Genomic DNA, 60,948 nt, shown 5'->3' on the forward strand with positions numbered 1-60,948 from the left:
GATGAGAGTTATATCGATGAACTACCTGATTGAAATCATCAGTAGATGAGAGTGATTGTAAACTACCTCAGTGATATCAGCGGTAGATGAGTTATAAACTACCTGATTGATATTAGCAGTTGATGAGAGTGATAAACTACCTCAGTGATATCAGCAGTAGATGAGAGTGATTGATAAACTACCTCAGTGAGTGATATCAGCGGTAGATGAGAGTTATTGATAAACTACCTGATTGATATCAGCAGTAGATAAGAGTGATTGATAAACTACCTCCGTGACATCAGCGGTAGATGAGAGTTATTGATGAACTACCTCATCAGCGGTAGATGAGAGTTATTGATAAACTACCTCAATGATATCAGCGGTAGATGAGAGTTATTGATAAACTGCCTCAATGATATCAGCGGTATATGAAAGTGATTGATAAACTACTTCAGTGATATCAGCGGTAGATGAGAGTGATTGATAAACTACTTCAATGATATCAGTAGTAAATGAGAGTGGTTGACAAACTACCTCAATGACATCAGCGATAGATGAGAGTGATTAAAAAACTGCCTCAATGATATCAGCGGTAGATGAGTGGTTGATAAACTACCTCAGTGATATCAGCGGTAGATGAGAGTGATTGATAAACTGTATATACCTTCGTGACATCAGCAGTAGACGAGAGTGATTGATAAACTACCTCAGTGATATTAGCAGTAGACGAGAGTGATTGTAAACTACCTTAGTGAGTGATATCAGCGGTAGATGAGAGTTATTGATAAACTACCTGATTGATATCAGCAGTAGATAAGAGTGATTGATAAACTACCTCCGTGACATCAGCGGTAGATGAGAGTGATTGATAAACTACCTCAATGATATCAGCGGTAGATGAGAGTGATTGATAAACTACCTCCGTGACATCAGCGGTAGATGAGAGTTATTGATGAACTACCTCATCAGCGGTAGATGAGAGTTATTGATAAACTACCTCAATGATATCAGCGGTAGATGAGAGTTATTGATAAACTGCCTGAATGATATCAGCGGTATATGAAAGTGATTGATAAACTACTTCAGTGATATCAGCGGTAGATGAGAGTGATTGATAAACTACTTCAATGATATCAGTAGTAAATGAGAGTGGTTGACAAACTACCTCAATGACATCAGCGATAGATGAGAGTGATTAAAAAACTGCCTCAATGATATCAGCGGTAGATGAGTGGTTGATAAACTACCTCAGTGATATCAGCAGTAGATGCGAGTGATTGATGTGATAAACTACCTCAATGATATCAGCGGTAGATGAGAGTTATTGATGAACTACCTCATCAACGGTAGATGAGAGTTATTGATAAATCAATGATAAATGATATCAGCGGTAGATGAGAGTTATTGATGAACTACCTCATCAGCGATAGATGAGAGTGATTAAAAAACTGCCTCAATGATATCAGCGGTAGATGAGTGGTTGATAAACTACCTCAGTGATATCGGCGGTATATGAGAGTGATTGATGTGATAAACTACCTCAATGATAGCAGCGGTAGATGAGAGTTATTGATAAACTACCTCAATGATAGCAGCGGTAGATGAGAGTTATTGATAAACTACCTCAATGATATCAGCGGTAGATGAGAGTTGATAAACTACCTCAATGATATCAGCGGTAGATGAGAGTTATTGATAAACTACCTGATTGATATCAGCAGTAGATGGATGAGAGTGATTGATAAACTATTATACCTCCTTGATATCACGAGAGTGATTAATAAACTACCTCAGTGATATCAGCGGTAGATGAGAGTTATTGTTAAACTACCTGATTGATATCAGCAGTAGATAAGACTGATTGATAAACTATATACCTCAGTTATATCAGCAGTAGACGAGAGTGAATGATAAACTAGCTTAGTGATATCAGCAGTAGATGAGAGTTATTGATAAACTACCTCAGTGATATCAGCAGTAGATGAGAGTGATTGATAAACTGTATATACCTTCGTGACATCAGCAGTAGACGAGAGTGATTGATAAACTACCTCAGTGATATTAGCAATAGACGAGAGTGATTGTAAACTACCTCAGTGATATCAGCGGTAGATGAGAGTTATAAACTACCTGATTGATATTAGCAGTTGATGAGAGTGATAAACTACCTCAGTGATATCAGCAGTAGATGCGAGTGATTGATGTGATAAACTACCTCAATGATATCAGCGGTAGATGAGAGTTATTGATGAACTACCTCATCAACGGTAGATGAGAGTTATTGATAAATCAATGATAAATGATATCAGCGGTAGATGAGAGTTATTGATGAACTACCTCATCAGCGATAGATGAGAGTGATTAAAAACTGCCTCAATGATATCAGCGGTAGATGAGTGGTTGATAAACTACCTCAGTGATATCGGCAGTAGATGCGAGTGATTGATGTGATAAACTACCTCAATGATATCAGCGGTAGATGAGTGGTTGATAAACTACCTCAGTGATATCGGCAGTAGATGCGAGTGATTGATGTGATAAACTACCTCAATGATATCAGCGGTAGATGAGAGTTATTGATAAACTACCTCAATGATAGCAGCGGTAGATGAGAGTTATTGATAAACTACCTCAATGATAGCAGCGGTAGATGAGAGTTATTGATAAACTACCTCAATGATATCAGCGGTAGATGAGAGTTGATAAACTACCTCAATGATATCAGCGGTAGATGAGAGTTATTGATAAACTACCTGATTGATATCAGCAGTAGATGGATGAGAGTGATTGATAAACTATTATACCTCCTTGATATCACGAGAGTGATTAATAAACTACCTCAGTGATATCAGCGGTAGATGAGAGTTATTGTTAAACTACCTGATTGATATCAGCAGTAGATAAGACTGATTGATAAACTATATACCTCAGTTATATCAGCAGTAGACGAGAGTGAATGATAAACTAGCTTAGTGATATCAGCAGTAGATGAGAGTTATTGATAAACTACCTCAGTGATATCAGCAGTAGATGAGAGTGATTGATAAACTGTATATACCTTCGTGACATCAGCAGTAGACGAGAGTGATTGATAAACTACCTCAGTGATATTAGCAGTAGACGAGAGTGATTGTAAACTACCTCAGTGATATCAGCGGTAGATGAGAGTTATAAACTACCTGATTGATATTAGCAGTTGATGAGAGTGATAAACTACCTCAGTGATATCAGCAGTAGATGAGAGTGATTGATAAGCTACCTCAGTGATATCAGCGGTAGATGAGAGTTATCGATGAACTACCTGATTGAAATCATCAGTAGATGAGGGTGATTGATAAACTATATATACCTCCGTGATATCAGTAATAGACGAGAGTGATTGATAAACTACCTGATTGATATCTGCTGTAGATGAGAGTTATTGATAAACTACCTGATTGATATCAACAGTACGTGAGAGTGATTGATAAACTACCTCAGTGATATCAGCAGTAGATGAGAGTGATTGATAAACTACCTCAGTGATATTAGCAATAGACGAGAGTGATTGTAAACTACCTCAGTGATATCAGCGGTAGATGAGAGTTAGAAACTACCTGATTGATATTAGCAGTTGATGAGAGTGATAAATAAACTACCTCAGTGATATCAGCAGTAGATGAGAGTGAGTGATAAACTACCTCAGTGATATCAGCGGTAGGTGAGAGTGATTGATAAACTACTTCAATGATATCAGTAGTAAATGAGAGTGGTTGACAAACTACCTCAATGACATCAGCGATAGATGAGAGTGATTAAAAAACTGCCTCAATGATATCAGCGGTAGATGAGTGGTTGATAAACTACCTCAGTGATATCAGCAGTAGATGCGAGTGATTGATGTGATAAACTACCTCAATGATATCAGCGGTAGATGAGAGTTATTGATGAACTACCTCATCAACGGTAGATGAGAGTTATTGATAAATCAATGATAAATGATATCAGCGGTAGATGAGAGTTATTGATGAACTACCTCATCAGCGATAGATGAGAGTGATTAAAAAACTGCCTCAATGATATCAGCGGTAGATGAGTGGTTGATAAACTACCTCAGTGATATCGGCGGTATATGAGAGTGATTGATGTGATAAACTACCTCAATGATAGCAGCGGTAGATGAGAGTTATTGATAAACTACCTCAATGATAGCAGCGGTAGATGAGAGTTATTGATAAACTACCTCAATGATATCAGCGGTAGATGAGAGTTGATAAACTACCTCAATGATATCAACGGTAGATGAGAGTTATTGATAAACTACCTGATTGATATCAGCAGTAGATGGATGAGAGTGATTGATAAACTATTATACCTCCTTGATATCACGAGAGTGATTAATAAACTACCTCAGTGATATCAGCGGTAGATGAGAGTTATTGTTAAACTACCTGATTGATATCAGCAGTAGATAAGACTGATTGATAAACTATATACCTCAGTTATATCAGCAGTAGACGAGAGTGAATGATAAACTAGCTTAGTGATATCAGCAGTAGATGAGAGTTATTGATAAACTACCTCAGTGATATCAGCAGTAGATGAGAGTGATTGATAAGCTACCTCAGTGATATCAGCGGTAGATGAGAGTTATCGATGAACTACCTGATTGAAATCATCAGTAGATGAGGGTGATTGATAAACTATATATACCTCCGTGATATCAGTAATAGACGAGAGTGATTGATAAACTACCTGATTGATATCTGCTGTAGATGAGAGTTATTGATAAACTACCTGATTGATATCAACAGTACGTGAGAGTGATTGATAAACTACCTCAGTGATATCAGCAGTAGATGAGAGTGATTGATAAACTACCTCAGTGATATTAGCAATAGACGAGAGTGATTGTAAACTACCTCAGTGATATCAGCGGTAGATGAGAGTTAGAAACTACCTGATTGATATTAGCAGTTGATGAGAGTGATAAATAAACTACCTCAGTGATATCAGCAGTAGATGAGAGTGAGTGATAAACTACCTCAGTGATATCAGCGGTAGGTGAGAGTGATTGATAAACTACTTCAATGATATCAGTAGTAAATGAGAGTGGTTGACAAACTACCTCAATGACATCAGCGATAGATGAGAGTGATTAAAAAACTGCCTCAATGATATCAGCGGTAGATGAGTGGTTGATAAACTACCTCAGTGATATCAGCAGTAGATGCGAGTGATTGATGTGATAAACTACCTCAATGATATCAGCGGTAGATGAGAGTTATTGATGAACTACCTCATCAACGGTAGATGAGAGTTATTGATAAATCAATGATAAATGATATCAGCGGTAGATGAGAGTTATTGATGAACTACCTCATCAGCGATAGATGAGAGTGATTAAAAAACTGCCTCAATGATATCAGCGGTAGATGAGTGGTTGATAAACTACCTCAGTGATATCGGCGGTATATGAGAGTGATTGATGTGATAAACTACCTCAATGATAGCAGCGGTAGATGAGAGTTATTGATAAACTACCTCAATGATAGCAGCGGTAGATGAGAGTTATTGATAAACTACCTCAATGATATCAGCGGTAGATGAGAGTTGATAAACTACCTCAATGATATCAACGGTAGATGAGAGTTATTGATAAACTACCTGATTGATATCAGCAGTAGATGGATGAGAGTGATTGATAAACTATTATACCTCCTTGATATCACGAGAGTGATTAATAAACTACCTCAGTGATATCAGCGGTAGATGAGAGTTATTGTTAAACTACCTGATTGATATCAGCAGTAGATAAGACTGATTGATAAACTATATACCTCAGTTATATCAGCAGTAGACGAGAGTGAATGATAAACTAGCTTAGTGATATCAGCAGTAGATGAGAGTTATTGATAAACTACCTCAGTGATATCAGCAGTAGATGAGAGTGATTGATAAACTGTATATACCTTCGTGACATCAGCAGTAGACGAGAGTGATTGATAAACTACCTCAGTGATATTAGCAATAGACGAGAGTGATTGTAAACTACCTCAGTGATATCAGCGGTAGATGAGAGTTATAAACTACCTGATTGATATTAGCAGTTGATGAGAGTGATAAACTACCTCAGTGATATCAGCAGTAGATGCGAGTGATTGATGTGATAAACTACCTCAATGATATCAGCGGTAGATGAGAGTTATTGATGAACTACCTCATCAACGGTAGATGAGAGTTATTGATAAATCAATGATAAATGATATCAGCGGTAGATGAGAGTTATTGATGACTACCTCATCAGCGATAGATGAGAGTGATTAAAAAAATGCCTCAATGATATCAGCGGTAGATGAGTGGTTGATAAACTACCTCAGTGATATCGGCAGTAGATGCGAGTGATTGATGTGATAAACTACCTCAATGATATCAGCGGTAGATGAGTGGTTGATAAACTACCTCAGTGATATCGGCAGTAGATGCGAGTGATTGATGTGATAAACTACCTCAATGATATCAGCGGTAGATGAGAGTTATTGATAAACTACCTCAATGATAGCAGCGGTAGATGAGAGTTATTGATAAACTACCTCAATGATAGCAGCGGTAGATGAGAGTTATTGATAAACTACCTCAATGATATCAGCGGTAGATGAGAGTTGATAAACTACCTCAATGATATCAGCGGTAGATGAGAGTTATTGATAAACTACCTGATTGATATCAGCAGTAGATGGATGAGAGTGATTGATAAACTATTATACCTCCTTGATATCACGAGAGTGATTAATAAACTACCTCAGTGATATCAGCGGTAGATGAGAGTTATTGTTAAACTACCTGATTGATATCAGCAGTAGATAAGACTTAATGATAAACTATATACCTCAGTTATATCAGCAGTAGACGAGAGTGAATGATAAACTAGCTTAGTGATATCAGCAGTAGATGAGAGTTATTGATAAACTACCTCAGTGATATCAGCAGTAGATGAGAGTGATTGATAAACTGTATATACCTTCGTGACATCAGCAGTAGACGAGAGTGATTGATAAACTACCTCAGTGATATTAGCAGTAGACGAGAGTGATTGTAAACTACCTCAGTGATATCAGCGGTAGATGAGAGTTATAAAGTACCTGATTGATATTAGCAGTTGATGAGAGTGATAAACTACCTCAGTGATATCAGCAGTAGATGAGAGTGATTGATAAGCTACCTCAGTGATATCAGCGGTAGATGAGAGTTATCGATGAACTACCTGATTGAAATCATCAGTAGATGAGGGTGATTGATAAACTATATATACCTCCGTGATATCAGTAATAGACGAGAGTGATTGATAAACTACCTGATTGATATCTGCTGTAGATGAGAGTTATTGATAAACTACCTGATTGATATCAACAGTACGTGAGAGTGATTGATAAACTACCTCAGTGATATCAGCAGTAGATGAGAGTGATTGATAAACTACCTCAGTGATATTAGCAATAGACGAGAGTGATTGTAAACTACCTCAGTGATATCAGCGGTAGATGGGAGTGATTGATTAACTACCTGATAAATATCAGCAGTAGATAAGACTGATTGATAAACTATATACCTCAGTTATATCAGCAGTAGACGAGAGTGAATGATAAACTAGCTTAGTGATATCAGCAGTAGATGAGAGTTATTGATGAACTACCTCAGTGATATCAGCAGTAGATGAGATTGATTGATAAACTGTATATACCTTCGTGACATCAGCAGTAGACGAGAGTGATTGATAAACTACCTCAGTGATATTAACAATAGACGAGAGTGATTGTAAACTACCTCAGTGATATCAGCGGTAGATGAGAGTTATAAACTACCTGATTGATATTAGCAGTTGAGAGTGATAAACTACCTCAGTGATATCAGCAGTAGATGAGAGTGATTGATAAACTACCTCAGAGAGTGATATCAGCAGTAGATAAGAGTGATTGATAAACTACCTCCGTGACATCAGCGGTAGATTTGAGTGATTGATAAACTACCTCAATGATATCAGCGGTAGATGAGAGTGATTGACTATGATATCAGCGGTAGATGAGAGTGATTGATAAACTACCTCCGTGATATCAGCGGTAGATGAGAGTGATTGACAAACTACCTCAATGATATCAGCGGTAGATGAGAGTGATTAATAAACTGCCCTAATGATATCAGCGGTATATGAGAGTGATTGATAAACTACCTCAGTGATATCAGCAGTAGATGCGAGTTATTGATAAACTACCTCCGTGATATCAGCGGTAGATGAGAGTTATTGATAAACTACCTCAATGATATCAGCGGTAGATGAGAGTGATTGATAAACTACCTCAATGATATCAGCAGTATATGAGAGTGATTGATAAACTACCTCAGTGATATCAGCAGTAGATGCGAGTTATTGATAAACTACCTCCGTGATATCAGCGGTAGATGCGAGTTATTGATAAACTACCTCCGTGATATCAGCGGTAGATGAGAGTTATTGATAAACTACCTCAATGATATCAGCAGTATATGAGAGTGATTGATAAACTACCTCCGTGATATCAGCGGTAGATGAGAGTTATTGATAAACTACCTCAATGATATCAGCGGTAGATGAGAGTGATTAATAAACTGCCTCAATGATATCAGCGGTATATGAGAGTGATTGATAAACTACTTCAGTGATATCAGCGGTAGATAATAGTGATTGATAAACTACTTCAATGATATCAGTAGTAAATGAGAGTGGTTGACAAACTACCTCAATGACATCAGCGATAGATGAGAGTGTTTAATAAACTGCCTCAATGATATCAGCGGTAGATGAGTGGTTGATAAACTACCTCAGTGATATCAGCAGTAGATGCGAGTGATTGATTTGATAAACTACCTCAATGATATCAGCGGTAGATGAGAGTTATTGATAAACTACCTCAATGATATCAGCGGTAGATGAGAGTTGATAAACTACCTCAATGATATCAGCGGTAGATGAGAGTTATTGATAAACTACCTCAGTGATATCAGCGGTAGATGAGAGTTATTGATAAACTACCTCAGTGATATCAGCGGTAGATGAGAGTTGATAAACTACCTCAATGATATCAGCGGTAGATGAGAGTTATTGATAAACTACCTGAACTACCTGATTGATATCAGCAGTAGATGGATGAGAGTGATTGATAAACTATTATACCTCCTTGATATCACGAGAGTGATTGATAAACTACCTCAGTGATATCAGCAGTAGATGAGAGTGATTGATAAACTACCTCAGTGATATCAGCAGTAGATGAGAGTGGTTGATAAGCTACCTCAGTGATATCAGCGGTAGATGAGAGTTATCGATGAACTACCTGATTGAAATCATCAGTAGATGAGAGTGATTGTAAACTACCTCAGTGATATCAGCGGTAGATGAGAGTTATAAACTACCTGAGTGATATTAGCAGTTGATGAGAGTGATAAACTACCTCAGTGATATCAGCAGTAGATGAGAGTGATTGATAAACTACCTCAGTGAGTGATATCAGAGGTAGATGAGAGTTATTGATAAACTACCTGATTGATATCAGCAGTAGATAAGAGTGATTGATAAACTACCTCCGTGACATCAGCGGTAGATGAGAGTGATTGATAAACTACCTCAATGATATCAGCGGTAGATGAGAGTGATTGATAAACTACCTCCGTGACATCAGCGGTAGATGAGAGTGATTGACAAACTACCTCAATGATATCAGCGGTAGATGAGAGTGATTAATAAACTGCCTCAATGATATCAGCGGTATATGAGAGTGATTGATAAACTACTTCAGTGATATCAGCGGTAGATGATAGTGATTGATAAACTACTTCAATGATATCAGTAGTAAATGAGAGTGGTTGACAAACTACCTCAATGATATCAGCGGTAGATGAGAGTGATTAAAAAACTGCCTCAATGATATCAGCGGTAGATGAGTGGTTGATAAACTACCTCAGTGATATCAGCAGTAGATGCGAGTGATTGATTTGATAAACTACCTCAATGATATCAGCGGTAGATGAGAGTTATTGATGAACTACCTCATCAGCGGTAGATGAGAGTTATTGATAAACTACCTCAATGATATCAGCGGTAGATGAGAGTTATTGATAAACTACCTGATTGATATCAGCAGTAGATGGATGAGAGTGATTGATAAACTATTATACCTCCTTGATATCACGAGAGTGATTAATAAACTACCTCAGTGATATCAGCGGTAGATGAGAGTTATTGTTAAACTACCTGATTGATATTAGCAGTAGATGAGAGTGATTGATAAACTACCTCAGTGATATCAGCAGTAGATGAGAGTGATTGATAAGCTACCCCAGTGATATCAGCGGTAGATGAGAGCTATCGATGAACTACCTGATTGAAATCATCAGTAGATGAGAGTGATTGATAAACTATACCTCCGTGATATCAGTAATAGACGAGAGTGATTGATAAACTACCTCAGTGATATCTGCTGCAGATGAGAGTTATTGATAAACTACCTGATTGATATCAACAGTACATGAGAGTGATTGATAAACTACCTCAGTGATATCAGCAGTAGATGAGAGTGATTGATAAACTACCTCAGTGATATCAGCGGTAGATGGGAGTGATTGATCAACTACCTGATTAATATCAGCAGTAGATAAGACTGATTGATAAACTATATACCTCAGTTATATCAGCAGTAGACGAGAGTGAATGATAAACTAGCTTAGTGATATCAGCAGTAGATGAGAGTTATTGATAAACTACCTCAGTGATATCAGCAGTAGATGAGAGTGATTGATAAACTGTATATACCTTCGTGACATCAGCAGTAGACGAGAGTGATTGATAAACTACCTCAGTGATATTAGCAGTAGACGAGAGTGATTGTAAACTACCTCAGTGATATCAGCGGTAGATGAGAGTTATAAACTACCTGATTGATATTAGCAGTTGATGAGAGTGATAAACTACCTCAGTGATATCAGCAGTAGATGAGAGTGATTGATAAGCTACCTCAGTGATATCAGCGGTAGATGAGAGTTATCGATGAACTACCTGATTGAAATCATCAGTAGATGAGAGTGATTGATAAACTATATATACCTCCGTGATATCAGTAATAGACGAGAGTGATTGATAAACTACCTCAGTGATATCTGCTGTAGATGAGAGTTATTGATAAACTACCTGATTGATATCAACAGTACATGAGAGTGATTGATAAACTACCTCAGTGATATCAGCAGTAGATGAGAGTGATTGATAAACTACCTCAGTGATATTAGCAATAGACGAGAGTGATTGTAAACTACCTCAGTGATATCAGCGGTAGATGAGAGTTAGAAACTACCTGATTGATATTAGCAGTTGATGAGAGTGATAAATAAACTACCTCAGTGATATCAGCAGTAGATGAGAGTGAGTGATAAACTACCTCAGTGATATCAGCGGTAGATGGGAGTGATTGATTAACTACCTGATTAATATCAGCAGGATAGATAAGACTGATTGATAAACTATATACCTCAGTTATATCAGCAGTAGACGAGAGTGAATGATAAACTAGCTTAGTGATATCAGCAGTAGATGAGAGTTATTGATAAACTACCTCAGTGATATCAGCAGTAGATGAGAGTGATTGATAAACTGTATATACCTTCGTGACATCAGCAGTAGACGAGAGTGATTGATAAACTACCTCAGTGATATTAGCAATAGACGAGAGTGATTGTAAACTACCTCAGTGATATCAGCGGTAGATGAGAGTTATAAACTACCTGATTGATATTAGCAGTTGATGAGAGTGATAAACTACCTCAGTGATATCAGCAGTAGATGAGACTAGTGATAAACTACCTCAATGATACATACTGCAGTTAATGTCCGTTTTCCTATACACAATACACAGTGCTCTCACCATTGACGCGTGACCTCTACAAACAGTGTATGTTATAGGTATATGGGCATTGCCTAGTTAACATCACTGTGTGAAAAATAACCAGCCAATATTTAAACTATTCTCCAAACTTCTAGCAAATATATTTCTCTAACATGACCTAAAATTACAGCTAGGTTAGATGTTCAGAAGGGGTCGCACTTTCGTAGAATATGAGTGAGGGCAAAGCATAGCTAGCTCATAGCTAGCCAACTCCCCGTGTTAATTGAATGGAGATTTGACCGAAAATATTGAGCTATATTGGTAACGGACCGCTCCGTTCTGAAGGATGTCACACAAAAACGGTACAAGCTACATTTAAACTATTCTATGAAATTCTAGAAAATATAGTTTTGTAACATGTCCTAAATTTTTAGCTAATTTAGGTGTTTGGAGAGGGTCGCACTTTTGTGTTTTAGGAAGGATATGTAAACGACAGATAACACCAAAAATATGAAGAAATTATTTCCAAACCGTGTTAAGTCAACAATCATTATGTTGCTCATTTTCAAGAATGCTGGTTTACAAAAAGCAGGCCATTGTCTCATTTCGTGAACAAAGGTACACATACCATTGTTTCCTTTCGTTTCCTTTATAATCGGTTACCCAACTGAAGCTATAATACCAGCTTTATTGCGATATCGCACATGAAAACAGACACATGTGCACAACCAGAGAAGATCCGATTTAATCAGTTGAGCTGTTTCAATGAGTGTTATCTTGGTTTAATAGCTTTTAACGGGGTTTAAGTCCTGCAAAGGTCGAGATGAATTCTACTGTAGACATGACTGCATCATGATCAGCGGTAGATGAGAGTGATTGATAAACTACCTGATTAATATCAGCAGTAGACAAGACTGATTGATAAACTATATACCTCAGTTATATCAGCAGTAGACGAGAGTGAATGATAAACTATCTTAGTGATATCAGCAGCTATCAGCAGTAGATGAGAGTTATTGATAAACTACCTCAGTGATATCAGCAGTAGATGAGAGTGAGCAATAAACTACCTCAGTGATATCAGCAGTAGACGAGAGTGATTGATAAACTACCTCAATGATATCAGCAGTAGATGAGAGTTATTGATAAACTACCTCGGTGATATCAGCAATAGACGAGAGTGATTGTTAACTACTATTATTGATAAACTACCTCAGTGATATCAGCGGTAGATAAGAGTTATTGATAAACTACCTGATTGATATCAGCAGTAGATGAAAGTGAGTGATAAACTACCTCAGTAATATCAACGGTAGATGAGAGTTATTGATGAACTACCTGATTGATATCAGCAGTAGATGAGAGAGATTGATCAACTATATACCTCCGTGATATCAGCAGTAGACGAGAGTGATTGATAAACCACCTCAGTGATATCAGAGGTAGATGAGAGTGATTGATAAACCACCTCAGTGATATCAGAGGTAGATGAGAGTGATTGATAAACCACCTCAGTGATATCAGAGGTAGATGAGAGTGATTGATAAACTACCTGATTAATATTAGCAGTTGATGAGAGTGATAAATAAACTACCTCAGTGATATCAGCAGTAGATGAGAGTGAGTGATAAACTACCTCAGTGATATCAGCGGTAGATGGGAGTGATTGATTAACTACCTGATTAATATCAGCAGGATAGATAAGACTGATTGATAAACTATATACCTCAGTTATATCAGCAGTAGACGAGAGTGAATGATAAACTAGCTTAGTGATATCAGCAGTAGATGAGAGTTATTGATAAACTACCTCAGTGATATCAGCAGTAGATGAGAGTGATTGATAAACTGTATATACCTTCGTGACATCAGCAGTAGACGAGAGTGATTGATAAACTACCTCAGTGATATTAGCAATAGACGAGAGTGATTGTAAACTACCTCAGTGATATCAGCGGTAGATGAGAGTTATAAACTACCTGATTGATATTAGCAGTTGATGAGAGTGATAAACTACCTCAGTGATATCAGCAGTAGATGAGACTAGTGATAAACTACCTCAATGATACATACTGCAGTTAATGTCCGTTTTCCTATACACAATACACAGTGCTCTCACCATTGACGCGTGACCTCTACAAACAGTGTATGTTATAGGTATATGGGCATTGCCTAGTTAACATCACTGTGTGAAAAATAACCAGCCAATATTTAAACTATTCTCCAAACTTCTAGCAAATATATTTCTCTAACATGACCTAAAATTACAGCTAGGTTAGATGTTCAGAAGGGTCGCACTTTCGTAGAATATGAGTGAGGGCAAAGCATAGCTAGCTCATAGCTAGCCAACTCCCCGTGTTAATTGAATGGAGATTTGACCGAAAATATTGAGCTATATTGGTAACGGACCGCTCCGTTCTGAAGGATGTCACAAAAAACGGTACAAGCTACATTTAAACTATTCTATGAAATTCTAGAAAATATAGTTTTGTAACATGTCCTAAATTTTTAGCTAATTTAGGTGTTTGGAGAGGTCGCACTTTTGTGTTTTAGGAAGGATATGTAAACGACAGATAACACCAAAAATATGAAGAAATTATTTCCAAACCGTGTTAAGTCAACAATCATTATGTTGCTCATTTTCAAGAATGCTGGTTTACAAAAAGCAGGCCATTGTCTCATTTCGTGAACAAAGGTACACATACCATTGTTTCCTTTCGTTTCCTTTATAATCGGTTACCCAACTGAAGCTATAATACCAGCTTTATTGCGATATCGCACATGAAAACAGACACATGTGCACAACCAGAGAAGATCCGATTTAATCAGTTGAGCTGTTTCAATGAGTGTTATCTTGGTTTAATAGCTTTTAACGGGGTTTAAGTCCTGCAAAGGTCGAGATGAATTCTACTGTAGACATGACTGCATCATGATCAGCGGTAGATGAGAGTGATTGATAAACTACCTGATTAATATCAGCAGTAGACAAGACTGATTGATAAACTATATACCTCAGTTATATCAGCAGTAGACGAGAGTGAATGATAAACTATCTTAGTGATATCAGCAGCTATCAGCAGTAGATGAGAGTTATTGATAAACTACCTCAGTGATATCAGCAGTAGATGAGAGTGAGCAATAAACTACCTCAGTGATATCAGCAGTAGACGAGAGTGATTGATAAACTACCTCAATGATATCAGCAGTAGATGAGAGTTATTGATAAACTACCTCAGTGATATCAGCAATAGACGAGAGTGATTGTTAACTACTATTATTGATAAACTACCTCAGTGATATCAGCGGTAGATAAGAGTTATTGATAAACTACCTGATTGATATCAGCAGTAGATGAAAGTGAGTGATAAACTACCTCAGTAATATCAACGGTAGATGAGAGTTATTGATGAACTACCTGATTGATATCAGCAGTAGATGAGAGAGATTGATCAACTATATACCTCCGTGATATCAGCAGTAGACGAGAGTGATTGATAAACCACCTCAGTGATATCAGAGGTAGATGAGAGTGATTGATAAACCACCTCAGTGATATCAGAGGTAGATGAGAGTGATTGATAAACTACCTGATTAATATCAGGAGTAGATAAGAGTGATTGATAAACTATATATACCTCCGTGATATCAGCAGTAGACGAGAGTGATTGATAAACTATCTCAGTGATATCAGCAGTAGATGAGAGTTATTGATAAACTACCTCAGTGATATCAGCAGTAGACGAGAGTGTTTGATAGACTATCTCAGTGATATCAGCAGTAGATGAGAGTGATTGTAAACTACTATTATTGATAAACTACCTCAGTGATATCAGCGGTAGATGAGAGTGATTGATAAACTACCTCAATGATAGCAGTAGACGAGAGTGATTGTAAACTACCTCAGTGGTATCAAGCAGTAGATGAGAGTGATTGATAAACTACCTGATTGATATCAGCAGTAGATGAGAGTTATTGATAAACTACCTCAGTGATATCAGCAGTAGATGAGAGTGTTTGATAAACTACCTGCAGTGATATATGTAGTAGATGAGAGTGATTGATAAACTACCTCGGTGATATCAGAATAGATGATACCAGTCTAGCGTACTAATATCAGCGTGGAGTTAACTGCCCACAGACTCCATTCAGTTGTGTAGCGTCATAGGGGCCGGGGCACGTGCACCCCCCTATCGAATGCAAAATTTATTAGAAAATCCCATATAGGATTATTGCCGACAAATGGCTTGTCCCCCCTCCCCCAATCAGACCCGGTGGCCCCAATCATGGTCGATGCCCCCAATATTGTATACCCTCGGTGCATTGGTGTATCAGGGTCAGTTTCAAGGAAGCTTAAGGCAGGGAATGGCAAACAACAAAATGCCCAATGTGTATTGACCTAGGACTGAACTAAACTGGTTTTACTGGGGGACTGAACTGAACTGGGACTGGACTGAACTGATAATTGCCCGCGAAACTTGATTTCAATTTTAGCACAATGGGACCAATTTGTAGGACTAAGTTACACTATTAGGCCATAGCACAAAATCATATAGGCTAAAAAGAAGATTCACAAGTCCATGGGCAAGATGGAGCTGCATGACCAGCTCGGTAAGAGCCGTCTGCCCCTTACACTTACACTCACTGTACTACCCCAGTTGAATAAGTATAAATAAAATATGATATATAGATCATTATTGTATTCGAGAATCAATAAACATAATAACAGGTTATCGAGTATGATGCTGCAATGCAGTACAAATTTAACCAATCAACGAGCTCAATGGTCTTGGCACAAATCTCATTTGAAGAATTTTCATCACTGACAAAATGCACTTCCCTTCGACAAAACATGTTCATGGTAATTAGTTTTCTGGTTATAATAATTATGATAATAGGCCTAATTAAAATGCCAGTGAAAGTGTATTAACTTTTAAATACGTGGTGATGATACCATGGTAACCATGGACCAGACCACGATCATATATATATTATAGTTAGTAATAGTATACATACATTTTGCTAGCGAAGCGATCATTGCCCTCGTATATCATATAGACTGTAATGTACTTTTCCGAAACTTGCTCAATAGTCATGAATATTTAATACTGTCTGATTTACAATAAACGGACAATAGCTCAACAACGCAATTATCGACTTCTAAATATACTCCTACAACATATACACTATTGAACGCATCAGATGAGTGATCTACCAGTCAGTTCATAAAACATCGCAGCTGTAGTTAACATCGACTCTTTCTTGTAAAAGGCAGAAGAAACCAATATTAAAAGCAAAAATGGTGAGTTAAATAGTGCTGTGACTTTCTTTTGATATTAAACAATTGTCAGTGTACGAATTTGCATTTGTTGTGCATGCATGGCGATGTCAAGTTGACTGTCACGATGATAATTATTCTCACGCATGGTTATATACTTGGGACGATTCTACCAGAATACGATCATGTCAGAAATTAATAATTTGTTCTGGGACTGATTATTCGGACTAGGACGATTCTAGACTGCGGAACTCAGTCATTTATCTTTTGGTCGTTATATGACTATCATTAGGACGATTCGGTCCCATCACGATTGCCAAAAACCAGGCGTGGGAAAACGCACTAGATCATGAGATGCTAACTTGAAGTTCATCCTGTCAGATCTTGCAATCTCCTCTAGTTTTAATTTAATATTATTTTATATTTTGGCTGTAATTTTAGTATATATAATATTAATGTTTTGTTCTTAGGCATATTGTCATTAATAATTGTCGACAGTCAAGTATTGTCATAATTTGTTTTGTGTGTGTGTGTGGGGGGGGGGGGGTCAAATCGGAAATAATTCAACCTAAACATTATTGTTCATATTGAAATCTACAAATCAGTCACTAAATAAATAAATTTATCAATTATAGTCAGTGCAGTGTTTTGGAGGGAAAAGTCCAAAACATTAAAATTAATATTCCTTTCATAGGCTATGTAAGATATTTAACGAACGAGCGTCATTCAAAAGCTCTACCTCCATCGTCACATCTATTATCTTACGTGCCAGAAAGTTGAAATTACCCAAGATTTATACTCTTAAATCTTAGCTATACAAAATAAAAGTTATTTGATTAAAATGTGATGTTTGGTTGTTAAGATGTGTTGGTTAAGGGGGTATACACCCCTGTGGTAAATTTGGGACTATTTTTGCATTTTTATCAAAAAAATAATAATACACTGCTAACAAAAGTTATGTATATTATTGGGGCAAGGATTCCAATTACTACACTGAAATTTCAGTGACTTACGACAAGCGGTTCAGTATATAGGAAATGAGGTACATCCTACCGGTACCTTATTTCTTATCATATAACTAACCGCTTGTCTTGGGTCACTGAAATTCCAGTGTAGTAATTGGATTCCTTGCCCCTATAATATACATAACTTTTGTTACCAGTATGTTATTAGTTTTTGAGAAAAATGCAAAAATAAACACAAATTTATCGAGGGGTGTAGTACCCCCTTAAAGCGAATACAGATTTGGTACGTTGGAAACGGTCTGCACATCTATGTGGAAATCATTACAGATTAATTTCTGAAAATGATTAAATTGCTTTATTTTTGTTCAAATAATTTAATCAATATCTAATGCATCCAGATACAGATTAGGTATCGTGTCTTGCACAACAAAACCGACACATGTTCAGAATAGCCTTAATTCATATTGACACTTTTCCATAGGTGACTTCGATCTGTTGAGCACTAGTTGGTGCAAGTCGTATATATATAAAAAAAAAATTCCCCCACCGACCCCAACTTCCTAACCCCCCCCCACCTTGATGTCTAATGGTGCGTCCCTAACGTTTTTCTAATCACACGTTTTCAATTTTCTCATCTCAGGCCGACACACTCAACGAGGAACAAATTGCTGGTAAGTTGGTTAGTTTCCATATACGCCTATTTTTGTTTGTATTTGAAGGGAACATAAAGGAAATAAATTCTATCAAACACAATCACCCACCCCGATCTGCCTCATCCGTCATACATAATCTCTAAATTCCAAAGAGTGAAAGGTCAATCCTCCTCAGGTGACTCTTCAGGTCAATCGAAAGATTGACATTTCAATCTACCAAAGTGAAAATCACATATTTTTCTCCATACGAGTAAAATTTTCACTCTGCAAAGAGTGAAATTTCAATCTTTTAGAGTGACATTTTCAATTTTTCACAGAGTGTTCCCTCAGCACAATCTCTCTCGATTGAAGTGTGTTTAAATTTAATAAACATAAATAAACTTCAATCGAGAGAGATTGTGCCGAGGGAACACTCTGTAAAAAGATTGCAAATTTCACTCTAAAAAGATTGAAATTTCACTCTTTGCAGAGTGAAAATTTTACTCGTATGGAGAAAAATATGTGATTTTCACTCTTGGTAGATTGAAATGTCAATCTTTTTGATAGACCCGAAGAGTCACTCCAAGGAGGATTGACTTTTTCACTCTTTAGAATTTAGAGAGTACACCATTGTATTTCTCATTTTTTACGTTTTGTGCCACGAAACAGATCACATACAGAAATGCCACTGTTAACCTGAATTCAGGATTTTTGTGAGTCCAAATTCTCGCGTTTTTTATTTATTTTCAGCCCATTTTGGTGCTTTTTAACCCGCATTCATGTCACGTGGTTTTTCTCACTAGTTTCAGGTTTTTTGAGTGAAACTTGTGACATCTCTGCATATTATATAGGCCGTAATCTTTTGCTTTGATTGTTTTGATTCATTCAGTTTTTATGCTGGCTTGTTAATTAACTATATACATGACAAATTGGGGGAAATTTCCATTAATCCACTGTACAAGGAAGACGCCAAGCGATGGAGTATGAAACTTGGTAGAGTGAAAGAGCATGATGACATTTGCTGCTGTATATTTTCGGGTCTTAATACTGGCATAAAACAATCAAATTTATTAGCTAATCATTGCTTTTATCGGCCAATCCTAATTGTTGCAGACATAAATATTCATATTCATCAGCTAATTAAAAAAAAATCGCTAATCCACTGAAATGTTTTGATTGAACCGAAAATGTCATTTCTGTTTAGAATTCAAGGAAGCATTCTCCCTCTTCGACAAAGACGGCGATGGCACCATCACAACAAAAGAATTGGGAACAGTCATGAGGTCATTGGGTCAAAATCCAACAGAAGCTGAACTTCAAGATATGATCAATGAAGTAGATGCTGATGGTAAGTTTCAATAATTATAAATATGTACCGTATGTAACTATTACTCTTTGCTAATAATATATAAATCATGAAAATTATCAGCATTCAACTAATTAAGAAATTTAGCGTGTTTATAGACCCTATAAATATACTTCCCACACTAGCTCAAACGATGCCATTCTTGTGGGTTCGTGAGCTGTCCTGAATGTATGACCTGAAATTATTTTACCATTTTGGGATTGCACAGTATTTTTGTGGGACCTGAGGGCACATCAGACACACAAATTGCATTCTGAACATGAGAAATATCAAATGATTTTATTTCTTTGAAATTTTGCGATATAATATAAATTTCATGGCAAATTATTAAATTGACATTCAACAGTCCTCGAAGTGAACTTTGTAAAATATAGTGATGTGTATATATCATGAAGCTGGATATACATGAAGTTTCAAAAGACCTAAACATTTAAGATTTTTTAATCCAAATTATTTGATATCATATCAGCCATTATTATCGTTATCATTTACAGTATAATTTATTTAATTGTATATTTATGCATGTGTTTTTAAATTTCTATTCCAGGCAACGGTAACATTGACTTTCCAGAGTTTTTAACAATGATGGCCAAGAAAATGAAAGACACCGACAGCGAAGAAGAGATCAGGGAAGCCTTCAGGGTATTTGACAAGGATGGCAATGGCTTCATCAGGTATAAGATGATTATATGTTTGACCTATATCTATAAGGGATTAGTTTAACCTAATTGGTGTATTTAATCAAGACCAGGCACACCATGAAAAAAAGAAATACTTGCGGAAAATGTAACTCATGTGTATAACTGTTATTGGATTCTTTTTCAGTGCTGCGGAACTTCGACATGTAATGACAAATTTAGGTGAAAAATTGACAGATGAAGAAGTGGATGAGATGATTAGAGAAGCTGATATGGATGGAGACGGCCAGGTTAATTATGAGGGTGAGTTTCCTGCACAACCGAACGACATTGCTCTTTATGAGTCGTGACGAAAGGACAGATCCAGCCCAATTGATTGATTGATTGATTGATTGTAAAATATTGTATATTCCCAAATTTACAATTAAATGAATACATTTAAGAACGGAAGAAAATAGCCTACATTGCATGTATAATACAATTAAACAGGATCACCCATGAAAGCCATCTTTCTGGCTTTTATTTCCAATGGGGCCCTTACAAAATGACAGGAAACAGCAAGATAGATAAATAAAATGAAAATGCACAGATATGTAAATCTGAGGCTAGTCAAATAGAAAGAAAAAAGACTCAAAACAAAAAAACAAAAATGTTTTGGGGCGGTTTTTGCCCCACAAGTTTTGGAGAAAAATGCGACTCACTCAGATGGGGTTGGGATACCCCCGGCGGCATCCCCCATGCATGACAAATGGACATATTTACTGAGACATATTTACTGTAACTTTTGGGCGCCTGATAAGCGAAGCGAGCAGGAACATGAGGGGTGGGTCCTTTCCAAAAACCTGGACCCATCCCTCCCTGCACTATTATCAATCGGTGTGTTATTTGGGGGGAAATAGCATCAGACCTTATCGGACAATATTATTGAACTATAAATTTATAGTCCTTCATCAGCATTTTTTATTCATCTCATTAGATACAACTTGCATGATATGATCTATGTGAACTACAGGCGAATCAAAGACTACTGATCATCGGAACTGATCTTATCTGAATGAAATGTCTTTAGTATATTACCGGGCCAGACAAATTGTCTATTAATATCATGCCAAAAGCTGCGATAAATATGATAACGGGGAGTTGTACTTTTAACCTTTAATATGGAAATAATTTTTAAAGTTAGCCTGCATGGCTGAGACAACGGGCGTTTCCAATGAGTGTAAATCCCCGGTGTAAATCCACATGTCAGCTCTGTACACATTGTATTCTTTTGAATAATTATTTGTTAATTCTGTTGACGCAATCAAATTTGATGATAATTTCCTTGTATCTTTCAGAATTCGTCACCATGATGACAGGGACTAAATAGTAATCCGACAAGTTCGGGCAAAACAGATGCAAGAATTTGAGGCGGAAGAGAACTTTTAATTTCATGGTTTGATGATGCTGTTCAAATCCATAGATGTCATAACGGCGATATACTTTATAACCACCATTTGTTCTGCAGCTGGAGTCTTTTCTTAATGTAACGAAGATAAGAAGGGTTATATTAAATGATGTATTTGTATATCTGTTAATATAAACCCATGCCTAGTTTTATTTTCGTAAAAGAAGAGAGTGCATTATTTTAAGGTGGTGTAGTAACTCGGCGGAGTCGGTGCTATGTTACGCGTATCTATCTTCCATCAACATTGAAAACGTTTTGCCAAATGTTGTCTTCAAGTTTATTTCGCCAACCTCACTGTTCATAATCAGCGGCATGCAAAATATATGCTTTCAAATGCTGTGCATTTTTTTAAATTGAAAACCCATGTCGCTTGGTAAAATGTCCAAACTTTGCCAAAAAATGGCAAGCATGGCACAAGTACAACGTTGACAAATTTTGTGTAACTTTGTGCAACCTGAAGAATATTCTGTGCAACTTTGCGCAAAGTTCATGCAATTTTGTATAGCTGGTCATTTTTGCCGTGTTTGGCTAATTTTGGACATTTTTCCAAGTGACATCATGAGCCTTAATTGTATAGCACAACCACTCTTCACAACAAGCAGAAAAATACCTTTTCAAAAATGTGTATTTCTTGTGATTAGCTTCCAACCAACTTAATTGCTCAGCTATAACTTTGTTGAAGGCTTTGAAATATCACGAAGACAAAACTTTTTGCATATTTGTGGTGGCAAAAATGGTCGGAAATTAGACGCATTATTCTAGAATGTTTGTACTCAGACAAACTATTATATTCTGGCAAAACAGATGCAAGAATTTGAAGCGGAAGAGAACTTTTAATTTGGTGGTTTGATACACTTTGCTGATGCTGTTCATATCCATAGATGTCATTACGGCGATAGACTTTATAACCACCATTTGTTCTGCAGCTGGAGTCTTTTCTTAATGTAAAGAATCTTGGGTTATATTAAATGATGTATTTGTATATCAGCTGTTTATATAAACCCATGCCTAGTTTTATTTTCGTAAAAGAAGAGAGTGCATTATTTTAAGGTGATGTAGTAACTTGGCTGAGTCGGTGCTATGCTTCCATCAGCATTGAAAACGTTTTGCCAAATGTTGTCTTCAAGTTCATTTCGCCAACCTCACTGTTCATAATCAGCGGCATGCAAAATGCTTTCAAATGCGGTGCAATTTTTGTTATTTAAAAAGCGTCCAAGTTATAGTATTCTTTCCTAGCGCTGCTTGCTTGCCCGCTATAACGCTGCTTATACATGCCGAGATAAGAGAGTAATAAAGTTGTATCTAGTAACTATTATAATTATATGGATCTCACAGAATGTACGAGCTTTATTTTTAAGAGTTTTATTTAATATGATGGCTAAAAAAAAGTACATCCATATGAATTGGCGTTAACTCAGTAGAAGTGTTGTGCCGTGATCGAAAATGATAGGGCATTTTTCATGTAATGTCCGAAGGGTTAAAGGTCATTAGCTCGAAAGCCCAATATATTCAAGGTTATAAACATTAACCCTTACCGTACCCTATCCCTATACTTCGCCTATTAATCCATAACCTAAGCGCTAATCCTAAACAGTCCTAACCATGACACAAAACAACCATAACTTGCCCTAACCCAACCCTATAGTGCTAACCCTAACCTTATCCCCGGAATCCTAACCATAATGCCCTTAACCCTTTTTGGAACGACCCTTCGGACAAACGTGCTGTTCCCTTTAGGAGGAGCATTCGCGTATATCGTACGCTATAAATATTTTAAACATTACCTAAATTATACTCGCAAACAAGTGTGAAGTGTACAAAGTAGTCTTTCCAATCCCGGGATGTCCTCAAAATAAACTCATGAAGATCACTGTGCATGGCCAGGGGTGTGAAATCGAATCATCCTCTAAGTATTCCTCTCATCAGTAGAAACATACTGCGCCATAAGGTAAAAGGTCAATTTATTAGTTAAGGGGTCAAACAAAGTTTGTACAAAAATATTTGCATTTAAGCGAAAAGGTCATAGGTCAATTTATACGTTCCATATGTGTCAAACAAAGTTCGTACAAAAGTATTTGCATTTCAGATGAAATTACTCACTGCAAATGAGTCGAGTGACCCAGAAAAGTTTTCTGTGCATGAAAAAATATTGTATCATATTTGTCTCTTTAAAAAAAATAACAACAGTCAACATTGATAGCTACATTTCTTCGAGCTTACAACACATTGCACTTAAGGCTCCTAGAATTCAGAACACTTTAAAGGTGACGTAGGGGACACCATCAAAACGATACTACTATTAAGGGGTGCTAGTAGAGGGTACATAGATTATGTCATGAAAAGGGCATTTATATTTGATTAAAGGCCCATTCAGTGATTTGCTCATCCGGACGATCGTACAAATCATCAAAATTCAGATTTTAGTATACCTACCTTTGTCATTGTCATAGATATTTTGCATGAATCTGTAATTTATATAATTTAGATACTGACATGACAGTATATAAATTTGCTACATGTATTTGAATGGGGTTTCAACTTCATCAAATTTTTTATTTACAAAATGCCAAATGACAATTTGAATGACTTATCTTTCACTTTTAAGCAATTTATAATTAATTTTTTGCACTTGCGCTGGGATGATCACTGAATGGGTCTTTAAACTAAAGTTATTTTCAAAATGTAACCTCTTTTGGGTGTGATTTTAACAAACTAGATCACAGCTAAGCTCACATTTGCAACTGAAAATGACCACCTGTAAAATGAAAAGGGTTTAAAAAATTAAAAATGGTCATTGGTCAAAAAACACAATGAGAGTCAATGTACCAGTAAAATCCTAATTCTGTAGGTCGAACATCCGGGCTATCTCTAGTCTCGGGCCCAAACTGCATGTGGCGCACGGTTTGTTGTGAACAACAGAAACCGGCTGTGAAGGAGGCTACATAGCGATGTTGCTGGAGTGGCATTCAATTTCGGAAAAAACGACACTCGACCATGGAATTTAATTTTAAGTTTGTCAGTATATAAACGGTAAATCAAGTAAGATTCTTTCACTCTTAAGATTTAGAAACGGTCGTGTGATTCCACTGACTATTTGCGGTCGAAATTTACATAACACCAATGACAGAAATCATCAACAAAAATCGAATCAGGGACTTGTTTTCACTCGAACATCATCAACCGGAAGTGACGTGACACGGACCGACAGAATAGGCATGTTAGGAGAAAATTTCCAAACCGTCGACCCCCTTTGCACATGCCAAATTCTTTGAAACCCAATTTGCGAACCTTACAGAACTGTATGTTCTCATTGGTGTACTCATATTTGGTGCATGCGCACCAATATGGACCTCGCGCCAATTGATCCATGATCTAAATTTGTGTCGTCGAATATCAGTGCAAATATTAAAGCCATATTATAACATTTGCTGAGGAGGACGCCCTCACTGATTTTTTAAAATTCATTTTTACGATTATATTGCACTTTATTTAACCAATATACCCTGCAAAAATCAAGACTCTAGGTGCTGTATGTAGTTTTGTCAAAATCCGAGATTTTGAATAAAACGATGGAACCGGCGTTTTATTATTACGAACGCATACACGATGTTCATAACACACAGTACGTACACGGCGTGTGGGACGGTGATCTATACAACAAAGGGTCGTACCATAACATGACCGAAGGAGTGGTACGTATTGGCGACATATGCGCTGGTAGTAAATTCCAATTTTATTTGCTTTGCCGTAGTTGTTCGGCTCAAAAATAAAAGGGGATATATCTGACAGTAAAAACTAACATTTTATGGCAAAGAAATGCTAATCTATTTTGTTTGAAAATGTTATAATATGGCTTTAATAGTGATGATATCTTTCCGCTTTATCTACTTTGTCCATCCCTCGTTTTTACATTTTCGCTGTATAGTTCCAGGTTTTGTAAGCTGTGCGATATACCGGTATCTCATGGTTTCCCGATATCGGAGTAATTTTAAAATAATTATAGTGACATATATTTAAGTTGCTGAAAACAGGGATCCAAAATGTGTGATTTTAAAAATTATTAGGTGTATGACACCAGGTTTTTTATAAAAATTATTGTAGGGCCCTATTGCTTATTTTTTTCATTTGACACCACTAGGGTCAAATGACCCATCATAAAACTCTTTGACCCACCATGACACCCTTGGCCAATGATACCCCTTGAACCACCATGACACCCGACCCCTTGACCCACCACGTGGATTCTCCATGACACATATTGACTTTCCATACCCCGTGACCCACCATGCATGGCACCCCTTGACCTACCCTGACGCCCAGCCCATGACACCCATCACCCACCCCCATTGACACAGCCTGATCCCATGACCCCATTATACCACCTCCGACCGACACGTACACCCCTCCGTACGACAATCGCCCCCCTTGACATACCTGATGGGCCGCACTCCATTACCATGTCATTACACCCCTTGACCCATCCTGATACCCATCGCCGCATTGACACACCGTGCACCCCTTGACTCGCTTTTGCACACCCGTCACCCTCCGAAGCCCCCTTGGAGCACTTGAGAACCGAAGATGAATATACCCAACAAACACAACAAAAATTTTCTTTTAAAGACGTAGGCTGCATAAAAATAACAGATGTGGAATTAGGAGTGTTCAGTAGATACCAGTTGTAGTCCTAATAATTCATGGCATATTGGATAGCCTTGGGGAAAGTTAGCCATTTTGCAAGACTATCCTTGCCTTCAAGGCATGAAGGCGCTGGAACTGACAATAGCCATAATATCAAAGAATAGCAACACTGACTGCTAATCTGCAATTATCAATGAAATAAACGATGCAATTATGAAACTTTTAAAATGCCCCACAAAATGCTCAATGAAAATAGCGCAATTATGATAAACCTGTTGAAATTAGCGCAATTATGAACCACATTTTGAAATTAGCGCAATTCTGAACTAACCGTTGCAATTATGAAGCTTTCAATATGCTCAATGAAAATAGCGCAATTATGATAAGAACTTGTTGAAATTAGCGCAATTATCAACCACATTTTGAAATTAGCACAATTATGAACTAAATGTTGCAATTATGAAAGTTATGATAATAGCACAATTATTGCGCTTAATTGCGCAATTTTGAGAATTTCACTTTAACTCTCATTGCGCTATTCCGCTACTTTCAAAAATGGCTTCAAAGGAGAGCGGGGAGTGTTCGCCCTAGGGGCAGGTTCGCCCACCCCTTGTTTCTCAGCACTACGGCTATCGGGGAATTTGGTGATGGCAAAATTAGGTGATATAGGTCATTATAAACTTCTCATATTAGCTACGCGACATATAGAGACGTGTTCATCGAACTGCAGCCAAAACAAAAAAATTACATGAAAACGTAATTTTTTCTTGCATTAATAATGTTGTATTATCATTGATACATAAATACATATGGTTTTAATGGAAATTTGTATTGGGAACATATGGGATTTGTCAAAGATTCAATGCAGTTATAAACTCCTTATTCGATTTGTATTTTGCCGTACCTGAAGAAAATACAAAAATGTGCACAAGGGCACGTTCGCCCTTTTGAGGATGGGGCATGTTCGCCCTATATCTTCCCCGGGCGGACTTACCCCAAACTGGAGGGCGGACCTGCCCCATCAGCGTATTATGTAAAATATTGATAATTATCCCATTAAACAAGGTAAAACTACTGAAAAGCATGTTTATTTAAGTTTTGTGGTATCTTTATTACTCATACCATCGTTTATGTCTTAATCCATAATCTCCTCGAAGTTGTAAACATGATACGTTTAAGCTCACTTTGGACCCCTACATTTAACCCTGACCCGACCCCTGCAACAAATTTAGTGGCTCCCCAAAAGAGAATGAATGCCCTGTATGCTCAAGCTAAATGTTTGCATTGAATATGTTATTGTTATGTAATGTTTAAACCTTTTTTTGTGATTAGGGTGAACTTACCCCACCATATGGGCGAACCTGCCCCGATATGGGGCAAGTTCGCCACTTTGCCAAACTTTTTTGTTTGCTCTATCCTGTTGCTATTGTAAGGCCTATAGTTCTGAGATTGTGGCCGTAAATAGCTAAGACATAGGGCTTTCACATAGGCTAATCAGGTCATCCCTAACCTTAAAATTGACATCGCTAGGCTGGTCAGAAAAAAATAGGGCGAACACTCCCCGCTCTCCCCTAATTGTGCAATTTTGCGCTAAATTGCGCAATTTTGAAATTTTCACTTTACCTCACCACTGAAATGATAATTGCGCTATTTCGCTATTTTCAAACATACACGCAGCAGCCCAAACGTTTCGAGAACGTGCTTGTCCTGATTGCTGTTGATTTTTGTCCAAAGGCGTTTCTAATTTTTTAAATAACATACATGCAGCAGCCCAAACGTTTCGAGAACATGCTCCAAGTGGGACCACAATGTTACAGCCCCGCAGGGCAAGTAAGAAAGTGTGAACTGCTAGGTCTGACGTTTACGCATTTCTCTTGATAGCTGTGGATTTTTGTCCAAAGGCGTTTCTATATTTTTTAATAACATACACGCAGCAGCCCAAACGTTTCGAGAACATGCTCCAAGTGGGACCACAACGGAAAAGCCCCGCAGGACAAGTAAGAAAATGTGAACTGCTAGGTCTAGCTGAAAGGCCATTTTTGAAAATAGCGGAATAGCGCTATTATCACTTGAGTGGTGAGGTAATGTGAAAATCTCAAAAATTGCACAATTTTGTGTAAAGGCCATTTTTGAAAATAGCGGAATAGCGCTATTATCACTTGGCAGGTGAGATTCAGTGAAATTTTCAAAATTGCGCAATCTTGTGTAAGACCATTTTTGAAAATAGCGTAATAGCGCTATTATCACTTGACTGGTGAGATTCAGTGAAAATTTCAAAATTTCGCAATCTTGTGTAAGGGCCATTGTGTAAACTTTGCGCAATTTTGTGTATAAGCCATTTATCGCCTCACTGATTTAATTCCAGAGCTGATTTTCTTCTAAGTCTCAAAAGAACACTGACAATAGCGAAAATAACACTATTTGAAAATAGCAGTAAATATTGCAATTATGTGTACAAACCCTCCTTCAAGGTGAAACAAACCTTCAGTTACCCCTAGCCTCTGGTCATGGTCTGGCCTGGTGTCAGTGTCAGATCACAGATTATCAGATCTTACCCAGGGAAATATGACATTCCAATCCCGGGATTCCAATGGCCATATTTATTCAAAACGGTTTTAACATTTAAATGTCGGGTTGGCCATGAAAACGTTTCTAAAACGGTATTATTTTGGGCAAACATTTTTGGAAACTGATATTTTGTTATTAACACATAACATTCTTTTTAGAATGTTTTGCATCAAGTTTTCAAAAATGTTATTAAAACGTTTTTATACCATTTTTTTAACCCGACATTTAAACGTTTTCTGTAAAACGTTCTGTATTTTGTATCCGAACACGAACAGCAGAGTGAGAGACAAATATGATACAATATTTGAGAATGTGAGAGCAGTGGCGTTGCAAGGATTTCTGAACCGGAGGGGCACAACTTGTAAATGTACCGACGGAAATATTTTTTACCGACGGATGTTTAGAATTGTAGACCCAAATTTTGTTTCGATGGTTGTGAAAAGTGAAGAGCAAAAAAAAAAAAGGATTATAGGCACTACGAACCTAAAACCAATGAAAACTTTTAACATTTTTATACAATTTTGCCCTTTTTTCTTTTAAGCACGATAAAAAATAGTCAATTTGTTCATTGTTTTTCACCAGAGCCTTCCGTCTACCGACGGCCTTACATGAACCGACGGCCATCATGAGCGGGGGGGGCATCGGCCCCTGGCTCCACTGGCTACGCCACTGTGTGAGAGTAGACACGCATGCTATAATTATGCTCAGTTTTGCTAAGGCTTTTCCCGGGCTTTGCTTCAAATGCCCATGTTCGATTCAGGCCCAAAAATGCTTGGGCCTGTATTCCCGCGCCCGGGATAATTGATTATTAAAGCAAGGCCTATTTAGTGCATTTGATATACCCATGCATGATAATTGTAGGCCTACCCTACCTGTTGATCTCTGGGATAGGACTGCAGCACAGTCATACTGCAATGCAGCATGTAATCGACCAATTGCGTGTCATCAGTAAAAGAAGCAAAGCTCTCTTTATCCATTCATTTTATACTGATCAATAAAAAACTGCCAATAATTATACTAGAACTCCCGTCATCACTGTCAACTGAAGTCAAAAGTAATGAATAATTGATGTCGAGCAGTGTTGAGCATTTATGTCAATCAGTGCGGATTGCTTTTATTAGTTCTTGACCACCACTTACTGTCTTGGACCATAAGTATTTGAATCCGCCCACACTTATAGGCAAATGATGCAGTGAATCCAGTGAAGAATCAGTTGATGATAAATAAACAGTGGAACCTCGTTACGGGCTCGGTCACCCACTTTGCACTGAGTGTTTTCAGTTTTGCACATTATTTTTTGGGACCTAAGAGCATGGTCTGATCTGGGATGAAAAGCCGACCATGCATCATATGAACATTTTGACCTTATCCCATCATGCATTGCAGTATATCTGCTTGCTCCATATAGCAAATGTATACAAAATATAAATAAGAGCCGCTTAGATATTGAAAGCTATAGATTCACAATACTCTCTGGGTGTAAATTTTCTATGGCACAATCAGTTCTATATAAATGGTACCACAAAGCATACGGGATACTCCCTACAGCAATTTCTATTATAAAAATTAATAGCTGCTCTACGAGGTCCCATGTCGTCGAGTTATGGTTCAGGACAATAAGTGGTGGTCAGAATCTAAAAAGCGTGTTGACAGCGCTTCCCAATCTACTCCCAAGGTCCATTACGTAATCAGTTTACGCATGTATATGAGCCATATGCAGTACAATCAGAACTAGACAGTGCACGAGTTCAGCATCTACAGTCGGCAGTGGCATTAAAAACAACTCTTCATTTTCAACTTCAAGAAAAGTCCTGCACAAAATGGTAAGTTTTCCAGTGAATTGTAAGGCATAGTGTCTATATTGCGTTTGAACAGGGCCATGGCTTGTATAAATTATAAGCTTTTGTACTCCATATGATGATGATATTTATTTATAGTGATACGCCTATTCGTGTGGTGGAACGCTCTGCTAGTAGAAACCAGGAAATAAATTAATTTGTATGATTTAATATAGAAGAAATGTATAGTTTCGAGACCAGACGTGTGGCATGATTTAGGTCTGTTTCTTTTTCAACTTTCCTGGTCTATTAAACCCCGTAGGTTTATATACCCGCCCTATATATAAAACCCGGGAGATACATTTTTTATTGATAAAGGTGGGCTATGGGTGGGCACATCATTTTCCATTACATCAACATGTCAAATTTGCTCGAGAAGTCTAGCCAAGAATTTGCTCACCGATAGCTTCATCGAATAACTATCGTGTGCAAATTCGAAGCTAGAGTTCTCGAGTAAGTTCAAATTAACAAAGGTTGAATTTGATATGTTATATAGGTATTGACTCCCTATATATAACTCCATTTTTAGGGGGTACTACACCCCTCGATAAATTTGTGTTTATTTTTGCATTTTTCTCAAAAACTAATAACACAGTGGTAACAAAAGTTATGTATATTATAGAGGCAAGGAATCCAATTACTACACTGGAATTTCAGTGACCCAAGACAAGCGGTTCGCTATTTATGATAAGAAATAAGGTACCACTAGGATGTACCTCATTTCTTATCATATATACGGAACCGCTTGTCTTGAGGCACTGAAATTTCAGTGTAGTAATTGAATCTTGCCCCAATAATATACATAACTTTTGTTACCAGTGTGTTATTATTTTTGAGCAAAATGCAAAAATAATCTAAATTACCACAGGGTGTAGTACCCCCTTAAACATGAAAAACATGGGTAATTTTTGTGATGATGCTTATAATTTAATACTTAATATTAATTTCACACAGGCGCCAATGTAAACATAAATTTTCAAATGCGGTTTTTCTCAAATTGGACGTCAGTTACAAAAATCAGCATTACCTTTTTATTATTTGCACCATATTCATAAACAAACGAGAAACACAATGCTCAATAATTAATCATATTTCGATATTTCCAGGGTAGGCCTACTTTTATTTAACATATTTTTGCTTTGAAACATGGTCAAAGTGTTTCTTATATGGTCTGATGTATTTGGCCTTTAAAACCCAATTTCCACTTTATTTTGTTTCTTTAGGATGTCAAGTGCACACAAATTTTAGAGTCTCATTTTTTGAAACCGTCTATGAGTCCCGCTATGAGTATCAAATTCAAGATGGCCGCCAGCTAAAAAAAACCCAGAATCAACATGCATGTTGTACAATAGGGCCCTACTTCAAACTCAAGACGTCAAATTCTTCATATTGGAGTGCCCCCCCCTCCATTTAGCTTAGTTTTCATCTACATCTACAGGAATTCTGGGTAGACCAATCAAGACTGGTATCGCGCCCAGTGGTGCAGTATCACATCCGGTGCAGTAATAACAAATCACAAGTACACGGCCCACCACCATATGTGCATGGCAAAGATAACGGTGATTAAAAAGTGCAGGAAATACAGATGAGATCTAGAAGGAGGCTGGACCAGCTGCTGAGGAGACCTGGCCTATATACAGCTCTGGTATCCCACTGGTTTCAGCTTGGTTGGTGCATGCATTGAAGCTCTTGACTGTTGGTGATTGTATGGTTGTGATAGGTAGACTGTTCCATTTCGGTATCGTTCTTGGGTAGAAACTGTATTTGTAAACGTCAGTCCTGGGTGTGATTATGGTGTACTGGTCACTGTGGTGGCTTCTTGTTTTGACAACTATTCTGCTGGGTTGAGTGTAGTGGCTGGGCACTTCCATCTGTACTTCTTGGTGGTGAATTTTGTACATCATGGATAGCCTGGCAGATTCTCGCCTCTGTTCCAAAGATGGTAGATTGAGGTCTGACAACAGGGCGGTTACACTGGTTTTTCTGCGGTAGTTGTTGGTGATGAAGCGCGCAGCTTTCCTCTGGACATTTTCCAGTGCCTTCTTATCTTGTTGATGGTATGGATCCCAGCAGGTTGCCGCATATTCCAGGGTAGGTCTAATGAGCGCAGTATAGGCCTGTTTCTTCACATCTGGTGGGCATTTGTACAGATTTCTCTGGAGGAAGTTGATGTTCCTACGAGCCTTCCCGGTGACCAATTTGACATGATGTTTCCAATCCAGTGAAGATGACAACTCGACTCCAAGATAGGGATGGTGTTCCATCTGAGTCAGCTCTGTACCCATCATTGTGTATGTGTGTGGGATGACATTTCTCTTGCGAGTTACTCTTAACAGGGTGCATTTCTTGGGGTTGAAGCACATCTGCCATGTATTGGACCACTGCACCATGGTATCCAGATCTTCCTGTAGTGCCAAAGCATCGCTTGCTTGTTGGATGCGTCTATATGCTAAACAATCATCGGCGAAGAGTCTGATGGTAGATGACGTCTTCTCGCTGATGTCATTTATAAACAGTATAAACAGAAGCGGCCCTAATACTGTGCCCTGCGGCACGCCGGAGATTACATCAGCTTCTTCAGATCTCTCTCCATCCACCACTACAGACTGTGATCTCGAGATGAGCCAGTTTTTGATCCAGGTGTGTGTGCTTCCACGAACTCCATACCAATCCAACTTGTAGAGGAGCCTTTGGTGCGGCACCGAATCAAAAGCCTTAGAAAAATCTAGTATAAGGCAGTCTAGTTGTTCTCGTTGATCAAGGCCTCTAGCTAAATCTTCAATGGTTGTGAGGAGCTGTGTCTCGCAACTGTGCTTCTTTCTAAAGCCGTGTTGTGATGGGCTGAGAATATTGTGGTCATCAAGATGTTTACGGATGTTGCTTGCCAGAATGTGCTCGAACATCTTGCATGTAACACTTGTAAGTGAGACCGGACGGTAGTTGCTGGGGTCACTCCTATCGCCTTTTTTGAAGATGGCTGAGATATTGGCGGTCTTCCAATCAATTGGTACATCTCCGCTGACTAGTGACTGAGTGAAGATAGTCTTCAGGATGGGTGCTAGAGTTGATGAGAAATTCTTCAGCATCCAGGTTGAAACTTGATCTGGGCCAATTGCCTTCCTGGGATTCAAGGAAGTGAGAAGTTTTTCAACTCCCTTGGTTGTTATGTCTATATCAGGCATGGCATCTATTTCACTTGGTCCTTTGTCAGGCATAGATTTCATGTTCTCAACCGTAAAGATGGATGTATACTGTTTTGACAGTACTTCAGCCTTTTGTTTGGCCTGGCTAAACAGTCTATTTTCCCAAATGAGGGAAGATATTCCAATCTTGTCCATCTTTAGGGATTTCACATATCCCCACAATCTCTTCGAAGAGTTGTCACTCTCAGATTCTTCAAATATGCCTTGGACATATTCATCATGAGCTTTCTTGAGGCTTGCATTGACTTCTTTCTTGAGTGTGTTGTATTTCTCAAGGTCGGATACGTCTCCATACTTTTTCCAGGCATCATAGCGTCTTCTACGTTTGTTCATCGACTTCTTTATGGTGTTGTTCATCCATGGGAGATTCCATCGACCAGAGATGCTTTTCTTTGGTATGTGGTTTTCCATGGAATTTCCCAGCGTCTCTTTGAAAAGGTCCCAGTTTTCTTGCGTACTCCTGGTTTCAAACGAGTCCATGAAGTCCTTTGAAAAACTATCTAGATCTTCTTCAATCTTCTTGGTGTCAGCTTTCCTGTAGATGTGGACAGTTCTTGCTTTCTTCTTGTTTGTCTGTATGTTTGTATCACACATTGCTGTCACAGCCTCGTGATCACTCATACCTGGTATCACTTCGATGTTGTTAAAGTTGTCAGGCATATTTGTTAAAATCAAGTCCAGAATGTTATTTTTTCTGGTGGGTTTCAAAACCAGCTGTTCAAGGTGGAATCTATCAATGAGATTGAGCATAGCTTCGTTCACAGGTATGCCATACTGTGGAGCTACATTGATGTCATAATTCTCCCAGTTGATTGATGGAAGATTGAAGTCTCCCATGATGATGAGTTTGGGAATGTTCTTTGATTTGAAGATCTTTTCAAGGTCTGCGTAGAGTGCTTCAATAGGATCCACATTCCTAGACGGAGGACGGTAGAAGGAGCCAACATATATCGGTGCCGATTTCCACACCTCTATCTTAAACATCACCAGCTCACAGTTTACCCCAATACCTTTGACTTCATTGATGACAATGTTTTCACGATAGGCAATGAAGACACCACCGCCATTGGCATTTCGATCCATACGCTTGACCAGATATCCCTCTGGAAACACCTCAGAGTCAGTGTAAGACTCATCTAATTTAGATTCCTGCCCCATCACGATGTCAGGATTTTCAGCATCGATTATAGCAGCCAAGTATTTCTGCCGCTGTTTCCCCTTCAAGCCCTGGCAGTTAATAGTCATAACTTTAAGTTTTCTCTTCTTCACTTTAGGCTTTGGTTTAGGTTTAGGTTTTGGTTTTGGTTTTTGATTTTTGTTGTCATTCTTCTTCTCACTACAGGCACTTGGTTGAAGAGTTGGTTCACCTTGATTTGTTCTACTCTTATCATCCCTAGTCAATTTGGTAGGACTCTCGTAAGTACTTTCCAGGTCTGACAAAGAGTCATAAAGATTGACGTCCGACTGCCAATCTTCTTCAAAAAACAAATATGAATGGACAAAAATCGATCAACATTGACTTGGATCCTAATTCCTAATTAGTCAAATAGTGCATGTCAATCATACATGTTACTCTGCACTTGGAACTGAAGGAGTTGAAAGCTTAGATGATGATGAGAAGACCCCTCCTGCTCATATTTTTAATTGATCTTTTTTTGCAAAAATTTCATTGTCGTGAAACTTTGCTCGATGTTATTACAATAATTGAGCGCCCACAATTTAAAGTCATGTCAAGGTCATATGTGGTCATTTGAGAGCATTTCATGAAACGTGGTGGATGTGATCACCATTAAGCGCCAAACATATTCAAGGTCATGTCAAGGTCATCTGAGGTCTGCTGTTGGATTGTTGGACGGTAATGGTGTGTGTTATCATCTTTCAGTGGGGAACATTTTTCAGGTTATCTGAGGTCAACTGAATATTGACTGTCGGATTGTCAGGAAACTTGCTTGGATTGATATGCATGGAGATTTTTGTTATACAATTCTGAATTAGATATACTTAGCACACATTTTAAGAGTAAATTTTTATTTTCTATATCCTTGGTGGTATTTACCAATAAATACCCATATGTCCCATCTGGTAATTAATTTACACATAAAACAAATTACCAGCATATCATGGACTATCAATGCAAATTATGAAACATGGTCTTCATCCGTGGCATTGTCTTTTTAAAGACATTTCTTGTTTAATGTTTTTACGCCTATGAAACATTGATTTTCTCACACACATTGATTTTTATGACGTGTCAAAATAATAATAATAATGATAATAATAACAAAAAAACACCTCGGCTAGGCTGCATATCGAGGGTTAACTTGATTATTTATTTGTTGCATTATTTTTCTTTGTCTTTTTAGGCCGAACAACTTACAGAAGAACAAATCGCAGGTAAGTGAACTAAACTGCATTTTATTGTCCCATTCATTGCACAAAATGAACGTTTCAGTTTCAGTTTATTTTTATCGAATACAAATTAATAATAAAAGAAAACATTGATAGGGAAACCAAAAAGAGCAAAGCTCGAAATATATGGTCACCCAGAAATACGATACGGACGGAACATGGTGTATACATGTAGTTGACGTATAGCCTTACTAATTTTAACTATACGTTATATTTTTGTACTTGCGGAAAATTCGATCCGTTGTTTACATTTATTTAACACAAATGATAACATGGACTAAGAACAACGTGATTACACAAAAATCGCACCACTCATTCTTGTCAATAACATGACATTTATTTATAAACTTACAAAAAGATTCCAAGAGTGTTCCGATTGGCCCTCTCAAGAGGACCCTAGATGGTTCTTCAAAGAAAGGATCTTCGGGTACCCTTGTCTAAAAGGCCTGCACTCAAATAGTTCTCTAATTCTAAAGGCCCAAATACCAGAATAACGATGTTTTTATATGCTACGTCTGTTTAGAATTCAAGGAAGCATTCTCCCTCTTCGACAAAGACGGCGATGGCACCATCACAACAAAAGAATTGGGAACAGTCATGAGGTCATTGGGTCAAAATCCAACAGAAGCTGAACTACAAGATATGATCAATGAAGTAGATGCTGATGGTAAGTTGTGTTATTTAACGCTATACAGGGTGGCCCAAAAAGAACGTTTTACCTAAATTAAAAGGTTATTTTCTCGAAGCATAGAGCAGCAATTCTCAGAAGTGTTAATATATATCTAAATATATATCTTACTAAGAATATGTGGTGAAAAAGCTAAAGTATAACGTTACGTCAGAGAGTCGAAAATCACTTTGTCCACGCGTAATTCAATGGGACGTATGCAAGTACTAAGAGTACTGCGTTATAGGTGTGCATATTGGTAAACGACGGCTTGTCATTTAACATTACTGCGTGAATGAATTACCATCTAACACGGCCCTGCACTTCTTAGATCGTCTTGATAAGAGTTCGAAGCCCTGTCGTCAACAGAGGGCAGTAAACTCGAGGTAAAGAATATCCCATATCGCGCTAATGAGCTGGGCAGTAACCGTAGAAAAAGCTCGTTTCTGGCGAAAATTGACAAGTAATTTGCACAAATTTCTAGATACAATTACTATAAGGTCGTGCGATGTATTCAAATCATTTGTTAACCATTTCTTTTTTAGGGAGCAATAATTATTTATCATGAATATTATTGTCATGTTGATGACATCATAGTTCATTTTTAAATTTTGAAACATTTAACGCTCAAAAGTCACACAAAATCAATCACATATATTTTTCTTTATTTCACCAGAGTGTCCTTGCCAATATTCTAGCATCAGACCATTCGCTTTCTCAAGATACAGCCTTCATAAGTGTTAGGTCACTTCTGTACAATTCTTATAATTTGTTTCATGCATACAAATAGCGATGCACGTTTTTGTTGTGTTTTTGATAGGTTTTCATGTCCGATTTTAACGATAAAACATTATTACCTATAGAAAAACAATATGGCAAAACATACAACAGTTTGTAACATTCTCCATGAACTTAACCATCTATGTTTGGATTGTGATGTAATTAACGTGTGTAATGAGATTTTCTCTTTCTGAATATGACTTGTAAAATATGATTTTTCATCACAATTTCTCATCAAATTCATACATTTCTGGGTCAAAAGTCAGGTAAAACACTTTGTGGTTTTGAATTTTGGTTTAGAAATAACGCTAATAAAATCATTTGGGTTGATCAAGCAGTCGCTTTTTATGATTTTCAAGGTAATATGCATAAATGATGAATCTGCATGTACATAATTTTTCACTTCAGTAAGCTCATCTTTTGACCAACGTTCATTATTGATCACGGGTTATATTGTATGCGATTGACATCAAAGAACCACATGTGTATGAGCTTGTGCATTGAATAGAATTACACAATGGTTATTCAGGTTATTGATCGCTAGATGGAAGCGAACATGATACATATATTATTACGTACGATTCCATGCATGTGCGGGGTTTTGAACCCTAGCGACCAGAACTATGAACACTTTGAAGTGTTAGCACCTTGCAGGGCCGTGCTAAGATCTTAATCCTATGCTATAGTCATGCATTTCTGCAGCACATATTCTTAGAAAGATATATATTTAAAATATGGGAAAATATGTAACAATATTGGGAATAGCTGCTCTAAACTCCGAGAAATTAAGCTTTCAAATTGTGCAAAGTTCTTTTTATACCACATGCACCCTGTATTTAGATATCTTTAAAAGATATAATGATGACGACTTGATGCAGTAGACTACTTACTAAATTGGAATTTTTGACCAATAAGGAATAAATGTGTGATATTAATTTTTAAAATTATTGTAATTACTAAGGAGCCCTATATTGATTTACTTATTTCAACCTTTTATTACTTTGTGCAGGTAATGGCACAATGGACTTCCCCGAGCTTTTGACCATGATGGCAAGGAAAATGAAGGAAACAGATAGTGAGGAGGAGATCAGGGAAGCATTCAGGGTTTTTGACAAGGATGGCAACGGTTTCATCAGGTAACTTTATTTCTGATAGTTTCAAGCAGTGATCACGATTATTATAAAGCAACTTGCGTTCTGTTGTTGACTAAACATTCACGTAACATGAAATATTTTATGTGATGTTTGCAGTGCTGCTGAACTCAGACATGTAATGACAAATCTCGGGGAGAAGCTAACAGACGAAGAAGTGGATGAGATGATCAGAGAAGCTGATTTGGATGGAGACGGACAAGTCAACTACGAAGGTTAGTTTTTGAGGTTTTCATATACCGGCTGTCCCAAAAAATGTAGATTTGCGAAAATAATCGTACATGTTAATGCTCTGAGGAGTGGAAATTGCAACTTGGGGGTCATATAATACCTTCTTGGTATTTCGAGATCTGAAAAGGACCTATATGTATTATATTGACCCGTGTCTTATAATTGGTGTCACCCCGGGTGGGGTAATATTTATATTCTATTCCTTACTTTCTGGGGGTGCCATACCTTGACATAGGCTACCTTGGCATTTCGAAATATGTCCATTTGAGACCTAAAGGTTGCTGAGTAAGTAAGTTCGACTAAAGGCTAAGACCATTTCTTTAAGCAAAAATATTTCGGTTTTTTTACATGTGTCTCTTTTTTGTTTTTCAGAGTTCGTCAAGATGATGACAGCATCCTAAATGCACAAATACTGACAACAGGATGCCGGGTGTTGTACGAAGGAAAAACATGGCTTGCCGAGATCAAGTTTATTGTCATGTTGTTATAAAAGCATATTTTTAACTTTTCACCAAACAATTACGGTAATACTTAAAACATGACATAATTTTAAAAAGTTTGATACTTTTGATCCATTCGGTTTGAAGAGAAAAAATGGCATGGAATCAGAAATGTGTCATAAGGAAGAGTTTCTATGTGCAGCTGTGAGCATTTTGTACTTGAATTTCCGCACTACTTGCATTCCCGTTTTCTATTTATTTATTTTTTTGTCTTATGGTATAGAGTTCCAAGAACATTCACGTTTTCATGTTGTAAGTTGACCATTTTTATCACCATCTCAAATTCTCAATTACGCAGGTGATACAGAATATGCAGCATATGATGTATTTCATGTATACATGTATGATATATTTAGGAAATAGATTCAACTTCGTCCAACCGATAGTTGTCGAAAGTAATCTCATTAAGTGTTTATAAGTGGTATAGTGGACATTCAGCAGAAGTAAAGGAATCACTTGCTATCGCCTTGTGTTCATGCTATTTAATGAATCTGTATAAAATGCGGCGAACTTTAGCTCGGACACTTTGCAAAAAGCGTGTAAAATACAGACTTAAGGAAAAAATACACTAAAGAAATGCTAAACAGTACAATTACATTATTTACAAATGTATTCCTGCAGTTAATATTATACCAGTAAGTTTATCCTTTTGAACTTAATTGGGCTTTTATTTCAATTGGTATATGGTTTTGTGCTATATCTAGACTGGTTTCAGTATCTATATAGGCCTATGCCAAAAATATATGCATTATGTCTTCCATCATTCCAAGTGTTTGTGTTTACTGATTTTCCTTACTAGTACCTCTCCCATACTTTGTTATTTTAATATGATATACAGTTTTGTAATAAATGTTATATTCCTTACTCGGAATTTAAAAATCGACTTAACCTGCCCCCTTTTCTCTATAGACTTATGTTGTATAAATGTATAATGTATAACCATTTTAATGTTAAATTTACTTATTATTACCGTTAGTTTCTATGGAGGATTTATTGCTAATTATTACTTGAATAGATCTGTTGTACTAAAAGGCAATGAATATGGCTGTCAGTAAGTTGTGACAGGTTGGCTATCCAAGAATAACAGATAGGTGCAAAAGTGCAAGGGCAGTACATCAACAACCTCCGCTTCGCAGACGATATTGTCCTCTTGGCTGAAACAAAAGAAGACCTACAGTTTCTGGTTACAAGAGTTGATATACATTCAGCAAGAAGTTTTGACTTACTATTAACATCGGCAAAACTGAAGTCCAGGTCATCGACAGAGACAAGGTTCAACTTGATATTCTGATTGACGGGAAATCCCTCAAGCAGGTGTGTGATTTCGTATACCTGGGAGGGGTAATATCAGAAACCCCCAGCAATGAAATTGATATCAAACGTAGGATTGATCTTGCTATGGGATCCATGCAGAAGCTGAACCCCATTTGGAAGTCGAAAGATATCAAGAATTCAACTAAACTTGAATTATACCGAGTACTGGTCCTATCCATCATCACATAGTGCCGAAACCTGGACACTCAAGAAATCAGATGAACAGAGACTGCAAGTGTTTGAAATGGCGTGCTTGAGGATCATATTAGGAGTCGCCTTAAGAAGAGACAGAATCCGAAACACTAGCATCCGGGAGCGGCTGCATTACCACAAAGAACTGACTGCAACGAGCATGACCAAAGAACTCAAATATTTTGGTCATGTGAAAATAATGAACAACCGCCGTTATCCAAAAATCCTGCTCAAGGTAACATAGAAGGCAACAAACCCAGAGCACAGTTCCAGGATCTGTGCCCAGAGGAAGACCTGAGAAAAAGCGGCTCGAGGACATCAAGCACTTCTGCACAGAGACAGGAATACCATCAGTAGCAGCGGCAGGACACCTGGCCACCAACGGACAGCTGTGGAGACTCAAACTAGTTGGGAAGCCATCTCCGAGACCTACCCCAGGAGGACGGCTTAAGTCAAGTCAAAGTTGTGACATGTGTAAACATTACAAAATAAACTGCATGGCCTCAAAAAGAAACTTTTTCACAAGGTCATATCTTAAAATCCTCTCCATAAAAATGAACAAAAATTGCACACAGGATTACTGCAATACTCTACTCTAAACACATGTCAGTAACCAAGCAGTTGTCCATCTGACACAACAGCAAAATGCACTGACATGGAACACCTTCCTGGACCAAAATTCACATCCCAACAGATTTCTTTTGTTGGGTTCCAATTATTCGCCTGTGAATATGGTCCCGGAACTGTTCCGTGTCAGTGTATTTTACTGTTGTGTCAGTTGGACAACTGCTTGGTTACTGACATGTGTTAGAGTATTGAAGTTATCCTGTGTGTAATTTTTGTTCATATACAGGCGGATGATAATAACCCAACAAAAGAAATCTGTTGGGACGTGAATTTTGGTCCAGGAAGGTGTTCCATGTCAGTGCATTTTGCTGTTGTCAGTTGGATAAGTGCTTGGTGACTGACATGTGTTTTAGAGTAGAGTATTGAAGTAATCCTGTGTGCAATTTTTGTTCATTTAGAGAGGATTTTAAGATATGACCTTGTGAAAAAGTATAAGTTTCTTTTTGAGGTCAGTTTATGTCAAAATATCAGGTTTAAACAAAATTGCTCACCAATTTCATATTAAGGTAGCATGAACGGCTAATACAGGCTTGCAGCAAAATAGTAATAGAAAATCAGAAATATGTATTTAAAACTTCACCCCATATTTTGAGAGTTTCATACAAATTCGTAACATTTCTTATGTACATGTAGGCCTATTTCTTTATTTTTTTTAAATTATTTAAATTTTTCCACATTTTTTTAGTGTCAAGTTCTCAAGTTCTGCCAAGATAAACACCTCAAAAGAAATAAGTCGTCCTCTGAACATGTCGTCATAACATCGTAAGGTTTCGTTTTGTACCAACAAAACGAACTTTGAAATAATTATATGACTGTTTACTAAGTGCTGTGTGAAAATGAGAGATTTCCATGACTTCAGGGCTGAATGAGCCTAAATTGAAGACAAAAAGTGCCCTTTCCAAAAGTCACAAAGTAGGCCTATGCTTGTTAACTGCAAGGCGCATTGGGACAAAGAATGGAACTGACCATCTTCATGATCTAAAGCTAGCTTCAGACTCCGAATATTGTACGTACAATATTGTATGCTACATATCTACGTTATTTTATCTATTGCCATTCTATTTCCAGTAATGTTTAAGTTCTAACGAATGTTTGATGACGAAAAATCGATAATATGTTACATGTAATATCTAGTAGAAATATATTATCGATTTTACGTCATCAAACATTCGTTAGAACTTAAACATTACTGGAAATAGAATGGCAATAGATTAAACAACGTAGATATGTTGCATACAATATTGTACGTACAATAAAAAGTCTGAATACTGCTTTACAACTCACTGTGCTGAACTCTGCATCAAGGGGATTTGCATGGCTGAATGATCAAGAATCGATACACATTGCAGTAAATGTTCACTTGGTGAGGATTTTAAACTGCACTCAAACACATGGGGTTTTTCCATTAGTAACAAGCCATGAATCGACCTTTGTGACAAGCATAGGCCTACTTTGTGACTTTTGAAAAGTCATGGAAATCTCTCATTTTCACACAGCACTTAGTAAACAGTCACTTAGTAAACAGTCATATAATTATTTCAAAGTTAGTTTTATTGGTACAAAATGAAACCTTACGATGTTATGACGACATGTTCAGAGGGGGACTTATTTCTTTTGAGGTACGGGATTTCGGCAGCTCCGTGATTTCAGCGCGGTAGCCGTAAAAACCACCTTAAAGGGCATGTATATTGCTCGGACAACATCAAAATGACTCCTTTTTGAGTTTAAAATTGATATTCCGCAAAACTGTAAGCAGTGGCGTAACCAGGGGGGGAGGATCCCCATTTTGAACCCTTGCCCCTGTTTGCCCCCCCAATGAAAAAGTTAAAGTAGGCCTACTTCTGAGAGTTATTAATTAACCTCATATCTGGTCATTTTAACCTTAAAAAACACAAATTTTCGCGCGCTTCGCGCGCATTTGTACCATACACTTCTTTTGTCGCCAAAAGGTGCTGGATTCCTGCCCCTCATTTATTATGTTTTCCCCGCTTGCCCCCCCCCAAATGAAAATGTCTAGTTACGCCACTGACTGTAAGCCATTGGCGAGTTCCTTCGAACGAGACAGATTTGACATAGATAGGCCTACGATGTATTGTTGGTCGAAGCAGCAGAAAAAAAGTAGTTCACAGCATCTTGCGAATTGTAGTGAGCTTCAGCAAAAATTGCATTGCTCAATTTATAGCGAGCGCGTAGAAAAAAATTCAAATATCACAGATATACATGATATACTTTTGTAGGTTTGTTTCTTGAGTTATGTTGTAAAGAGGGCTGAAACAACAACACTTTTGTAAAACGTACATTAATAACAATAAACTAAGCAAGTTTTCAAAGTATGATTTGTAGAATGAACTTTTGCAAAACACCAAAATGTTATTTTTTCAATATTATATTGATTTGATTCAGATAATGAAAATCTACTTTTTTTGGCTGCTTCGACCAACAAATACCTCGTATACCCTTAATGACGTACATTTTGGTATTATATTCCTATTCAACACAAGAGTAGCGAATATACCCGACGCATTTGACTGACTGACAGAATGTGTGTTAAGTGCACCGTGTTGTACGTTTTATCATGGAATACGGTTTTATGCACAAGCGGGCGTATACATGTAAAATGTATGGCTGGCAAGTGGCAAACAAAAAACCATCAAGAGACTCGACGGGGACCTGATTTAGCATGTTTAGTGTGATGTGATCTTTTAAGACACTAAACAATATTTATTTTGGACCTGCAAAAAAGTGAAACACGTCAGATTACACATAATACAACATAACAAATAAACTACCGTAGCTTTTGAAATCCCCATAAAACAAAGTGAAACATATAGACTAGAGTCAATTTTGTTGAGACATTCATTTTAAATCATAACAATTTCCCTTGGTACAATGAAAATTAATTTAAAATGTTATAAATTGTTTCCTCAACATCCCAAGAATATTTTCAACATGTTTTTTTATCTTGAATGATAAAACATTTCATACAATGACTAACTTTTAATTTGTCAAATAAGAACCCCTTTTTCAGTTTACCAAAAACTAATGTCGCCAAAAGGTGCTGGATTCATAAGAAATATTTCCAACCTTACACTTTCCCCTAATTTCTGAATGGTTCCTTAACGTTTCTGCAAGCTTAGGGCTCTAGAGAGAACCATTTTGTTGGCTAAAGAACTGTTTTGGTTCGACAAAGACACCCACTTGGTTTTCCACGGGGTTCTTTGTAGAACCAAAAATATTCCTTAGCCAAGAAAATGGTTCGTTGTAGAACCTTAAGCTTGAAGAACCTTTAAGAAACCATTTAGAAAGAAAAAAAAACACCGCAAAGGGCTCCGATTGTCTGTACTCCAGAAAAAAGCTTCTTTAGCCAAGGAAATGATTTTTAGTACCAAAAATGGTTAACACTATTTTTTACTTGTCTTAACTTTGTGATGAGTGAATTAATTAATCAGAAAGTCCTATATGCCAATTTAAGGTGCTTTATAGAAGGTTCTTTATCATTGATAGAACCTTATTTAGGGTGCTGTATGCGGGGAAAGGTTTAAATTGCACACTTTTTTTTTTCAGTGTTAATCAATATTTATCATTTCTTAGGCAACGGGTATAAAAAAAAAAGAACACAAGAGACAAAGATGATGGACAAAGACATATTTCTCTCTCAAGCACATATAAAACACAAGCAGAAGTCCCATGTCAAAAGCCAGCTTGACCACACCATGGGCATTTTACCCGGGCATTTTACTTATAAAATAAAGAAACTTAAAGAATAAAATCTTTTAAGCTTCAGTATTTAGGCCTCATGAAGTCTTTCTTTTCTTTCAGCCTGTCTTTCTGTCAGTCTTTTTGTCAGTCTTTAACTTTCTGTCAGTCTTTCTGTCTGTCTTTCTTAAAGCTTAATATATTTAGCTTTACACTTTCGTTTGTTTTTTCAAGCACTGAAAGCCATGTAAAGAAGTATTCGTCAACTATTTTGAACGTATGGACAGTTGCTCCAAAACTATTGCTTCATACGGCAAAACAGACGTCATTTGATGAACTGTTGTGTACAAGGAAATTTTACCCGTCCAATTTCACAGAGTAGCGTATAATATGCAATGCATATCGCATGACATATATAGAGAAAACTGACATTGCTCCTCAGTGTGTATTTTTTAGATCTGATTATACGTGAAAATAAAAACCGTGGGGTGGGAATCAATTAGCTTCAATAGCCTTCAATTGACGTTTTGCGAGATTATCTTGCATAAATCGGCCAGTGGGTTCCCAATCGTCAAGTAACTAAAGGAGTATCCTAGGGACCGTTCATAAATACTTTGGTGGGGGGGCTGGGCACTTGAAATTTTTGGAGTCAAAACTTTTTTGACCCCCCTCCAGAGAACCTAAAACTTTTTTGACCCCCCTCTATAGACATACAAAACTTTTTTGACCCCCCCCCCTTTCCAAGAGGTTAAAAAACAGTCTGGGGAGGGGGCTACTCCATTTGTGCAAACTCAGTCACAATTATAGGCCTACATGTTTGTTCATACATTTATTTATAGGTCTGTTTCCTAAAAACATGAAAGTTGAATGTGTTTTTCACATGCTGTGACTTGTATGAAGTTTAATTTCAATTTATGCATTCTAATTTTTGGAAAATACATATGTTTCATTCTTATAACCATTAATTAAATAAATAACAGTAACACAAAAAGGGAAATTGACAGTGGCGTAGCTAAGGCTTGTGGCACCCAGGGCTAAGGATAGGTGTCACTCCGATTCTTGAAATAATTATTGTGCGTGGAGCCCAAATAGGGCATAGCGCTAATTAATTTTGGTTATATTGAAGTGGATATCGGCCTTAAATTGACCTTTCAAATGACTTTATCCTGAAATGCGCGCGTAGCGCGCAAATTTTTTGACTTTCATCGCTTAGAGGGCCGCAGAATCGATGCTGAATTGGTCAATTCGGCGCCCCCTAAGAGTGGCGCCCATGGTACATGCCCCCACCTTCCCGCCGTCGCTATGCCACTGGAAATTGAGAGCAACATCTGGGCACATACTCAAGATTTTTAATACTTTCAAGTCTTAAAAGACTTGTTTATCACTATCAGGGGCGTAGCCAGCTTTCTTTGTCAGGGGTGCAAAATATAAATTTCGGGGCAAAGACAAAAAAATGCTGGTTCCATCATTTTGACCCGGTATTATTAGTGGGATATACATACATATACCTTTTTCTTATAGCAAATTGTAGAATACATGTAAAGTCTTTGAGATTCCAAAAAGGCTTTAATGGGATACTGGTATTAAATGAGCGCGCGTAGCGCGCCAAAAAAACCCGTATTTGACACTATTTTGGGCCATAATCGGGGTAAAAAATGGGTTTACTGGCACATATGCGCGCGTAGCGCAAAATTTTTTTGTATGCTCTTGTTCTTTTGGCATTTTCTAGTTTAAAACTTTTTTGACCCCCCTCCTTTAGTAACCAAAACTTTTTGGTCCCCCCCTTTGTGCAACTCAAAACTTTTCGTGTCCCCCACACTTTGCCCAGTCCCCCCACCAAAGTATTTATGAACGGTCCCCTAGCATCCTCTTTTTATGACATTTTTCAGTAGATATCCATGAAAAAGGCTTATTCTCAAAATTTCAGTTGATTCTGATTTTGCATTTGCGAGATTACCCTGTTCCATAGACAATGTGTTGTATAAATTTCGTTCTGGGTATACCAGAACGTAATTCAAATTTCACGATATTATGGCAGCAAAGAAGTTTTTTGTTCATAAACATTTGTGTAGCCAGAGGTTCCCATTGGTATAAATATCTCAACTATTTTTTTGTTGAGAAAGTGGTGTGATGATTGATGCCCCTCCCCCCATGCTGATGATGCCCCCCCCCCCCCATCCATCTAGACTGCCATCGCCCAGTTGACGTACATTTTAGTATTATATTCTTATTCAACACGTTCGAGTGACTTTACCCGATGCGTTTGAGTGAGTGAATGAATTAATGTGTGTAGTGCTTCTATTATACGTTTTATGAACAACTTGAGCTGTCGTAGGCTATAGTGTAAAATGAATCGGTGGAAATTGGCTGCCTTCGCAAAATTGACGTACATTTTGGTATTATAATTTATTCAACACAGTGTAGCGAATTTACCCGACGCATTTGACTGAACTTACACCCATGTATGTAAAGTGTACCGTGCTGTACGCTTGAAGTTAATGCACAAGCGGACGTATGAATTTACATGCAGTTGCGACGTATCAGTCTGGTACGGAAGTAACTAAGGGCCACGCGGTTCACTTTGTAACTCAAGAAGTCAGGATCTCGTGATCACGAGATCCTTCCTGACCCGGGACTTACCGGTAGGCCTACACAGTTTGAAATAAAGAAAATTAAAGATATAAAAATAATGCAATAGTTAAGACAACTCAGGATCTCAAGAAATCATGAAATCTGTTTTCATGCAATTTTCACGGCGTCGGTATTTGTATTTGTATTGAGTATCTTTGGTTAAAGGTATCCACTTTTTACGAGTTCCCGACCCTTCTGAACTCGGCAACTCGTGACTTAAAGCATGGACGTACTAAATAAGATTTTAAGATCTTATTTAGTAGGCTACGTCCATGCTTAAAGTCAGGATCTCGTGATCATGAGATCCTAACTTAAGTCGTACTCACACCCATCCCCATGCACGTATGGCTCCACACACCGACATCGCCTGGCTAATAATTATTTGGTGCAGCAGAGACATTAAAATGAATACACGGGATCGATACACGTGAATTGCTATGCACGATTTTGATATCAGACGAAAATCTTCGGATACTGGGTTAGAAAATGATGAATATCTCCCGTAGGGGCCTAAATGAATTTTTCTCAAGAAACCAGATGTGGTCTCATACACTTGAAAATACGTGTTGAACAGATATTATAGTCGTTAGCGTGCGCTTTGAAAATTGGCCGTGCGCTTTGAACTCAAAATTTGACCAAAACTCTCAATTTTATATTGCGTTGGTCCTGTAGGCCTATGGACTATCGCGCAGCAGGCTATAGCGGCACTCACTCAAGTGGAGACAGTATATTAACCATTGACCGCAATGTCGTATACAAGCTTGCTCACACAGCGAGAAATCAATTACCCCGTCTATTGTCATAGCCTTAGTCAGGTCACTTCGCTAATAATATGCATCTCATAAGGTCCGAATAAAATAGCCATGTGTGGCTGTGGATTCAACCTACCATGGCGATTTCTACTATGAAGATATCGGGGCGATGTCACTGTGTCCCATATATTTCTTTTTGAAATTAGGGTTTACTTTCGTGAAAATCTATCAAGTAGAGGAGCAAATTCGCGCGAATGACCAATGCAATTTTTGCCAAAGCAGTACCATCTGAGACTAGTAAACCATTTACTAGTCTCATCTATCGCAAGATGCTGTAATCCACTAAATCGCAACAGTTTGTTTTGTTTTGCTCAAATGGCGAAACAATTTTTTTCTCCAAAAACTTTCCCCCTTGATATCTAATGGTGCGTCCCTTATTGATAAACGTGATAGAGGACCAAAGGTATGCTTTGTTGTTTTATGATAAACCTTATCGATTATTCAACCAGCAAATACGCAATGCACAGGTAAGGACAACTTGGAGTTTAATAGGCGTCTGTTGTCATGGAGCTAAATATATTGATTGATCGTATCGGAGTTCGTCATGTGTGTGTTTACGGGATGTTTACATGGTAGAACTCAAGGTCTAGTCAAGGACCGAATTAGTGTTCCAAAATTCCTAACAAGCTTCAACAGACGGAAACGAGTCCAACGACACCATTTAAAACCAGGAATAGCCGTTGTTATTAAAATGGCATTGGGCGGAATGGTACCCGAAGCCACTTCAACATCAAACTCTAAACGAGAGGGTTCTGCCAAAAAAGTAAGAAAGATTTCAAGAAATGGAGATAAAAGACCAAAGAGTCGAACAGCAAGCGCCACATCACAACGCAGTGAAAGGATCCCTATTTATGATAGGAAAACACCCAAAAAGGTAAGTAAAGGCTTACAATATATCTTATTTCCAAAATTGGATACAGTTCAAAATTAGTTCTGATGTAATGTTATCTTTTATGAATTTATATTGTTTTGAATTAAAGAAAAATCCGACCTTTCAAACTTCCAACTGGAGACCCAATTCATGGTCTTTGCTATGCAACTTTAATGTAGCCCAGCACAATAATGAAATCGAGCCACCACTAATTGCAACATAATCCATTATCACGAAAGCTTAATTTACGTATCTAAAACGGAAAACTTGGGTGCATACATCCAAGATACATCACTCATTTGCAGGGGTGATTGAAAATTTCAAAGTTGCAGTTGGTCAAATCTTGTTAAAATTTCATACCATGCTATGTATTCCTCACGTCATAAGGATTCAGAAAAGTATATATATTTTGACCTATCTCCGATGCAGAGTTCTTGAGTTAGGGGAAAATGTCAAAATAATGTTAAAATTTTGGGTTCCGGGGGGGTGATTCAAGTAAAAAATGATGACAACAATGCAAAATATATCAAATTCTATTGAGCCCTGTTGACATTAACCTATTTTGTGATGTTTAACATCAGTAAAATAATGCAACTTTCCTCATGTTTATTTATTTTTGACAAAGGAACAACTTAAGACTAGTTTGATTAAAATGGGAGCATTTTTAGACGTCTGTTAACATGGTGAACCCCCAATTGACTTTTGACCTTCTTGCTTAAAACTCGAGAACTGTATGTCGGAGACGGGACAAACTATACTTTTTCTGAATCCTTATGATGAGAGGAATACATTGGTATGGATTTTGACCAGAGTTTACCCATTTTGAAATTTCACACATACCTGCATCTGCATAAAGCGGCTACTTCGGATTCATGCATCCGGGGATTTTTGATGTGTTTTGAAATGAATTAAATGGATTTTATTGCAATTAGTGATGAGTTAACCCCTTGCAATTAATGGTGAGTTAACCCCTTGCAATTAGTGGTGAGTTAACCCCTTGCAATTAGTGGTGAGTTAACCCCTTGCAATTAGTGGTGAGTTAACCCCTTGCAATTAGTGGTGAGTTAACCCCTTGCAATTAGTGGTGAGTTAACCCCTTGCAATTAGTGGTGAGTTAACCCCTTGCAATTAGTGGTGAGTTAACCCCTTGCAATTAGTGGTGAGTTAACCCCTTGCAATTAGTGGTGAGTTAACCCCTTGCAATTAGTGGTGAGTTAACCCCTTGCAATTAGTGGTGAGTTAACCCCTTGCAATTAGTGGTGAGTTAACCCCTTGCAATTAGTGGTGAGTTAACCCCTTGCAATTAGTGGTGAGTTAACCCCTTGCAATTAGTGGTGAGTTAACCCCTTGCAATTAGTGGTGAGTTAATCCCTTGCAATTAGTGGTGAGTTAACCCCTTGCAATTAGTGGTGAGTTAACCCCTTGCAATTAGTGGTGAGTTAACCCCTTGCAATTAGTGGTGAGTTAACCCCTTGCAATTAGTGGTGAGTTAACCCCTTCCTTAATTTGACTTAACTGGGCTACTCACAATATACCACACTGACACTTCCTGTATGTGCTTATGTGACATTTGTCGCATAAAAAGCCATATAAGTTTTCCCGTGTTCTACTTTTGAAATTCCGTCTTGTCAATATAAGCACACTGTTCATACGTAGGTAGGCCTATGTTTGTTTTTATTGATGTTCTGTGTAATTGTATTTTTATGTTGGATGCACTGCACATGAGTGCATGTGCCACTGTTACAAAAGTGAATCCAATAAATTGATTGATTGTCACTTTTCCGTGCTTTTCAATTATTTCAATTTTATTTATGAAATCCTGTTTTCCGTTTTCTACCTCCGTTTCCGTGAAATTCATAGGCGTAGATCCCGGGGGGGATGGGGGGATTTATCCCCCCCAATATTTTGCCAGGGGGGGATGCTCCATACAATCATCCCCCCCAATGTTGACGCCTGAATATAGGTTTCTGACCAAATTTATCTCATATTTGCCCATTTTAGCCCCAAAAGTGCAAATTTTCGCGCGCTTCTCGCGCATTTATTACACTTTTGCACAATATTTCATCATTTGCTACTTTCTGACTTTGATCATATCATCTATAATGATGAATAAACATAGAACCTAATTGTACCATTACTTATGTATAAAATCAAACATAGTAGTAAAATAATTAAATGCATGCTCCTTGTCAAAATGGCTTGATGTAGGTTGCGACCACTATTTTAAAATAAAGAAAATAAAAGATAATTAATAATTAATAATTAAAAGTCGCCTCATCCCTGGTTTTCAACCATGAAACAGGAAACTAAGAATTAATTGTGAAGGGCCTTAGTCAAAAAAAGTTAATTCGAATTGTTATGTAGGCTTTCAAAATAACAATTGAAACTGAAGAACGTTTCCTCGTTCTGTAGCCCCCATGTCACAAGGGAAAAAGCGGTAAATCGCACATTATTTCACATTATTTGCACATTATTTGCAGAATCTCTCCTCTTTTTTCAGATTATAAGCTTACTTAGCAGAAATTGTGGCAAATTTGGGCGATCTTAGCGTTTTTGAGCGATTTTGCTCATTTTACCGCTTTTTCCCTTGTGTCATGGGGCCTGTATCACCCGCCATACACCAAATTTTTGAAGGGAAAAAATGCATTGTGGGGGGGGTCAAAAAAAAAATAAAATGTTTGAAATTGCCCATACTTTCAACCCCTGCTATTTTAAGGCAGTCAATATATAGGATGTGGCTTTACCACAGGGTTCAATGGGAGAATTCAAACTTTAAATGGCTTTTTCCGGAATTTCAAGTGCTTTTTTCCTCTGGCGTCAAAAAATTAGAATTGATTCCGGATCAAAGTTTCGCAACGAGAACGCGCATATTACTTAGGGCTTTCAAAAGAAGCGGGAAATTTAAATCAAATTTGCTCCACAGGTTCCAAAGTACACAATGTGCTTACACTCAGTGATTTACCAACCTACCTTGTATGTCCGATGTGTGAAATGCAGCCAATGCTTAATGGGCTGTTCCAGTTAAAATCCTTACACCCTCTAGATGGAGGTCATGACGTCAATCTTGCACAGAGGAGTGTAAAAAAAGCGGGAAATTTAAATCAAATTTGCTCCACAGCTCCAAAGTACAATGTGCTGACACTGTGATTTACCAGCATACCTTGTATGTCCTATGTGTGAAATGCAGCCAATGGGCTGTTCCAGTTAAAATCCTTACACCCTCTAGATGGAGGTCATGACGTCAATCTTGCACACAGGAGTGTAGATATCAAATGTGGTCACCCATTCAGGCAACTCCATTTGATATTCACACTCCCTGTGTGGAAGATGTCTTGCCGGGTGGGGTATGGAATTCAAATGGAATAGCCCAACATTTCTTCTTTTGTAGGATTTGAAGGATTTCAATATTTAAGTCTGTTCCAGATCATGATTTTACATTTGAAATCACTCGCCTTTAGAAAAAAAAATCTGCAGGGGGGGTAGGTGGGGGCTGAAAATTTGAAACGTTCAAAATCACTCATATTTTTAACCACTGGAATCTCAAGGCAGCCAATGTGTAGCATATAGCTCAATTTGGACTCCAACTTGTATATTTTGCATAGGGTTCCATGTAAAATTAAAACTTCAAATGCATTTTTTTTGGATTTCCAAGTGCTTTTTTCCTCTGGCGTCAAAAAATTAGAATTGGTTCCGGATCAAAGTTTCGCAACGAGAACGCGCATATTACTTAGGGCTTTCGAGATAAAAAAAAAAAAAAAAAAAAAAAGCCGCAAAAAATTGAAATCGATATTTTGCTCCAAAGGCTGTGTACTGTACATACTCAATGTGTAGCTGATACAGTGAAATTTGACTTTTTGTGAATGTGAGCTCGTAAAACCAATTTGGGATGATTTCGTAAAGGTTATTCAAGACAAACATGACATTAATTTTTCAATGTCAAATTTTGAAAAGATGTTTGGGGTTTCTAAAGACAATTTTCTTACATATCTATGCTTGTCTGTAAAATATTATATTTATTTGTGTAAATTTCAAAATAAGAAACCCTCTTTTATTGCTTGCAAAGTATATATTAAAAATAACAGGGAAACTGAGTATTACATAGCTAAAAAAAAGGGTAAACTTTCTGCTCATTATAAAAAGTGGAGATTTGACCTTTAATTTTGTTTTTGTGTATGTACATGTACTGGGCTGTGTTGAAGACAATGTTAAATTACATGTATTTGGTAAAGTAGACTTTTATATGATGTAACATTTTTATATTGATGCTGCATTTGTGATTTTTCTTGTGTGATTTTTATTGATTCTTGTGATTTTGAAAATATATAATGAAAATAAAAGCACAGGGCACTTTGTGTCTTGTGGGAAAGATAAAAAAAAAAAAAAATTTGACTGCCACACTCTTGCAGCCAATGGGCTATTCCATTTGACATGCATACACCCCCTAGATGGAGGTCATGACCTCAATCGCGCACACAGGGGTGTAGATATCAAATGGAATCGCCTATCCAGGTAAACTTCATTTGAAATTCACACTCCCTGTGTGGAAGATTAAGGCATGTCTTCCATAGGGGTGTATGGATTTTAACTGGAATAGCCCAATGGTTTAATCACCTGTTTGAGTTCTGCATGTAAAATCATCTGCAAGTAATAAGCCCCCATGTCACAAGGGAAAAAGCGGTAAATCGCACATTATTTCACATTATTTGCACATTATTTGCAGAATCTCTCCTCTTTTTTCAGATTATAACTTTATAAGCTTACTTAGCAGAAATTGTGGCAAATTTTGGCGATCTTAGCGTTTTTGAGCGATTTTGCTCATTTTACCGCTTTTTCCCTTGTGTCATGGGGCCTTTCTGTGACGACATGTTTTATACAATAAGCATAATTTAAAGCTAAATACACAAAGTTCGTATTATAGAAAGAAAAGTTAATGAGAAGAGTTGTTCCAGATGATACGTAAATAGAATGAGCACCGTAAGATCAAAGTCGTCTCTTCTGATAAAATTACCTAAAATATCACCACCACGTTATTATAATTTATTTATTATTAACAGGTACAAACGTATTGTACAACAATGTATATTGTGAAGTATAGACATTACAGAAATTGATGAAACGCCATTTTCTCATAAAACTCGTAAAATTACATGGAAATGGAAATGAAAAACAGACAATTGCTTGGGACCGAATGTGTACATCTATATAATGTATAGGCCTACTTGTTAATTATTATATTTCACATTACAGGACCGAACAAGACTGAGTGAGAATTATGACGCCCCTGCTTCAGGCAGAGAAAGCTGGTGGAGGAAAGATATACGAGTAAGTTATCGTCGTTTTTTCCTTACTGGGTAATAATGCAAAAATACATATAGAATGTATAGGGTGCCCCCCTCAAAAGATTCAAGGTTTCGTTATAAACAAAAATATATTTGATCAACTTTTCTGAAATAAGAGAAAAAGAGGACGCAATGAGGTTTTTTTTTTTTTTTGACATATAATCAAAGACACTTATACAGTAGGCCCTATGCACTGTATGTTTAATTGTAAGGAAAAAAAAAAAAAAATCTTATAATGCTTAGGGACCGTTCACAAGCACTTGTAAGGGGGCCTGATGCCAAAAAAGGGGGGCTGAATTTTTTTGACCCTCCTAAGGGGGAAGGGCCCTGAAAAAAAATGACCACAAATTTTCCTGGGAAAATTGAGTTTATATGCTTTTCTATGGGGTTGACCCATAATTTTCATGTCAAAAAGGGGGGCTGAAATTTTTGAGGTCTGTAAAGGGGGATGGCCGAAAATGTTTCGCGATGATTTTTTTTGCATCAGGCCCCCCAACAAGTGTTTATGAACGGTCCCTTATATAGAGACAAGAAAGTACCAAGAGTATCGTAGACACGATTCCTGTGTCAATGACGCTTGAATTTCAAGATGACCCGAATGTTAATAGACAATGTATATCCCACGAGTTCAACAGTTGTTTGTATAAACAAAACGTTCTTTTCTCAGAGTCATTCATTTACCGGTACCTTTTCTTAGTTGTTATATCTAATGTTAATTTTCTTGCTCATGCAGGAAACCCCAGTGCCAGGGGCATACGAGAGCAAGGACTTCGTCAATGATTTGGAGACACGACCTGCAACCTACCAATTCAAGAATGAGGGCAGAAAGAAAGACGCAGACGTTCAAAGAAGAGGGAGTGCATTATTACCTGGCGCATACGAGAAAGACGATTTGGTAGCAGATTTAGACAAAAAGTATGCCACATATGCGTTTAAAAATACGTCAAGAGAAAGCAATAGAAGCTTGGGCGTAAAAGATAAGGTGAGTAGATGTATACTAGATACTCAATCAGAACCGTCCACAGGGAGGGGGAGGGGGGGGGGGTGCGTTAGAATCTGGAGCACCCCTACAAAAACAATTGAGGTCAAGAATTTTAAAACAATTAACCATTTTATTCGGGGAAAAGGGGGCCCAAATTAATTAAGTGTTCATTATTCCTGTCCCGCAAATGGCTTTCGGCGGCCCTGTGCTCGATTAACGTAAAGTTCAGATCATCTTCTCTGAAATAAAACACTTATCTGGTGAAAGCATAGTTAATTGAAATTATAAACGTCAAACCTGTATGTTTTGTGTTTGATTATGCATTTTATACACCTGAATCGGGGGTCATTTTATGCAAAACAGCTGTCCTTGCAATGCTTATCATGAATTTAGTAAATATCTTGTTCACGACCTATATATTAAAGCTTATTAATAAACATAAGGTACATTATAGTTCAGGTGCATTATAGTGAATGTCTTAATCTTTCCTGGGAAGTATTCTAGGTGCTTCAGATTTGCATAAAAATGTAGGGGAAACTATATTAATATGAGGCCCTGACAGTAAGTCTACCTTACACAAAAGTCATCTTTCTTTAATATAGAATTCTGTCATAAACGATAAAGTTTTGTATATTTTTGTTCCTACCATGCAGGCGTGTAATGTGTGTCCAACGGCATATCCAATGGAAAAGTTCCTTTCATGTTCAGTAGAAAAGACACCTTCAAAGTAAGTGATTTTCTTTTTTTATTCCAACTTCGACGGATTAAAATATTAACTGCGTGCATTTATTTCTAGTCTTGTTTTGTTTTCAGTCTTAAGATTAAATCATAAGATTTGTTAATATAAAATATAGCAATTCCTTTTAACATTATTTTACAGTGCACATTTGTTTGAAACATTTAAGACATAAAATGGGCCTACCATATAACGTTAAACTGTTTTCCTTTCTTTCCTGTAGGCACCACATGTTCAGATCTAATGCTCAAAGATTTCCAACAATTTATTTCAAAGGGGTAAGTAAAAGTTACAATATTTATAAACAAAAAATAAGCGAAGTATGATATCAATAACCCAGGTGCTGCTATTTTCTTGAACAACTTAAAAAGGGACACCCCTAACCAAAGTCGCTTTATTTTTTATTGACGTTCTTTTATTGTTGAAAACAAACCTGTGTATTCAAACCTTAACCTATTTAACTATATAAACCTAATACAGAATGTAATCCCGATTCCAGAAAAATACAGCACTATTTTTTTGTGTGGTGATTGAATAAATATTATCCTGTTTTGCCAAATGGAACATAAACAATCATAATCCTTCAGTTATAGTACTAATGTTATTTCACTCCAAAATAAATTTCAATACCAATTCAATTCTTCATTGGTCACAAATGTTTAAAATCCGAATCAATTCAATTCATGCCCAACCAAATCATTTTCTTTTCGATTCAATTCCAACGCATTGCAATGAAAGCCCCAAAATTTATTTCAGTTCAAATTCAAATTTCATTACTCCAAATGATTTCAATGCCAATCCAATTCATTTCTTCATTGCTCACAATTATTTCAATTCCAATCCAATTCATGCCTAAGCCAAATCATTTTTATTCAAATTCAATTCCTAATGCAATATGAATACATTGAAATGAAAACACACGAAATTCGTTTCAATTCAAATCAAATTACAATGCATTGAATTAACATTAGTAGGAGAGCCTACTAACTTTTAATATTTTTATTTTGCAAGTCTGAGCACAAGTGCTGTATTTTTTTGGAGCGCTAATCCTATTCTATTGTTACAGGGAAATATATGTATTACTGGTGACAAATTATTATATTATCATATAAAACAGCTACAAGCACACTTTTGGACTGGTGATGAATATATCAATTCTGTTACACTTATTTTAATACTTGTTCACCAAAGCATAGACCGTGGTCTATGACCAAAGTGATGCCTTTTAAGGTTTTCTTTACCCCTGCGCCATCCTGCGTCTTTTCTGCATCTTTCTCATCCTCGCCCTTAAACATCATATGGTAATAATTTCGTTCTAATGTATATCGACGTTTAATGTTGCTCTTTTCACATCATCTCTCCATGGCAGACAACCAATCCACCACCAGACCGTTACGATTATAATCATCCATCTATAACTGCAGCTCTACATCCCATCTCATCTAGTTTCAAGTCAAAAACACCAAGATTTGTTACATCACATACGGTAGGTTTTTTCTTAAAGAACAAAAATATTTTTAATATTATGCACAATACATACAATGTACATGTACGCATATGTGCAACTTAACAGACCTGTTTATGTGAATATTACAAAAATATCTGCTTATGCCTACATTTTATAATGTTTAATATTCAGTATCTTTTAAATATTCATAATTAAATCATGTTCATGTCAAAACATGTTTATTACCACCAGCAAAATTATGAGAGTAAATTTGTACTTTTTGTGCAGATTTTTACTATTTTTATTTATGGCTTATTTTGTTTTTCCTTTTTTCTCTCTCTCCTGCAGAAAGTGCCTGGTCCAGGAACCTACGACAAGGCTTACCAATCGCCTATGCCTGCTACAATAGCCAAAATGGGTAGAAATCATGGACTATTTTTCACTAGTGCATTCAGTTCATAACAGCAGATTTAAAATGTCAACCATTTGGCATCAGTTATCATGTGCAAACAAGGATTTCTATCACATAGCAGCAATTCAAATAAGGAGATCAAAGGAATGAGTAATTCCAAGATATTAAGGTTTCAGGGCTGTACCTGAACGTTTTGACAATGCACCAGCCACATTGGTCATTCAAAAATGTTACCGGCCTCAGATGGCCTGTACATTTGGATTATTAACAATTGTTATCATGGGTGTTGTGAAATTGGAAGTTGCCCACCATAGGCCTGTATAGGCGAGTCGAATACATAGAGTCCTTTAGTGGTTTTCTTCATAAACTATTAAGCTAATGGCCAGCAGATATACATGTATTAACTCTTCTGACATGTGTGCACAATTTGTATGTATACCAAAGGCAGATCCATGATTTCTAAAAAGAAGGGACAGAGTGCCTAACTAAATTGTTAAAAAGAAAGGGACGAATGGCTGATATCATCACAAAACAGGTTAAATTTACATGATTTAGCTGTCAAAAGAGGGGACCTGCCCCTGATATACATATTTTTTATCATCATACAGTGTTCAAAAACAGTTCCTCAGATCACATATGAAATTGGCAAAATGTTATTTGCATGATTTACTGTTCGAAAACAACCATTCAAACCCTATGGCAGATGGAATAGATCAATAGACACACATTGTTAAAATTCTGACTTTTGGCAATTGTATCGTCAATCTCATGTTGATGTTACATATTTTAATTTTTGCTTTTTACTGGAGGCTTTATTGCTTTTCATGAAAATCAATGGTCTTCCAAATCAGTAAGCCTATTTCATGCTATCATTGTATCAAATCTGTATCGTGATAATGACATGGCTACATATAATGACTTTTTATATAATTTTAATATTTGCTAGTTTTAGCTTAATGTACCATGAATTTAAAATATGGAATTGTGTAAATTATGCATTAGAACAATCAAATACCATATAATTATGCAGGTTGATAACAAATGAATGTATTCATGACAATTACATGTATTGTATGCTGCTTTATGGCAGACATTTGCTCATAAAAAAAAAAAAAAAAAAGATTTTCCTGTAAGCCTGATTGGTATCAGCTGATAGAACAAATGGAACATTTATTCTCAAGTATACAGTTGTATGACATATCATTTGTACTGATTTGAACATTGTAAATAAAATCAACTAATTATTGATACAAACATGTTTGTGTGTTGTATATTTCAAACAAGTTATTAGAGATAGTACATTGTGATTCAGCTAAGTCTTTCTGCTAAATCCAATTCTGATGTATCAGTATGTATGACACTAATAGCTTAGTCTGCATTGAAAAAAATATACTGATCATGGAGTTAGCTACCTAGTCCCTCCATTTTATAACCTTGATAAGAATGCAATGAGTATCACAAAGTGAATCTGGTCCCATTTCTAGTTTATTTTTCATAAACAAACACTGACATTTTACAATTACTAAAAAATAAATACACCTCAGTTATTTACCACTTGTTACAATCACATCTCTGAATGTTTGATGTAGATACCGTTATGTTTGGTCACATCTCATATTCGTACTTCTGAAGTGATTATATATATCCTTTTCACCTCAATATTGGTTTCCGTCATATGACCGTGATTATCGTGATATTTTGTCATTGC

At 37.1% G+C, this 60,948-nt stretch overlaps 2 protein-coding genes across 2 annotated transcripts; both read left to right on the forward strand.

Moving 5' to 3' along the window:
* The first annotated feature begins 17,013 nt into the window (after positions 1-17,013).
* LOC140152017 (uncharacterized) lies at positions 17,014-41,062 on the forward strand. Its single transcript, XM_072174318.1, has 13 exons — positions 17,014-17,169; positions 18,751-18,781; positions 19,947-20,090; positions 20,656-20,782; positions 20,934-21,049; positions 22,084-22,114; positions 29,678-29,763; positions 31,113-31,225; positions 36,807-36,837; positions 37,376-37,519; positions 39,309-39,435; positions 39,550-39,665; positions 40,054-41,062. Exons 1-13 carry the CDS (start codon positions 17,167-17,169, stop codon positions 40,080-40,082), a joined length of 1,098 nt encoding a protein of 365 aa, XP_072030419.1. The 5' UTR covers positions 17,014-17,166; the 3' UTR covers positions 40,083-41,062.
* An 8,987-nt stretch (positions 41,063-50,049) lies between these two features.
* LOC140152696 (protein STPG4-like) lies at positions 50,050-60,337 on the forward strand. The gene is made up of 7 exons (XM_072175156.1): positions 50,050-50,327; positions 55,572-55,646; positions 56,397-56,645; positions 57,299-57,372; positions 57,605-57,659; positions 58,751-58,867; positions 59,177-60,337. Exons 1-7 carry the CDS (start codon positions 50,145-50,147, stop codon positions 59,288-59,290), a joined length of 867 nt encoding a protein of 288 aa, XP_072031257.1. The 5' UTR covers positions 50,050-50,144; the 3' UTR covers positions 59,291-60,337.
* Positions 60,338-60,948: the final 611 nt, after the last annotated feature.

This window comes from Amphiura filiformis, chromosome 5, assembly GCF_039555335.1.
Source record: "Amphiura filiformis chromosome 5, Afil_fr2py, whole genome shotgun sequence".
In the NCBI taxonomy this organism is placed as follows: domain Eukaryota; kingdom Metazoa; phylum Echinodermata; class Ophiuroidea; order Amphilepidida; family Amphiuridae; genus Amphiura; species Amphiura filiformis.

What these genes read in the sequence shown, in the direction of transcription:
- LOC140152696 (XM_072175156.1), top strand. Translation starts at nt 50,145, where the DNA reads ATGGCATTGGGCGGAATGGTACCCGAAGCCACTTCAACATCAAACTCT. An exon ending in GGTGGAGGAAAGATATACGA is followed by an intron (nt 55,647 to 56,396) that starts GTAAGTTATCGT and finishes TTGCTCATGCAG; the next exon opens with GAAACCCCAGTGCCAGGGGC. An exon ending in GATTTGTTACATCACATACG is followed by an intron (nt 58,868 to 59,176) that starts GTAGGTTTTTTC and finishes TCTCTCCTGCAG; the next exon opens with AAAGTGCCTGGTCCAGGAAC.
- LOC140152017 (XM_072174318.1), top strand. An exon ending in CAACGAGGAACAAATTGCTG is followed by an intron (nt 18,782 to 19,946) that starts GTAAGTTGGTTA and finishes ATTTCTGTTTAG; the next exon opens with AATTCAAGGAAGCATTCTCC. An exon ending in GAAAAGTCCTGCACAAAATG is followed by an intron (nt 31,226 to 36,806) that starts GTAAGTTTTCCA and finishes TTGTCTTTTTAG; the next exon opens with GCCGAACAACTTACAGAAGA.